Below are 60,948 nucleotides of genomic sequence, written 5' to 3'. Positions count from 1 at the left end.
AACTCCAATGCACCAATGGCAGACCCATGCATTGTCACTAATATCAAACACCTAACCAGTCCCCTCTCCAATGAAAACCCCATGGGGTCGTATGGTTTACACTCGCTATCTAATTTGGCTTAGCTAGACATACCAAACATTGTCGGTTACAGCAGAGGGAGGGGAATAAGAAAGGCACAGGTAACACACAGGTGGAATTGACCATTTCTATTTGAGGAAGCTGCGATGGGGGAAAATGATTAAGACAGGCAATGGAATACTCAGCAGGTACTCACACTCAAACCATAAGGAGGAAAAATACAATGTAATGAACAACTTTTATTGTATGCTCTGAATAAAATAAAATAAAAACAGTCCACTGAGGCCCACAGGAGAAATCATCATGCTGGGTTTAGAGACAAAACACGTGGCTGTGACACCAGAGACTGTTAGGAAAAGTAACCCAAATAAACAATAACCTTTACGTCTGTATATTAAAGATCTTGAAGTGCAAACAAACTACCCACAGCACAGACATTTCAGTAAGTTATTGTATCTTCGTTGCTTTGGGTCATGATTTTGCAGCTTCTGATGTGCAGGACCCTCATGCAGTGTTCTGTGCATTCGTTTTGTTACAACCCAACATGAAAATGGAGACAAAGGACATTCCCCTGAACTAGGCACATGATCCTATAGGTGCATCTCAACTATTTCCTTAATTCCTTATGTCCTCCCTCTGTCTTCACAAAGCACATTGAAGCATAAGATCTTCTCCCAAAGTGTTTTGAGAAAGATGCAAGGAAAGAGAAATCAAGGCAATACAGTTGAGATTCATCCTATCCCACCAGCCATTCTACATTACCACCCTACGTCCTAGACAAGATGCCTCTAAGACACTTGTGAGAATTTGAGCATCACCCATCCAATTTAACACGTTGACTTTTCTGCATGCCTCGATAAGGTGCCAAATTAGTTTTTGGACAGAGTATCTGAACAAATTACAACAGGTGACATGCATAAGTAACATTGCCAAAATAATAGGAAGAGAAAAGACCATTCTATGCTGGACTTAAAACACAACCTAACTAAATTAGACGAGGGTCGTACGTAGATGTTTGGTACTTTTTAAGTTAGCTGAAGCTTTCAAAAGTTAAATGGGGGCAGAAGCAAAAACACTTTCCACTACAGTGCATCAATGCCAGGGAATAACTATCCTTCAATGGAAATTATCAAGACGTTCAAATTTTGCAATGTTGACATTTACATACTTCTGAATAAATCTAGTACATTTTCAAATGAAGGAGCGCCTAGTTCACCAAATAGCACTGTGCACTTACCATGGTAACATTATTGTAAGTGTCCCCAATAGCACCCTATTCCCTATAAAGTGCACTACTTTTGACCAGAGCCAAGTAGTTCACTATATAGGGACTAGGGTGACATGTGGGACTCATATATATTGTCACCCAGTTAGCAGAACTGGAATACATCCTCAGTATACACAAATTAACAAAAAGACAACTGTTTATAAAATGACTTCAATAGTAAAAGTGCAACTGTGTGTACCTTTCTAATACTCAGTCAAAGTTCATTACTTCCCATTAACCAACCTTTACCCAATTTGTGCCCAATCATTCAAATCCTCCAAATATAGCTTCAATGTTGCTATGTAACTAAATGCCTATTTCGCTAAAACCAAATGGCTATGCACCTCGTTCTAATAGTCTACGTACTCAACTCAGTAATTCTTCTGCCCTTGTGTAGCTGCAGCAGGCTATCAACCACCATGCAGTGTGATGACAGAGTTAGTGGCATCGAATCAAGAGCTTAGTCAGGACATGGTTTCTCTGTCAGACATCTCAAGTACTAAGCAGTGTTGGTGGGTGAAATTATTTCTGGCATTCCTGTTTGAAAGAAATGGAGAATTCAGGATGAGGTTAACCAATTCAGAAGCAACTGCCTGGCAAAAAAAAAAAAAAAAAAATTAAAAAAAGAGGTTAAAGTAAATAACCAACATTTTGGGAAGTTCCATAGAAAGGTTACAAACAAAAATGTAACCAATGATAAACTGGGCCATTTGTCAGGAAGAAGCATATTTAGATGGCCTGCTTTAGCTAGCTCTTGTAGATGACGCTAGAAAAAGAACTGTAGCAAACAGCAGCATTAATCATCTCTAGTCACACAATACCAGGAGCCCTTGAGTACAGGGCAATATACAGAACATTTTAAAATAAAGAAAATGAGTTCTGACTTATGCGCCATTACTGACCTATCCTTCCCTACTCCTAGTTACGCATCCAGAGTTAAACTATATTACAAAACCAGAAGAATAAAGCTAAGTGTTAACATCTAGCACCATCTCTATCCTCCATACACTACAGTGTAGAATGGGAGTAACAGACAATACAGATGATTCCTTCTTGGTTTAAAAAAGACTGATAAAGCCCTAATAAAAACATCTAAAGTAAGAGCTGGAAGTAAATGAAAAACAAAATATTGACAAAAACTTGAGAATATTTAGCAAAAAAACCACAAGCTCTGCCATTTAGAGAAGTGGGATAAATAGATGCCTAGCGGACTAGGTATGGTATGTGTAGTATACACGGAAGTAACTGACGGACCCCACGGACTATTTTTCCGCTGAAGTTATAACAGGATATATCCAAACAAATAAACCTTTGTCAGTGCTCCTCAGTTGGAAGGCTCATGTATACAGCCTTCTATACTTAACAGAATATGATCAAATACAAGTTTAGGAGAAAAAAGGAAAAAAAAAATACTGATATCCCTCTGAAATATGATACTTATACACAATTAAGCCACCTGGAAATAGTTTTGAGATCATGACATTTGTGTTTGACATATTGCATCATTTCCATTGTTAAAAGATATGGAAAATAAGTTGCATTCAAGCAGTCTAACCCAGTGCTGGTGACAAATATACAGCTAGAACATCTTCATTCCTTTTGTCAAAAGTAGCAACCTAAACTATTTTTAAACATGAGGTGTTGCAACTCTGTTGATCCGTCCTCCAGTTGTTTTACGCGGCCACCTTGTTATCCTTCTGGAAGGCAAAAAATGTGACCCTTAATTTTGATGACTTCACTATTGTTAAAGTTATGTACAAGTGCTTAAAGGTAGTGATGAGGGAAAAACAAATCAAATAGTTACATGTCACAATATTATTTTTGGGCTAGTTGGCTATACCTGCACCAAAACTCCAGTATTTTTCCTTCATAGCTTGTTCTCCATCTTTAAAATAGGGAGCCAATTTGTTTTCAGCACTTTTATTTCCATGACGGATTAAAACTCATTCTCATGCGCTCTCTGCATCAGACATATCGTGAGCAATATGTCTGAAACACCAAATTGCAATGAATTCAGTATCAAATCGCAATACATATTCATGAGAATTGCAATACACATTGTATCGGCACCCTAAGTATCACAACAATATCGTATATTGAGGTCCCTGGCAAATTCCAACCTTAATAGTTAACAAACATATACATTACCCTGTACTCAAAGTTCTCTGAGAACTCCCGTCCTCCCTGGCTTGTTCTGTTGTATCCTCCCCTGTAGCCGTGGCCTCCTTGGGGGGGGCCGAAGGACCCTCTGCTGGCCGAGCGCCCCCTGCCCCCGCGGAAGCCTATGCCGCCCCGCCCACGGTAGCCCCCACGGCCCCGACCCCCACGCAGAGGGATGCCGAACGTCTCCGAGTTCATTCGCCTCTCCTCGGCCCAGGTCTGCCTCCGCTCCCTGCCAATGAGAAAATGTTAGATGCTCAGCTGTGGTTGGACGAGGATGATGACAGTTCCTTGCTGAATCCACAATGGACTTGTATAGTACATGGAGTATGTGTATCAACAACACCACATTGTATAGTATCAAAACATTAGCATGGGATAGAATGAATCTGAGAGACGACAAAGACAAACCGTGGGAAACCAGAGCCTCCTCCAGATCTTTCTGCAGCTTTCCTGGAAAACAGAATAGAAGATGGTTATTATCACATATTGGGCATGTTCGTTCTTAATCAAGTACAAGATAAAGGGACAAAGAAGTAACTGCTATAAAAGCTTTGGGATGGATATGGGCAGCTGTAGCCTACCTGCTGTCATCACAGGAGATGTTGTCGAAGAAAGACTTTGACTTGTCATAGTATACGTTAGGCGTTAGGGCCTCTCCCCCTTCATCAGCGTTGCCCTCGCTGTTCAGGGTCTCCACCCCAGAATCGCCCTTATCCTCCCCATTCACCGCTGCCTTCTCCGGCTTCTCATCTGTAGGATAACATTGAAGGTCAGTCACTCATGAAAAATAAAGGAAGTTGCACACTATAATTTACTCTCAATAATATAAAGGGTAAATCACAAGTCAGACACCTTTCTTCAATATGGGCCATTACATTTTGGCAGGCGCACATCCACATAACTGGATACTATACTAAAATCAGTCTCTTTCACCAAGTGTTGGTGTTGAGTCATGTGACAGGGCCCCCCATTTTCGACTGTTCTCCGGTACCTTTCAGTTTGAGCTTGCTGTGGAACTCTCTGTCAATCTCCTCCTTGTTGAACTGGGCATTGGCACTCTCAAAGTCAAAGTCCTTCTCGAACTTCATTGGCCCGTCTCGGCGTACGTTGAAGTGGCCCCTGCCGCGGTGTCCGCCACCACGACCACGCCTCTGAGGTTGGGGGCAGCCAGCTGGGAAACAGAGACAGAAGAGACAATATTAGCATATAAAACACGTAGCAATCACCACAAACAATACAATTAAATAATACCACAAAATGAGTAGAATATTAATAATAAAAGTGTGCAGACATTTCCACTGCATCCTAGGATAGTTGATGAGAGCACAGGCAACTACCCCAGGTATAACCTTATACACTCGAAAGAAAAGCACAAATGGCCTGCCTTCCATCAGATTTCAAAATATTATAACCCTGACAGATGTGACAAATTCCAGCAGCACATAACCATAAAGCGTGAACAGCGTTACCCATCAGAACACACTACAAACCCACACAACATATTATCGCCAACAATTTGGAAAATAGAATAACTAGAACACAACTTCGACTAAACAGAGCAGCCATCTCATTACTTTTGTTGACATGAAGAGCATGTCAATCTGTGCACAGCAATGCAGACAGTCGCAAGCAACGGACCATGTAATGTAACCAGCTATGTAACCTACTACAGCACACAGGATGTGTACAATAACATGTGCACGACGGTTTGAGTAGAAGTAACTAGGGCATGCAGAGTCTGAATAGGCGTGGAGCTGAGCTCGGAGGACGGTTAGAGCAGAGGGGGTCAGTTAACCTGCTGGCCGTTGACTGGCATCCCTGCCGTCACCTGGCGCCTGCTGCTCAGACTCTGGTCTGGGTGCTTTCTGGCCCTCTGTGCCTGGAATGGTACGGTCCTTCAGTTTAGAGAGCTCGGATCAACTTCAATAAAGAGATTTAGCCCAACACTATAGACTCATACCTTAGAAAAAGGCACAATTGGTTCAAATGCAGAACCTCTGGAACAGAACTTTACAATCACGGGTCATTTTTGGTTTTTACAAATGCTAACTTAGGGGTTGCAGTCCACAAAATATAAAAACACAGGTAAAGCGTCCGATAGGTCTCACCTGAGGCGCTAAAGATAGAGTGCATAAGCCCTGCAGTGGAAGCCCTATCTACAGCAGTGGTGTGGTGTTGATGAGAGATCGGTGCATTGCGGAGCGCAGGCCAGGCCTGGTTACTGCGGGCTCCACTGACAGTCTCACCGGTCCTCCTGGGTTCACCTCCGTCCTGGATATGGTGGTGGTGCTGCTGGGCCTTCTGGTGGACGGGGCCGGCGGCTGCAGCCGAGGGGGCCGTGCGGCCGGGAGCGGGACTCCTGCGGCCCAAGCCAGGGGCTGGGAGGCCCGATGGGGTGGCCTGGACAACTTGCTCTAAGGTGGGGCTCTTCCTCAGAGGGTCCAGAGAGGGGCTAGTGCGGACTGGTAGAAAAGAGGGGTTGGGGTTACACTGGGATACTCAACACTGCTGAGACAACAATTACTCAGCACTGGCCCGTCAAGAGTCAGATTCACACTACCTCTCAAAAGTTAAGGGTCACTTAGAAATGTCCTGGTTTTTGAAGTGGCGACTCCAGGATGCTGCCCTTCTAGGAAGAGTTCCTCTGTCCAGTGTGTGTTCTTTTGCCCATCTTAATCTTTTATTTTTATTTGCCAGTCTAAGATGTTGCTTTTTCTTTGCAACTCTGCCTAGAAGGCCAGCATTCCGGAGTCGCCTCTTCACTGTTGACATTGAGACTGGTGTTTTGCAGGTACTATTTAATGAAGCTGTCAATTGAGGACTTGTGGGGCATCAGTTTCTCAAATTAGACACTAATGTACTTGTCCTCTTGCTCAGTTGTGCAACGGGGCCTCTCACTCCTCTTTCTATTCTGGTTAGGGACAGTTTGCACTGTTCTGTGAAGGGAGTAGCACACAGCATTGGACGAGATCTTCAGTTTCTCTGCAATTTCTCACATGGAATAGCCTTCATTTCTCAGAACAAGAATAGACTGACGAGTTTCAGAAGAAAGTTCTACGTTTCTGGCCATTTTGAGCCTGTAATCGAACCCAAAATGCTGATGCTCCAGATACTCAACTAGTCTAAAGAAGGCCAGTTTTATTGCTTCTTTAAATCAGCACCTCAGTTTTCAGCTGTGCTAACATAATTGCAAAAGCATTTTCTAATGATCAATTTGCCTTTTAAAATGATAAACTTGGATTAGCTAACACATCGTGCCATAAGAACACAGGAGTGATGGTTGCTGATAACGGGCCTCTGTACATCTATGTAGATATTCCATTAAAAAAAAAAAATCAGCCGTTTCCAAGTGCATTTATTTCAAAAACAAGGACTTCTGTAAGTAACACCAAAATCTTGAATGGTAGTGTAGTTGACAATAAACCTACATAATACAGGGTGTTGAAGACATACAGGTTACGTGTTGTGAAAAGCATGATATGTTATTTGAGAAGACATTCTCATACTGATCCACATTCTAGTTTTCCAAAGCAGTATAGGTTGACCTCATTGTGCTCTTCACAAGACTATACACAGGCCTAACATACATAAGTGCCACAGTGGTTTCCTTCTTTTACCTTTAGATACAAGGGTAGTAGTGGTACCCAGAGAGCGTGAATCAGTGGGGAGAGCAGCGCCAATAGCACTGCTCTGAGACTGGGGTGCAGCTGAGCTTGTGTCACTCCCAAAGGAGGGGACTGATCTTCCTGTATGGAGAGGAACAGCAGGTGTAGAGTATTTAGGGCAACGGCACAAGGTGGAGAGTCCTCTCTGGATAGTATATGTTCCAAATGGCCTCATTTCATGATTTGGCGAGTTATTGACCCATGATCCTGATTGATTAGCATCAGTGTAATAGAGCAGACATGGTGAGTGGTACTGTCTAATTGAAACAACATAGTGAGAGTCTATTTAGTGTGAGAGTCTATAAAGTGTGTATTATGTCCCTTTTTGAATGTCTAATAAGTGTAGTGGAGACAAGGAAAGTGACTGACAATAGTGGAGCCTACAGTCCAACCTTCCTCTGCTCCTGTGGCATGCCCAACCTGATCCATGGACCACATGAAGACCCGTAACCCTTGGAAAGCATGCAGGACTATGTTCTTTCCTGACAGTTGGCTTAAAACGTAGACTAATATCTACCCGCATTTCACAGGTAGTTGACTCAACGCATAGCATTAGCACACATTTGCAAAATGTGACTGAAACACTTAACAGGACTAATTTCAGCCTTAGAACACACTTGACATGAGTAAAGTACAACTGATAATAGACCTTGAACACGTGACATTAACTTAGCTAGCGATCACTTCCTCACCATATCCAGGCCTCGTGCTGCTGTGGCTCTTACCGACACCAACGGCGCCAAATTGCGGGGACACCAAGGGGCTGGTGCTGAACTGGTTGTACGGGGGCACCGGGGCTCGGTTGAATAGGCCGTAGGAGCCCACCGACTGAAACGATGCTGATGCGGCAGCAGGAGCAGGCAGAGGGGCCGAGCCCATGGACGACTGGAGAGGAGAAAAAGGGCGATCAAGCCAAATATTAGTACACAGAGCAATGGAAAGACAACTATATTGCTTTTGTATAGTGGAATGGCAATGCAAATTGACACTTGGCTGATTCTTGACTTTTATTGAACGGGTCTTTGTTTCACATGGGTGTACTTGGGAAATTTAATTTCTTTGGGGTTGGGAGAAGCTGCCCATACCTGGACGATGGCCGGGTCCTGAGGGAGAGAGCATGTTGGCTTGGGCGGCTCACATACAGTCAGGTCCTTAATGTCACTACCTCGAAAGATGATGTACTCAAAGATCTCATCTCGGGGCGGGATGGGCCTATCGGTGGGCCGATCCTCTGTGCCAAAAGAGCGAACTTCGGAGGAAAGACAAAACATACAGTTAGCATAGGCAGTGACATCAAATTTAAGTTTATTGGTCATGTACACAGATTGCAGGTGAAGGGAAATGCATGTTTCTAGCACCAACAGTGCAGTAATACAACACTACACACAAATCCTCAAAATAAAAAAAAGTATTAAGAAAAATCCAAACGACCAATGTCAGAGTCTGAAATATATACACTGTGTACACAAGAACACCTTCATATTTTTGCTCTATCAACACACACAGCAGCCAGAAAGTATACAGACCCCTTGACATTTCCACAATTATCTACGTTAAAGCCTTATTCTAAAATGTATTAGATTCAATTCACAAACACCACAGAGCCTACCAAAAACCGGTTTAGAAATTTTAGCAAATGTATATATAAAAAAATACAGTAACTGAAATATCCCGTATTCAGACCAGTAATTTGTTGAAGCACCTTTGGCAGCGATTACAGCCTAGAGTCTTCTTGGGTATGATGCTACAAGCCGTTTCTCCCATTCTCCTCCACAGATCATCTCAGCTTTGTCAGGTTGGATGGGGAGCGTCGCTGCACAGCCATTTCAGGTCCCTACAGAGATATTAGAGCGGGAACAAGTCCAGGCACATTCAAGGACGTCCCGAAGCCACTCATGCGTCGTCTTCGCTGTGTGCTTAGGGTCTTTGTCCTGTTGGAAGGTGAAACTTCAACCCAGTCTGAAGTCCTGAGCAGGTTTTCATCAAGGATCTCTGTACTTCACTCCACTCATCTTTCCCTGATTTTGACCAGTATCCCAATGAAAAACATCCCCACAGCATGATGCTGCCACCACGCTTCACCGTAGGGATAGTGCCAGGTTTCCTCCAGACGTGACGCTTGGTATTTCCTCAGACCAGAATCTTGTTCCTCGCGGTCTGAGAGTTCTTTTTAGGTGCATTTTGGAAAACTCCAAGCGCGCTGTCATGAGTCTTCAACTGAAAAGTGGCTTTCGTCTGGCCACTACCATAAAGGCCTGATTGTGCTGCAGAGATGGTTGTTCTTCTGGAAGGTTCTGCCATCTCCACAGAGGAACTCTGGAGCTCTGTCAGAGTGACCATCAAGTCTTTAGTCACCATCGCACGAGGCATGGTGCGATGAAAGAAACATACAGGAACTCAAATCCTTCTGTTCACCTGATGTATAATTCCTCACAATCAAATGTAGACCGCATTATCTACCAAGAGAATTCTCTTCGATTAATCACAGCCGTATATATCCCCCCCCCACCAAGCAGACACATCGATGGCTCTGAACGAACTTTATTTAACTCTATGCAAACTGGAAACCATTTATCCGGAGGCTGCATTTATAGTTGTTGGGGATTTTAAGGCTAATCTGAAAACAAGACTACCTAAATTTTATCAGCATATCGATTGCGCAACCAGGGGCGGAAAAACCTTGGATCACTGTTACTCTAACTTCCACGACGCATATAAGGCCCTGCCCCGCCCCCCTTTCGGAAAAGCTGACCACGACTCCATTTTGCTGATACCTGCCTACAGACAAAAGCTAAAAAAGAAGCTCCCACGCTGAGGTCTGTCCAACGCTGGTCCGACCAAGCTGACTCCACACTCCAAGACTGCTTCCATCACGTGGACTAGGACATGTTTCGTATTGCGTCAAATAACAACATTGACGAATACGCTGATTCGGTGTGCGAGTTCATTAGAACGTGCGTTGAAGAAGTTGTTCCCATAGCAACGATTAAAACATTCCCTAACCAGAAACCTTGGATTGATGGCAGCATTCGAGTGAAACTGAAAGCGCGAACCACTGCTTTCAATCAGGGCAAGGTGTCTGGTAAAATGACTGAATACAAACAATGCAGCTATTCCCTCCGTAAGGCTATCAAACAAGCTAAGCGTCAGTACAAAGACAAAGTAGAATCCCAATTCAACGGCTCAGACACAAGAGGCATGTGGCAGGGTCTACAGTCAATCACGGACTACAGGAAGAAATCCAGCCCAGTCACGGACCAGGATGTCTTGCTCCCAGGCAGACTAAATAACTTTTTTGCCCACTTTGAGGACAATACAGTGCCACTGACACTGCCTGCAACGGAAAAATGCGGTCTCTCCTTCACTGCAGCCGAGGTGAGTAAAACATTTAAACGTGTTAACCCTCGCAAGGCTGCAGGCCCAGACGGCATCCCCAGCCGCGCCCTCAGAGCATGCGCAGACCAGCTGGCTGGTGTGTTTACAGACATATTCAATCAATCCCTATACCAGTCTGCTGTTCCCAAATGCTTCAAGAGGGCCACCATTGTTCTTGTTCCCAAGAAAGCTAAGGTAACTGAGCTAAACGACTACCGCCCCGTAGCACTCACTTCCGTCATCATGAAGTGCTTTGAGAGACTAGTCAAGGACCATATCACCTCCACCCTACCTGACACCCTAGACCCACTCCAATTTGCTTACCGCTCAAATAGGTCCACAGATGATGCAATCTCAACCACACTGACCTAACCCATCTGGACAAGAGGAATACCTATGTGAGAATGCTGTTCATCGACTACAGCTCGGCATTCAACACCATAGTACCCTCCAAGCTCGTCATCAAGCTCGAGACCCTGGGTCTCGACCCCGCCCTGTGCAACTGGGTACTGGACTTCCTGACGGGCTGCCCCCAAGTGGTGAGGGTAGGTAACAACATCTCCTCCCCGCTGATCCTCAACACTGGGGCCCCACAAGGGTGCGTTCTGAGCCCTCTCCTGTACTCCCTGTTCACCCACGACTGCGTGGCCACGCACGCCTCCAACTCAATCATCAAGTTTGCGGATGACACAACAGTGGTAGGCTTGATTACCAACAACGACAAGACGGCCTACAGGGAGGAGGTGAGGGCCCTCGGAGTGTGGTGTCAGGAAAATAACCTCACACTCAACGTCAACAAAACTAAGGAGATGATTGTGGACTTCAGGAAACAGCAGAGGGAACACCCCCCTATCCACATCGATGGAACAGTAGTGGAGAGAGTAGCAAGTTTTAAGTTCCTCGGCATACACATCACAGACAAACTGAATTGGTCCACTCACACAGACAGCATCGTAAAGAAGGCGCAGCAACGCCTCTTCAACCTCAGGAGGCTGAAGAAATTCGGCTTGTCACCAAAAACACTCAAACTTCTACAGATGCACAATCGAGAGCATCCTGGCGGGCTGTATCACCGCCTGGTACGGCAACTGCTCCGCCCTCAACCGTAAGGCTCTCCAGAGGGTAGTGAGGTCTGCACAACGCATCACCGGGGGGCAAACTACCTGCCCCCCAGGACACCTACACCACCCGATGTTACAGGAAGGCCATAAAGATCATCAAGGACATCAACCACCCGAGCCACTGCCTGTTCACCCCGCTATCATCCAGAAGGCGAGGTCAGTACAGGTGCATCAAAGCTGGGACCGAGAGACTGAAAAACAGCTTCTATCTCAAGGCCATCAGACTGTTAAACAGCCACCACTAACATTGAGTGGCTGCTGCCAACACACTGACACTGACTCAACTCCAGCCACTTTAATAATGGGAATTGATGGGAAATTATGTAAATATATCACTAGCCACTTTAAACAATGCTACCTAATATAATGTTACTTACCCTACATTATTCATCTTACATGCATACGTATATACTGTACTCTATATCATCGACTGCATCCTTATGTAATACATGTATCACTAGCCACTTTAACTATGCCACTCATCTTTAACTATGCCACTCATCTCATATGTATATACTGTACTCGATACCATCTACTGTATCTTGCCTATGCTGCTCTGTACCATCACTCATTCATATATCCTTATGTACATATTCTTTATCCCCTTACACTGTGTATAAGACAGTAGTTTAGGAATTGTTAGTTAGATTACTTGTTGGTTATTACTGCATTGTCGGAACTAGAAGCACAAGCATTTCGCTACACTCGCATTAACATCTGCTAACCATGTGTATATGACAAATAAAATTGGATTTGACTGCTCAGTTTGGCCGGGCAACCAGCTCTAAAGAGTCTTAGTTTGGAACCACCATTACCATTTAAGAATGATGGAAGCTACGGTGTTCTTGAACCTTCAAGGATGCAGAATTTTTTTGGTACACTTCCCCAAATCTGTGCCTCGACACAATCCTGTCTCGGAGCCCCATGGACAATTCCTTCAACCTCATGGCTTGATTTTTGCTCTGACATGCACTGTCAACTTTGGGACCTTTACATAGATAGGTATGTACAGTGCCTTGCGAAAGTATTCGGCCCCCTTGAACTTTGCAACCTTTTGCCACATTTCAGGCTTCAAACATAAATATATAAAACTATTTTTTTGTGAAGAATCAACAACAAGTGGGACACAATCATGAAGTGCAACGACAGCTGTTGATGCGTTAGGCTGACCGCACCACTCTCTGGAGTGCCCGGCGATTTCAGATGGTGCAATTGATACAGCCCGACAGGATGCTCTCAATGGTGCATCTGTGAAAGGGAATGGACGGCTTCGGGCCAAGCCGAAGCCCTCCATTCCCTGTAGTCCAAGATAGGCTCCTTGCCTGGTAACGTTGAGGGAGAGGTTGTTGTCCTGGCACCACACTGTCAGGTCTCTGATCTCCTCCCTATAGGCTGTCTCATCATCGTCAGTGATCAGGTTGTCGTCTGCAAACTTAATCATCGTGTTGGAGTCGTGCACGACGACTCACTCAAGCGTGAACAGGGAGTACAGGAAAAGACTGCGCATGCACCCCTGAGGGGCCCCAGTGTTGAGGGTCAGCATGGCGTATGTGTTGTTGCATCCCCTCAACACCTTGGGGCGGCCCTTGAGGAAGTCCAGGATCCAGTTGCAGAGGGAGGTGTTTAATCCCAGGGTCCTTAGCTTAGTGATGAGCTTTGAGGGCACTATGGTGTTGAAGGCTGAGCTGTAGGTTTAGGTTATCCTCTTGTTGAGGTGGGATAGGGCAGTGTGGAGTATGACAGAGATTGCATCGTGTGTGAAGTATAGTCAGAATAGAAATAGAAAACGTGTGTATGCCTTCACCACACTCTGTGTGAATGGACCATTGCAGGTGATGTGAACGCCGAGGAACTTGAAACTTTTCACCCTCTCCACTGCGGCCCCTTAGACGTGGATGAGTGTGCTCGCTCTGCCGTCGCCTGAAGTACAGAATCAGCTTTTTCGTTTTGTTGACGTTGAGAGAGGCTATTTTCCTGGCACCACTCCACCAGGGCTCTCACCTCCTCCCTGTAGGTTAACTCGTCGTTGTTGGTAATCAGGCCATGAAGTTGTGTGTTCAGAAAACAGGGAGTACAGGAGGGGGCTGAGCACACACCCCTGTGGGGCCCTTGTTGAGGATCAGTGTGGGGGAGGGGTTGCCTACCTTCACAACTTGGGGTCGGCCCATCAGGAAGTCCAGGACCCCGTTGCAGAGGGAGGGTTCTCAGCTTAGTGATGAGCTTGGATGGCAGTATGGTGTTGAACACCTGAGCTCTAGTCGATGAACAACATTCTTATAGGTATTTCTCTTGTCCAGGTGGGATAAGGCAATGTGCAGTGGCGATTGTGCCGTCCGAACTGTTGGGGCGGTATGAGAATTGTAGTGGGTGTCGGTTAAAGTGGAGGTGATATGGCCCTTAACTAGCCTCTCGACATCATGATGACGGAACTGAATGCTATGGGGCGATAATCATTTAGTTCAGTTACCTTCAAAAGTGCTTTTTGAATGAATGCTTACGAGCCTGCTGCTGCCTACCATCGCTGTCAGACTGCTCTATCAAATCAGACTTAATTATAACATAACACACAGAAATACAAGTCTTAGGTCATTAATATGGTCGAATGCGGAAACGATCGTTTTGAAAACAAAACATTTATTATTTCAGTGAAATACGGAACCGTTCCGTATTTTATCTAACGGGTGGCATCCCTAAGTCTAAATATTGCTGTTACATTGTACAACCTTCAATGTTATTTCATAATTACGTAAAATTCTGGTAAATTAGTTCGCAACGAGTCAGATGGCCCAAACTGTTGCATATACCCTGACTCTACATGTAATGAACGCAAGAGAAGTGACAATTTCACCTGGTTAATATTGCCTGCTAACCTGGATTTATTTGAGCTAAATATGCAGGTTTAAAAATATATACTTCTGTGTATTGATTTTAAGAAAGGCATTGATGTTTATGGTTCGGTACAATCGTGCAACGGTTGTGCTTTATTTGCAAATGCGCTTTTGTTAAATCATCCCCCGTCATGTAAAGTTGGCTGTCTTTGTTCGGAAGAAATAGTCTTCAGAGTTCACAACGAGCCAGGCGGCCCAAACTGCTGCATATACCGTGACTGTTGCAAGAGAAGTGACACAATTTACCTAGTTAAAATAAATTAATGTTAGCAGGCAATATTAACTAAATATACAGGTTTAAAAATATATACATGTGTATTGATTTTAAGAAAGGCATTGATGGTTAGGTACAGGTTGGAGCAACGACGGTCCTTTTTTCGCGAATGCGCACCGATTACATGCAGATAACTACACATGGTTGATATTTCTAGTTTAACTAGAAATTATGATTGATTGATTTTTATAAAGATAAGTTTAATGCTAGCTAGCAACTTAACTTGGCTTCTTACTGCATTCGCAGTACAGGTAGGCTCCTCGTGGAGTGCAATGAGAGGCAGGTGGTTAGAGCGTTGGACGAGTTAACCGTAAGGTTGCAAGATTGAATCCCGGAGGTGACAAGGTAAAAATCTGTCCTTCTGCCCCTGAACAAGGCAGTTCACCCACCGTTCCTAGACAGTCATTGAAAATAAGAATGTGTTAACTGACTTGCCTAGTTAAATAAAAGGTGTAAAAAATAATATATATCAAAAAAAATAAAAAGGAATCACTAAAATAGCACATCCTAGATCTGAATGAATGAAATATTCTTATTAAATACTTTTTTTTACATAGTTGATGTGCTGATAACAAAAATCACAAAATTATCAATGGAAATCAAATGTATGAACCCATGGAGGTCTGGATTTGGAGTCACACTCAAAATTAAAGTGGAAAACCACACTACAGGCTGATCTAACTTTGATGTAATGTCCTTAAAACAAGTCAAAATGAGGCTCAGCAGTGTGTGGCCTCCACGTGCCTGTATGACCTCCCTACAACGCCTGGGCATGCTCCTGACAAGGTGGCGGATGGTCTCCTGAGGGATCAGTCCTGAACTAAAGCATCCTCCAACTCCTGGACAGTCTGTGGTGCAACGTGGCGTTGGTGGATGGAGCAAGACATGATGTCCCAGATGTGCTCAATTGGATTCAGGCCAGGGGGAACGGGCGGGACAGTTCATGGCATCAATGCCTTCCTCTTGCAGGAACTGCCGACGCACTCCAGCCACATGAGGTCGAGCATTGTCTTGCATTAAGAGGAACCCAGGGCCAACCGCACCAGCATATGGTCTCACAAGGGGTCTGAGGATCTCATCTCGGTACCTAATGGCAGTCAAGCTACCTCTGGCGAGCACATTGAGGGCTGTGCGGCCCCCCAAAGAAATGCCACCCCACACCATGACTGACCCACCGCCAAACCGGTCATGCTGGAGGATGTTGCAGGATGTTGCAGGCAGCAGAACGTTCTCCACGGCGTCTCCAGACTGTCACATCTGTCACATACTCAGTGTGAACCTGCTTTCATCTGCGAAGAGCACAGGGCGCCAGTGGCGAATTTGCCAATCTTGGTGTTCTCTGGCAAATGCCAAACGTGCTGCACGGTGTTGGGCTGTAAGCACAACCCCCACCTGTGGACGTCGGGCCCTCATACCACCCTCATGGAGTCTGTTTCTGACCGTTTGAGCAGACACACGCACGCTCCAGCAGTGTGCCTCCTGCTCCTCCTTGCACAAAGGCGGAGGTAGCGGTCCTGCTGCTGGATTGTTGCCATCCTACGGCCTCCTCCACGATTCCTGATGTACTGGCCTGTCTCCTGGTAGCGCCTCCATGCTCTGGACACTACGCTGACAGACACAGCAAACCTTCTTCCCACAGCTCGCATTGATGTTCCATCCTGGATGAGCTGCACTACCTGAGCCACTTGTGTGGGTTGTAGACTCCGTCTCATGCTACCACTAGAGTGAAAGCACCGCCAGCATTCAAAAGTGACCAAAACATCTGCCAGGAAGCATAGGAACTGAGAAGGGGTCTGTGGTCCCCACCTGCAGAACCACTCCTTTATTTGGGGTGTCTTGCTAAATGCCTATAATTTCCACCTGTTGTCTATTCCATTTGCACAACAGCATGTGAAATTTATTGTCAATCAGTGTTCCTTCCTAAGTGGACAGTTTGATTTCACAGAAGTGTGATTGACTTGGAGTTACATTGTGTTGTTTAAGTGTTCCCTTTATTTTTATTGAGCAGTGTATATAAAAAATTAATCTGCCAAATCGGTGTCCAAAAACACCAATTTCCGATTTTTATGAAAACTTGAAATCGGCCCGAATTAATCGGCCATTCCAATTAAATTGGTCGACCTCTAGTTCACACCCTATTAAGCATTATCCCAACCCATTTCTTTAAGGGTTGATTCGAGTGTTGTCTTAACAGCAGCAGTCAATTGCCCAACCTTACTGGCTAACGTTGGCTAGCTACTTCAAACACAAGTGAGAGAAAAGCTCATGGACCATTTTACACACCCTATTGAAATGGATACTTGCATAGTGGAGTCTTGTTAAGACATGTAGCTAGATAGCTAAACAATGAACCATAATCCCAACTCATGACGTTACTACCCTGCATGAAACTGCAGGTAGCTAACCAATCAGGTTCAAATGTTAGCTAGCTAACATTAGGCTATAACTAGAAAGGCAAATGGCTCTGAGATACGAATAATATTACTACACAGATACACAACGTTAGCTAACTAGCAGTACACACTAACTAGCAATGAAAACGACTGTCAAAATGAGAAACGTGTAAAATCTGAAAATGTAGCTAGCAGGACTATCATGGATGGATGCTTCTCCCGGTCACGGATGCTATGGTTGCCCTTAGTTTGAAGATGTAATCCGGAGACAGGCGTTTTCTCCATCTCCTTCGCTATCATACTCAAATTCCACTCATTCCAAAAGTCGATCCTCCAGAATGTGGAGAGCAACACTTCTAGTTCTAAAGCCACGTTTGACAGCATTACCTACACATACTGACCAGCTCAAACAGACAGAAGTCTGCTACATAGCAGACCAATCTGAACTCATCTCTCAGCATGTCCAGCCCCCTCATTATCTCAGCCAATCATGGCTAGCTGGAAAGTTGCTGTCTTTTTCTGTGGCTAAGCCAACTAGGCTAATAATTTAACAATTTTATTAATATTTACAGATGGCATACAAGTCTGTTATTAAGACACCTGAAAGTTCATATTCCAGAAAATAAAGTTCAAATGGCTCTCCTGTGAAGTGGTGACCTGTGACATATGCCTAGTTTCCTGAAACGAGTCACTTGTCCGTAAACAAAAGTTGGACATCCTGTGGGTCGCTTACATACAGTACACAGGTTTCTACTGGGATCAGGAAGATTGTTGAGTTACTTAAAATTAGTGGTGAAGTTTTAGTTTTTCAGCCAGGTGAATGTTCAATTGACTTTGATCTGAAGCCATTCTTGTGATTGTGACTTTGCCATTGTAATTGTGTGTAAACTTGTATAGTCAAATTAATCTATGATCGTATGCTACCCATTTGTTTGTATGCTGTTCTTTGTATGACATTTTAATATTTGATTATTAACCAATGATATTAGGCCACTCCTGGCCATGATTACAGACACCTGTGTCCTTTGACACTATATAAACGAGTCATCCCGCAGTGTTTGTGATTATACCCTGATAAAGACAGCTTGGCTGTCGAAACGTTGGTATTAAATTTTTGCTTCTGAGCTCCAAGAGTGTGCGGCTCTCTTTTATTTTTATTTTCAAGTTTCTACTCCGCTAGCCAGCACCTCGTCTTTATAGGTGTGCGTTTCTTTTTCTTCTAGGTGAATGTTCAATGACATCAATCACTTTAACCCTCACAACCTGGAAACACAGACTGAAATACATAGCTACTCTAATTTTGATCTCAGCTTAGCTACTAACTTGCTGGCACCAGTTTTCCCAGTCACATTACTCAGAACAGCGCCAAATTAGAGGCTGGCAAATTGCTAAAATCCAGCACAATCACTCCTCAACGAGCTGATGTTGAGTTGCTTGTGAATGTTACCAATGCAGTTGTTACGCTACGGCACCGTTAGTTCATCATATGGTAAGGTTACATGATACTCTCAGCATGTACTTAAAATAAACATGGTTAGATTGCCAATAAGACAACAAGTTACATCACCAGGTAGCTAATGCAGTCCAGGAGCCTAAGCACTTATAAATTCATAACATATTGTATGAATTAGAATTCCTAAAATATCATACGAATTGCAAAAAGATAATTGCAGGACGTAACATATACAATACAAAATGGATGACATAGTAGTACAGTTTTCTGGGACCCGTTTTGTCTCGTGACAAAACTACTGGCTGAAATTATCATTCATGTCTATCTACGAACTGAGGTTACTACATGCCGCACACACTACATACCGCGCCTACTGCCATTGCATTGAGGCAGCTAGCGCCGTCTCTGGCCCACACTCCAGCACAGCAGGTGGCGGTAATGCACCAATAATGTTGGATGCAAACCGGCAAAAAAATAACACCAAAGAAGAAGTAGGCTGCTAGCTCCAGCTAGCTTGCTAGGGGACACCAGTAGTGTCCTTCATCCCCGTCTGCTGAGCACTGCTTTCAAATAAAATGTTATTTGTCACATGCTTCATAGACAACAGGTGTAGACTAAAAGTGAAATGGTTACTTGAGGGCCCATTTCCAACAACGCAGTTAAATAAGCTTTATTTCTATAAAAAAATATAAATAGTGGAAGGAATAAATACAGTAAATAACAAATAAAATGAGTAATATATGGCTATATATAAGGAGTAGAAAATAACATGACTACATACAGAAAGTATCAGTACCGAGTCGATGTGCAGGTAATTGAGGTAGCCATAGGTAGGGTTAAAGTGACTAGACAACCAGATAGATAAGAAAGTAGCAGCAGCATATGTGCGAGTGTGAAAGTGTGTGTAAGGCGTCAGTATGCATGTTTGTGTGTGGGCGTATGTCGTGTGTGTTGGGGTATCAATGCAAGTGTTTGGGTAGAGTCCAGTGTGTGCAAGAGTCTGAAATCTTACATCGTTATTCAATGTTTGCTGGTTCCAGACTTGGTGAATTGGTACCTCTTGCTGTGCATTTCTATAAACGTTACGGTGAAGGAAGTTGCTAGCTAGCTTAATGTTTGTGGTAATGCGTAGTGGGTGCGGTCCACAGATCGACCACTCCTAAATTATACAAAAGCGCTGGAGCATCCCTTTAAGCATTTACAAATTCTTAACATTTTGTAAGAATTGGAATTTGTTTAACTACTATCAAATGATATTAGGGGCTCCCAGAGTGGCGCAGCGGTCTAGGCACTGCATTTCAGTGATAAAGGAGTCACTACAGACCCTGGTTCGATTCCAGGTTGTACCACAAAAGGCCTTGATTGAGAGTCCCATAGGGCGGCGCACAATTGGCCCAACCCGTCATTGTAAATACAACTGTGTTCTTCACTGACTTGCCTAGTTAAATAAAGGTTCAATTAAAAAATTTTTTTTTTAAATGGATGACGTGGTGCACAATTTTCGGGGACCTGTTTTGGCTCGTGAGCGCTACATTCAAAGCTACTGCTGCCGGCATAAATTATACAAATCCTTTAAAGCATCACTTTACCTAGCTAACTAGCAGGATAGTCAATTAGCTAGCTAGCTTGTTAGCTAACTACACAACTTTTTCAGAACAGCAAGGAAACAATAACAATCCACAAGGTGTTAAGAAATTGCGTTCGTTTAGAGGCATCTCTGGATGTATTTAGTTGGTGCACAACAGTGCTGATACATTATTATTTGCACGAGTTATTTACCTTTTGCAAGTGCGACAGTCGAATTCTCAGTATCAATAGTGTAGAGGATCCCTTCGTAACGAATTTCGGCCTTCGAGATTAGGCTGATTTTGCTCCCGATATAAGGGGTTCCTCCACTCATGGTGTCTTCCCGGTCTTAGATGGCTAAATTGCCAATGATCTCCCTCCCAACTGAACGTTTCTTTGAATAATTTAACTTTGGCTAGCTCTGTTTTGTGCTTCTCTGACTTGCTATATTTTTGGTCCTCCACTACAATATGGCTACCTCATTTTCCACCGTCTTTCTAAACACGGTGGCAAACGGGAAATCAAAATCTCGCGCTTTTTCACCAAAGTCTGGAACATGTCTGCTAAATATAAACAATAATTATAAAGCTTTGATTTGCAGATTAGTATGCCTATTTAATTCCTTCTATATCTATATGATACATGTTTGGAAGCACTACTGTACGGTGTCATGTGGAATGAAAAACGTTGAGGTGCAATATGCAGCTCAAATCTTCATAAACGTAGTATGGTGGTCCTTTCTTGCAATTCTATTTCTACATATGAAACCCACGCGCATGCGTACATTCTAAATTACGATTTGCACAACGGTCTATCATCAAAGATGGCGGGAGCCTCCGACCCACTGGAGGACATGCTCTTCAATGAGGTAGACGAAAAAGCTGTAAGCGACTTAGTGGGCTCTTTGGAATCGCAACTTGTCAGCCAAAAGACTTCGCCCGCCACATATTCTAATATCAAGCGAGAAGGATCTACGGGCGCTGTTAGCCAGTTCTCAGGGAAACTGCGTGATCAAGCGGGGTCTCTGGAGCCGCCACAACAAGGACACCCAAAAGCGGCGTTAAACGCGGAACCCATCGCGAATCAGGCGATGTCCAATAAGATTATCAGCGCTTCCACTTCTTCCATCACTACTGGGGGTGTTTTAAACGCTGGTACTAATCTACAAACATATGGAGCCGCATCTCAAACCATTTCCACCGCACCACCAGGATCGGTAACTTTGCCTGCTCAGTCGACTAGCTTCAACAGAGGGACTATTTTGGGTCCTGCTGGCACATCAGCGGTGACTGTTCCCAATCCAAACATCACAACAACAACAACTATCAGGACTGCTTCACCTGGTTTACAGAGTTTTAACGGTAACACTGGAGCTCTGAAGTTGGTCAACTCGCCAGCAGCTTCCCAAGTCGGGTCAGGCAGCAGCACTGTTGTAAGTACTGTCAGTGCGGGCAATTCCAATATCATTGTGTCCATGACTTCACAACCTCCTTCTCTGCCAAACTTTACTGGACCTCAACAGTCTGCAGTGGCTACTACTCCCACTATTGCATTGCAAAGACAGCCCAGCCCCATGGCCATTGCCTCACAGAATGGAGTAATAGACCCCAAGGTTTCTGCAGTGGTCACACAGGGTGCAGGTTCCCTAGGGACCACCACCTCTCAGGTCATGAACCACAGCAACACTCTCATGCACACTAAAATGGTGGCACCCAACCAGCCAGTCTCTGCTGGCCAATCAATAATTCTCGGAGGGTCTCCCCCTCCTGTTGTTGTTAACTCACCAATAAGCCAGCCACAGAGTGTGGCGAGTCCCACTCTCACAGCTGGGGTGAAACCAACTGTTAATGGAGTTGGTCAGCCCACAGTGACCATCGTGAGGCCCCCCGGTGCTCCTGTGATGGCTACCCCCGTACAGCAGCAGAGACCTGGGCTGTTAGCAAGTACCACGAGGACTGCTGCACCACAGCTGGCTGTCAGACCACCACAAAAGACCACCATTCAGTTACCCCCTGGATTTACCATACCACCCGGTAAGGAACCCTACTGATGTTGTAGAACCTTTAGAAACTAGGATCTGACACCCTGGAATGTTTTGACCCATTTAGTCATTCAATTAATCATATTAGTATAGTATAGTATGTAGCCTATAGCCTAGTGTGCTATTCACTTTTGCTTAGGCCAAAACCCCCGCAAAAGAGCAACAAAAAAGTAGACAATTTAAAATGTCATATTGAGAAAGATGTGTGACCTGACTGTGTTTCTCCCTCAGGTATGGTGCTGGTGCGTACGGACACGGGACAGCTAGTGATGGTGACTCAGCAGGTTCTAGCCCAGGCCCAGGCTAAGACCCAACAAGGCCAGGCTGCTGTCTCCAACATCTCCCCCCAGCCTGGAATCCCCACCGCTGGGGCCAACATCAGAGTTAGCACTCCCAGCCAGGTACTGTATGGGGGAATCAGGCTAAAGTTGTCTGGAGCAGGCTGGGATGGATTGTATCATATTAAACATCTTTGTCTATCTGAATGGTGTGTGTCTTTCATGTAGTGTCCACATCCACAATCCTCTTGATTGGACCAAGTACAGTCATGCTGTTTGTTTGTGGGTTTGGCATAAGATCGATGCTGCTCAGGTCAGGAATATTCTGGGAGATGATGTTGTACATGATTGTAGAAGAGCTTGTCATGAGACCATAGATGATTGTGCCTGTGGTTAGTAGTCGGGTCTTGGTGCAGCGGCTGTAGAGTCCCATTCGTGAGAGGCATTTAACTGCCCCCTGTCTCAACTGAAGGTCTACCCAGATGTTGTAGGGGTGTCCCACTGTTTCTTCCTCTTCACCCTATTCCCCTCTAGTGTTGCGCCAGTGTGATTTCACTTTTAGGAAGTCACAACAAGTTGACCATGTATCCCGGTACTAATCTGTAATGACTGTTTTTTTTAATCCAATGTCCCTCTGACCCCATGCTCCCCCTGTTCTCTGCAGGCCCCTGGTACGCCCCAGGCTGTCCGTCTGGCGTCCCCTTTCCAGGCAAGAATGGCCCAGTCCCCCTCTCCCTCTAGCCCTGCTATACAGGTGTGCACTTCATGTCTCCAATCAACGCCTTCTGTCAGAGAACACACACCTAATTATAGTAGCTACTAACTACATCCTCTTAGTAGATTGTTCATTTATTTGTTTGAAATATATTTGACATTTTTCTGCCCTGTTTTTATTTGGTTGTTATTTTAGTTGTTTCATTTATGTCATGTTGTAATAGTGGTTGTTTAGTCTCTCAACTGAGCTGTGTTGTGTTAACAGTTGTGTTGTCTTAACAGTTGTGTTGTTTCCACTACTGTATAAAGTTGTAGTCATTTATGCCTGTTGTCATTCTCTCCAGAAGGCCATAACCGTGGCACCTGCGGGTGCGTCTGTGTCAGTGAAAATGACCACCCCTCAGAAGGCCCAATCTGTGATCACAGGGGGCCAGGCCTTGGTCAAGCCTGGTGCTGTACGGCCCACTATCACCCTGAACACTGCAGCAGCCAGTGCCTCTGGAAGCCCTATTGCAACAGTCTCCCAGGTTTGTCAATTGTGTTACTTGTTTTTGTCAACAGGGGTACTTTGCTTCTGATACTTTGCTAGAACTGAACATTGCAGGGTTTACCACCTTTTTTGTTTACTGTGAAGTGTGTTGTGATTTTAAATCTTCTTGAAAATAAAGTTTGATTTAATAAAATGTTATAATACCAGAGGTGGTGGTGACATGAGAAGTACATTTGAATGGAAAGTAATCACACCAAATTACCCATTTTCCTCTCTTACAGGAAATGCAGGAGAATGTGAAGAAGTGCAAGAACTTCCTGTCCACCCTGATCAAACTGGCGTCCCACAACTCCCCCTCCCCTGACACATCTAAGAACGTCAAGACTCTGGTGCAGGATCTACTGGTGAGTCAAGACTCCTATAGAGGACAACTATAGTTGGAAATTCTAATGACTAGATGACCTAGTCCTTGTATCATTAACGCATGCCTTATGAATGACTTATGGATGTTTATAAATGAAAGTTATTAGAAAGTGTTTTTGTGCTTTCTTTTGTAGTTCTATTGTCAGCAGAGTGAAAAGGTCCATGACATTTCATTATAAAATAATTTTTAACGGTCCCCTGTCTTTGATTAGGATGCTAAAATCGAGCCTGAGGAATTCACCACGAGTCTGCAGGCTGAGCTGAAATCCTCTCCTCAGCCGTACCTCATCCCCTTCCTCAAGGTTTGTTTGTAACCCTCAGCCCCCAGCATTCCTGCCCTTTTGTTTTAGCTTAATGCTATGCAATTGAAATGCAATTACTAAAGTACAATGGATCAAGTTATTACGACAAGGTTACTAGTATAATTAGTGTTACTGCACAGGTATAAGAGAAACTTAATGTAAAGTGTTACACTAAATTTCATAGCAGACCTGTTGCATAATTATACAAAATATAGACAGTCAATTGTTGACGACATTATCCATGTAACCCGGATGTGTTTCCCTCTGTACAGAAAAGCCTCCCTGCCCTGCGGCTGTCCCTTCTCAACAACCAGCAGTCTCTTCTGGCCTCCACCTCCGCTTCTGCCCTGGCCGTCCCCTCCACCTCCACCATCAGGCCCCGGCTCCCCACCACCATCAGCCCCGCCACAGGCATCGTCAGGACACCTACCACTGCCCTGGTATGACCCTCTGGGACTTAAGACACTGGAGAGAAGCTCTGCAGTTTCTAATGGTCCTCTCTATGATGGGCCTAGTATAATTGATTTAAGGCCGTACTAGGTTATGTCTCTATAATAGGCATATAAACACACACACACACACTTGAGGCCATTCTATGTTGTCTTTTATATTCATTGTGTTGTATTCTGTCTGTTATGTGCCACTTCGCTCAACTACTGTGAGTTCCATTTTCTGTCTTCATGTTCTTATAGCTCCTCTCTTCCCCTTCTCTCTTCCAGGGTGTGAGAAGACCAGGAGTCCAGGGGGTCCAGACCCGCATGCCCATGGTCATCACTCAGACTATACGACCGCAAGGTACTAGTACTGCATAGCACCCTCTCTCTTCCCTTATGCAGACATATCTTGTCCATACAAGCTCAATTTGACATCCCAGTGCTCTCCATTTATGTTTTTGTTATTGGTGAATGGCAGGAGTTTTCCCCCAGTGGGCACTTGTTTTCCCCACATGATTCAACTTCTCAAGGCCTGCATTGTTACTAGGTGTCTCAGGTGTGATAGGGTTGGGCTCTAACAAAATGTACCAGCAGGGGATGCCCCAGGACCGGAGTTAACCCCTGGTTAAGAGCACTGCACAGAGGCCTATTTACTCACCATGCTATTGAACAGCTTGTAATGATATGTCTTGGTAATTTGTCAGGCGTAGTTACAAGAGGACCCTCTATTATCCCGGGAAGAAGTCCTGTGGGCATTGGTGCCCAGGCCTCTGCCAATCAGAAGAAGCTGAATGAGCCTGGAGGTGGGACGTTCAGGTACGTAATAGGGTGGCAGGTAGCCTAGCAATTAAGAGCCAGTAACCGAAAGGTCCCTGGTTCGAATCCCTGAGCAGACTAGATGAACAATCTGTCGATGTGCCCTTGAGCAAGGCACTTAACCATATGTGCTCCTGTAACTTGTTCTGGATAGGAGCGTCTGCTAAATGACTAACATGTCAATGTAATATCCTGGTTGGCAGAGGTAAACTATAGGCTCACTGTGGGTATCTGACCCCATGTAAACCTATTCAAGGCTCTTGGCATTGTTGGGCTAACGATGTTTACACACACAGTTTTGAGTTATAGTTCAAATCAGAGTTCAATTATTTGCTGCATTGTATTTTTTTCATTTGGTCAGGTTGGTTTTACACCACAGTATGAATTGAATCGGACTGAGACCATCCTTTTTTAGAGAACCACTGTGTGTTGTTGAATGCTCCCAATGAACCAAACTAAGGGGGTTAACACACCAGAGTTAGACAAAACCACTCCAAACTAATTTGGGGCGTGAAATCCCCCTAAGGTACTTTAAAACTTTTCCATCATGATGTATGTAAACCGATCAACCACAGGATGGCAGTATTTCACAGATTTTGACCCAACGGTAGAGTAGAACATACGAAAGCTAAATAAACTCCTGTCCCTGATCAGTATAAGTAACTTCATATCCTCTGAGAAATTGACTTGAAATCTACATGGTGTAATTAACCAAGATATTATCAACGTTATTTGGCCAATTCTATGATCTTCTGGGGCACACCCTGATCTGTGTGTACTGTATGTCTTTAGAGATGACGATGACATCAATGACGTGGCGTCCATGGCGGGGGTAAACCTGAACGAGGAAAACGCCCGCATCATGGCCACCAACTCTGAGCTGGTGGGCACCAAGATCCGCTCCTGTAAGGACGAGGCCTTCCTCCCGCCAGGCCTGCTACACAGACGCATCATGGAGGCTGGTAGGTCACACCAGATGAGAGGCACTTGTTCACTTACCTTCATGGATTTGAAAGGAAATGACTGGTGTAAGACACAAGCTGCTAAAAGTAGTGGAGCTCGGCCCTGATGTCTGTCGATCATCAATAAATGACTGGCCACACATTGCCATCCCACCCTAGATAATGGCACTGATTGGCTGTCCCAATATAGTGTGCCTTTAACCCCAGCTGATGTCTTTTCTTTCAGCCAAGAGATTTGGGGTGACCGAGGTTCCAGCTGAGACAGTGAACTACATCTCCCATGCTACCCAGGCCAGACTGAGATCTATGCTGGAGAAAGTGTCCACTATCGCCCAGCACCGCACCGACGGGGGCAAGGTAAGCGCAGGGAGAGTTGGGGTTGTCATGAACAGAAGTACATAAACCGTGAATATGAATAACACACATAACGTATGAACAACAACATGAACACAAACTACATAAACACCATCGTTCCTGTCCCTTCTGTCTTTCACTCTCCTTCTCTCCCCTCTCTTTCACTCTCCTTCTCTCCCCTCTTTCACTCTCCTTCTCTCCCCTCTTTCACTCTCCCTCTCTCCCCTCTTTCACTCTCCCTCTCTCCCCTCTTTCACTCTCCCTCTCTCCCCTCTCTTTCACTCTCCCTCTCTCCCACTCTCCCTCTCTCTCACTCTCTGCCCTCTCTTTCACTCTCCCCTCTTTCACTCTCCCCTCTCTTTCACTCTCCCTCTCTCCCCTCTCTTTCACTCTCCCTCTCTCCCACTCTCCCCCTCTCTCACTCTCTGCCCTCTCTTTCACTCTCCCCTCTTTTTCACTCTCCCACCACTCTCTTTTACTCTCCCACTCTCCACTCTCTTTCACTCTCCCCTCCCACTCTCCACTCTCTTTCACTCTCCACTCTCCCCTCTCACTCTCCACTCTCTTTCACTCTCCCCCTCTCTCTCCACTCTCTTTCACTCTCCCCTCTCACTCTCCCCTCTCACTCTCCCTCTCTTTCACTCTCCCTCTCTCCCCTCTCTTTCACTCTCTCGCTTTCTCTCCCTCTCTCGCTTTCTCTCCCTCTCTCGCTTTCTCTCCCTCTCTCCCCTCTCGCTTTCACTCTCTCCTGTCCCTTCCTTCTCTCTGCAGGATGAGGAATGGTATGAGCCGTCGACAGACGTCAGGGCCCAGCTCCGCTTTTTTGAGCAGCTGGAAAGGATGGAGAAACAGAGGAAGGACGAACAGGAGAGAGAGGTCCTACTCAAGGCTGCCAAGGTACCTACAGAACAGAGTAGCGTTCAGTAGAGACAGACCACCACCTGACTACATGCTCACTGGCTCTAGGTCATTACCACTTTACTGCATTACCCCAAATCACAAGTTGAACTCAAAGTGCCAAAATGGTGTGTGTGTGTATACACTTGAAAGCAGAGGTAATTAGTGGAGTTTGAACAGAGCCCACCTTCACTGGGGCATACTCACACTCAAATCTGAAGATTATCTGCACAGTATGTTTGTTAGCACTATTTTTCCTAAGAGTAATTAGCTATCTAGAACCTTAAAGGCTGTCCCCATAGGAGAACATTTTGAAGAACCCTTTCTACATAGGATTCTACATGGAACACAAAAGGATACTGACTGGAACCACAAAGGATTCGGCTATGGGAACAGCCGAAGAACCCTTTTTTTATAAGAGGGTAGCCAGCCAGTTTTAGTGGAATGATTCCAATCATTGTTCAATTTAACTGCCAATATGCCAACGTTCCATATAACAGCCACAGCCATACACTGGCTGAAATCAGTTAATGACAGGACTTAGACAAGTTGTAAATGCAACAAGTACTGATAATAACACTCCCAGTTTCCCAAGAAAACAAAAAAATGTAGACATTGATGGACTGTTTACATATATTTTAGAGGATATTTATATAGAAAATTGGTATAAAACCTGCATGAACTGTATATTTTGAGTGTTTTATGTTTTAAATAATTCTATTACACTTTCTGATATATCACATGCCTGACTTTTATTTTCCTCCATAAGTAAAAACAGGAAATGCATTATCTACACCTATGCTGCTGATCATTCCAATTAGGCTGGTTTGGATGTCTCCCTGACAAATGGCTCATATTATGATTCTGGAACTTTGAGGGTTTATGACATTTAGTAATTGAATAGGATCTCTATGGTTATATTATAGTTACTAGTATGAGTTGTTGTTCATTCAGGCTGGATGTATCTTGTGGTTAAAGGGATAGTTCACCCAAATTACAATATTACATATTGGTTTCCTTACACTGTAATCAGTCTATGCACACGGTATGACAGCAATCAATGCTTTGGTTTAGTTTCCACAGGGAAACTTTATTTTCCCTGGAACTGTTTCCACATGATAACATTTTAGCATTTGTGGCACAAATCCCATTCAAGTCATGGGACCAATATTATGAGCAATTATCAAGCATGTCCAAATCATCCCGAAGTATCTAAAATCAATTGTGAAGCTCAACAAAGTCACTTATATATGATTCTGGACATGATGCGCAAAAAATTATATTGGTCCCATGACTTGAATGGGATTTGTGACACGTGCTAAAACGTTAGCATGTGGAAACGGTGCCCTGGAAACTAAACCAAAGCATGAATTTGTCTCGTGCCTTATCCATAGACTGCTTACAGTGTAAGGAAACCAATTTGTAATTTTGTCATTTGGATGTACTATGCCTTTTAAACACATTATATTCGGAAATTATTCAGACTTCTTCACTTTTATTCAAATTTTGTTACGTTACAGCCATTTTCTAAAATGTATAAAAAATATATATATATTTAATCCTCATGAATTTACACACAACACCCCATAAAAAAAACAGGTTTTTAGACAGTTTTGTGAATGTAAATACCAGTACCTAAATTTCTTATTTACATAAGTATACAGACCCTTTGCTATGAGATTTGAAATTGAGCTCCGGTGCATCCTGTTTCCATTGATCATCCGGGGCGGCAGGGTAGCCTAGTGGTTAGAGCGTTGGACTAGTAACCGGAAGGTTGCAAGTTCAAACCCCAGAGCTGACATGGTACCTGAACAGGCAGTTAACCCACTGTTCCTAGGCCGTCATTGAAAATAAGAATTTGTTCTTAACTGACTTGCCTGGTTAAAAAAAAAAGATTAAAAAAAGATGTTTCTACAACTTGATTGGAGTCCACCTGTGGTAAATTCAATTGATTGGATATGATTTGGAACACACCTGTCTATTTACGGAAAAACCAGGCCATCGGGTAGAAGGAATTGTCCGTAGTGCTCCGAGACAGGATTGTGTCGAGGCACAAAACATTTCTGAAGTATTGAAGGTCTCCAAGAACCGTGGCCTCCATCATTCTTAAATGGAAGAAGTTTGGAACCACCAAGACTCTTCCTAGAGCTGGCTGCCCGGCCAAACTGATCAATCGGAGGATCAGGGAGGTAACCAAGAACCAGATGGTCACTCTAGACTAGCTCCAGAGATGGGAGATGGGAGAACCTTTCAGAAGGACAACCATCTCTGCAGCACTCCACCAATCAGGCCTTTATGGTAGAGTGGCCAGACGGAAGCCCCTCCTCAGTAAAAGGCACATGACAGCCTGCAGTAAAAGGCACCTAAAGACTCTCAGACCATGAGAAACAAGATTCTCTGGTCTGACAAAACCAAGATTAAACTCTTTGGCCTGAATGCCAATCGTCACGTCTGGAGGAAACCTGGCACCATCCCTACGGCGAAGCATAGTGGTGGCAGCATCATGCCGTGGGGATGTATTTCAGTGGCAGGGAATGGGAGACTAGTCAGGATCGAGGAAAAGATGAGCAGAGCAAAATACAGAGATCCTTGATGAAAACCTGCTCTAGAGCACTGAGGACTTCAGACTGAAACGAAGGTTCGCCTGCCAACAGGACAACGAACCTAAGCACACAGCTAAGACAACGCAGGAGTGGCTTTGAGACATGTCTCTGAATGTCCTTGAGTGGCCAAGCCAGAGCCCAAACTTGAACCCAATCGAACTTCTCTGGAGAGACCTGAAAATAGCTGTGCAGCGACACTCCCTATCCAACCTGGCAGAGCTTGAGAGAATCTGCAGAGAAGAATGGGAGAAACTACAGGTGTGCAAAGCTTGTGGCATCATACCCAAGAAGACTCAAGGCTGTAATCACTGCCAAAAGCAAAAGGTGCTTCAACAAAGTTCTGAGTAAAGTGTCTGAATACTTATGTCAATTTCAATGTTTCATTTTTAATACATTTGTAAGTTTTTTTTTTTAAAGATTTTTGCTTTATCATTATGGGGTTGTGTGTGTAGATTTTTTTTTAGGGAAAAGATGCTTTTATCAATTTCAGAAAAACATAACTGTAACATAAAATGTAACATAAAAAAATGTGGAAAAAGTCGAGGGCTATGAATACTTTCCAAAATACACTGTAAATACTATAATAAGCACTGGTTTCAGACTATAGCATTGTCTTAAGCTATTGCCCCGATATCTCTCTCTCATAACCGAGTATGCACCTTTTTTGTCTCTCTAACCGGTCTCTCTCTCTACTCTATAGAGTCGCGCCAGACAGGAGGACCCAGAACAAGCTCGGTTGAAGGCGAAAGCTAAGGAGGTAATTGCTTAATTTTTTTTAAAGCTATTGACATGTTATTAATGTCCATGTACAATATAAAAAACAGATGCAGTCCATTATCAGCTACATACTGGTATGCAAGAACTTCCCACCAAAAGACACACATTCTCCATATAGTCCATATAGTCCTGCTACCTTCCCAACCATGCCACTATTTGAAGCTAGCTCTCCCCGTATTATAGCTCTGCCTTGGGCTACACTGTCTGTCTGGACAGTGCCTCGCCACTACCAGCCAGTACTGAGGTCAGAGAGCATTATCCATAAAGATCTGGACAGGGGAGCCCAGGTCAGGACATGTTCAATCATTCTGAACATTATAGTGCATTGTAAAAGTGCATTGTAAAAGTTGCCTAATCAATATTGTGTTTTGCTGAATCATTTGTGTTTGTGCTGGGCTTGGAACAAAGATGTACAAGCCCAGTCGCTCCCCAGGAGGAGGGTTGGCCACCCCTGGTTTAACGCCTAGTGGGCCAAAAACCAAAACACCTCTGGTTTTTATTATCTCTTTCTAATTGGGGACTAATTCAGACTTTGGACATCGGGTGAATGGACTCCCTGTCCAATCAATCGTATTGACTGTATGCTTGTTTATTCCATGTGTAAACTCTGTGTTGTTGTTTGTGTCGCACTGCTTTGCTTTATCTTGGCCAGGTCGCAGTTGTAAATGAGAACTTGTTCTCAACTAGCCTACCTGGTTAAATTAAGGTGAAAAAAAAAATCTGTGACATTAATAAATCATTACTACTAACAGGTAGAAAGAACCATCAGTCCTTGGGCCCTCCAGGCCTCTGGCCTGTGTGATAGACTAGTTTCAGAAAGTGTGATGTAGTGCCTTTACCACTTCATCAAGCAGGCAGACAGGCAGGCAAGGACCTGACCTGAAGCAACCTTGGCTAGACCGACAGAGCCCCACTCTCTGCCTTGTGACCTCATATTGCCTGAAGATACAGTGCTCCTTTCACACACACGCTAGCCTGCTTCAGGCTGTTGGCCTCTGCTTCATCTTGACGTCCAGGGTCAGGTCACTGTACTTCGTCACCAGGGTGTGTGTGCGTACCATGTGCAGCACCTCTTTCAATTAGCATTACAGTGTCTTAATGAGGACATCGTCGTTGCCTTGAATTATGTATCCTATTGGTTAGTCACCTATTGATTAGTCTCCTATTGGTTACTCTCCTATTTTTAGTCTCCTAATGGTTAATCTCCTATTGATTTGTCTCCTCAACACTACTTTCCCCCTCCTCTTCTCTTCTCCCCCAGGCTGCTGTTTTAGCCTAGCAGTTTGTAGGACTGCTTCAGAAGGATTTGTGTTCATAGCAGATAATAATAGTCTGATAAATGCAGCTCTATATGTAGGCCTATTAGATTGTTGAACTGTCGGTCTTTTCAGGGCTCATTATACGGCACCTTCTTGGTGCTGTAACTTTCTCCATTCCAGCTTTTATGCTGCCAATGATAGATCCTGTTCAGGTTGTAAATCAGGCAGGAAAGTAAACATGTCTGTGGCTCTCTCTCCCTTTCCCCTTTCAGATGCAGCAGGCAGAGCAGGCCCAGATCCGGCAGCGTGAAGCCAACCTCACTGCCCTGGCTGCCATCGGGCCCCGTAAGAAACGCAAGATGGACTCGCCAGGGGGCTCCACATCGGGCACAGAGGTAAGAGTGCTAAAATGTGGCAGTAAGAATAGGAACACACAAATAGGATATTCAAAGTTGACAGATATCCTCATTCCCCAATGACTTTCACCACCTGACTTTCCATCACATTTTAAGAAAACATTTTTAAGTGGGGATAGCTTCGTTCACTCTACTCTGTCATCAATACACCCCCCCCCACCCCCCTTCTATCCAGCAGTGTGAATGTGACCAGAGTTGAGTGAAGGGGGTCAGTGTGGGCCTCTAGGCTTGTTGTGGGTGTCTGCACCGCTCTACCCCCTCCAAGCCCCCCCTCCTCTCACCCCCTCAGGGGAGCCATAGATTTCAGCTCTGCAGAAATAAGCCTGAGGGGGAACACAGCCCGGGGCGGCTGCAGTATGGGTGCCTCAGTCACGCCACCTTCCACCCCCACCCACATCCAGCCCAGAGGTATCCCCACAGCGATCCCAGACAAAGGGGGCTCTGTGCGGGGTGAGAGCCACGATTAGGAGAGGGAGGGAATGCAAGCGAGGGAACATTGTAGGGAAGGGGAGGGTGTAATCATGAACTTTGACAGATGCCTCAGCGTGAAAAGAATGGGGAATTACTAAGCCAAATGAACGTCTAGCAAGCTAGTCAGTCAACCAGTTGATAGGTTAGCCAGTCGGTGAGCTAGTCAGGAAGTTGGCTAGTCTTTCAAATCATTGAGCTGCTTTTGTTGCTAGCTAGTTTGTAATATGGGTATGTTGGACTACAGTCAGTCAGTCAGTCAGTTAGTTGATATTTAGCAAGTCAACAAGGTAGTCCCTTATGGGCTGTTTATTTTTCTACTTTAGCTAATGAGTTCGAAATGCAGAAAGGTTGCCTGACTCCTTTATTAGCCGTTCCTCATACATACCCAAACGGCCTGAAGGGCTCGTGCCAGGCTGATGTGTCTATATCTCAACCCTAATCACGCCTGCAGATGGAAGCTAAGGGGCCTGCTGGGGCTCCAACCTCAGGGCAGAGTAGTTACAAAGAAGGCAGCTCAGCGACGAGAAGACAACAAGATGAACAATTATTTGTCATGTTTTTCAAAAAACCCTGATGAAAGCAAAGAGCCAAACCGCATTGGTTTTATCAACTTCCACTGCCCTCCAAGACTTGCTGAATTACCTATTCACTTCAATGTGCTCCAACTTCCCGTGTGAAAGGAAATCAGTCACAGTTATATCACAAGAGGATCTTTGAGCGATTTTAGTCAGAAGAGCAGGGATCTCGTGCTATCCATCATGCTTGACTGGAGTGGGTGATTGTAGCGTCTCGTTGGAGACTCTACTGGGTGTGTAACGTTGGGGGCGTTCATTGTGCCAGTATGGAGTACACACCCTTGGGCATAGGGTGTGTGCGTGTTTTGTGTGCAGGAGGTAACCACGCCTGCAGGCTGTTAAGCTGTATAATGCTCTGATTGTGTTCCTGTATGGACCTGGAGCCTCATTCCTATCCTCTAGTGTCAGCTCTCCCCTCAGGCTCTCAGCACAGAGAAGTAGAATATACACTCAATTTATATAATCAGAACCACCATTGGCTCACAAAACAACCATTACATACGGTGCCTTCAGAAAGTATTCATAGCCCTTGACTTATTCCACATTTTGTTATGTTACAGCCTGAATTGTAAATGGATGAAATAGATTTTATACACAAAAAAAATGTTTTTAGAAATTTTAGCAAATGCATTGAAAATGTAATTACAAAAAATATCTAATTTACATGACTATTCCCTGAGTCAATACTTTGTAGAAGCACCTTTGGCACCGATTACAGCTGAGTGTCTGAGTGATAAGTCTCTAAGAGCTTTGCACACCTGGATTATACAGTATTTGCCCATTATTCTTTTATGAAAAAGGGTTGCAATTTCATTGAATTAGGGATAGTTTAACTAAAATATGCCACAAAACCTAGAATTGCCTTATGTGTATCCCACAAAAAAGATTCACTGTTATAAGCTAACTTTTTTTGATGAATTTAAGGAAAATTCCCCAAATTTCCAGCCTTAACTTCCCATGTAAAATTTCCTGGGAAGTTTCCGACCCTTTGCTAACCTAATTCCAAATAGTCCTAACCCTTTATTTCAGCATACACCACCACAGGGTTATTGGGTTAGGCACTGAGTTCACTAAGACATGTACAATTTCCTCACCCATTCAAACACGCTTTAGGACATTTCAGGAGTATGCATAAATTCAAGCCAAACTATTTGATACTGGCTGTTTTGAAGTGTTGTTTTTAGGTGGTGTAGAATCTTGAGAAAGCTTTTTCGGCGATTTGGAGCCGTAGGCTAAGGGTGTGACCGTTTCCCTCAGGCTGTGTCCACACCTTGTATGAAACTGTGGTGATGCATACACAAGCCTGGGCTGAATTTAAATTTCTCTAGTTAGTAAAACTGCATTGCTTGTTCCGTGCCTGCATTACTATTGCTTGAGCCTACTTGTTTTGATACACATTGCCAAAACAGATATTTTAAGTCAATTAAAACAACCCTAAATCACTTACTAGTAGATGTAACTTTTTTAATGTCGTCCCTTTGTCCTCAGGTTGCTTCGGGTTCAGGGGATGGCTCTTCCACAGCTGCCTCCTCCCGCCAACAGCTCCGTCAGCGGATCACGCGAGTCAACCTCAGGGACTTTATCTTCTGCCTGGAGCAGGAGAGGGCCACATCCAGGTCCTTATTGCTTTATAAAGCTCTCCTGAAGTAGTGGGGGTACCACAAGGTTCAGTACTCAGCCCATTACAAATCCTTACGGTTCTTCACAGCTCTCCTGAAGTATGACGTCCTACAGGGTTTAGTACTCAGCCGGCCCGTTACAAATCCATAAGGGTTCTCTAGTCGACCCAATACAAATCTTTACTGTTCTACACAACTCTCCTGAAGTAGGGCGTCCACAATGGTTCTGTACTCGACCTGATGCAAATCCTTACTACTCGATAAGGCTCTCCTAACGTAGGGGTAACACAGGGCTTTGTACTATGCCCATAACACATTTGTGATAAGTAAAGTTTCCCCTTTGCCCCCATCTCTACACATGCCTTCATTCCCATTCTGCATTATCAAATAGCCCACCCCATCTCTACACACCCTCATTCCCATACCACACTATCATATATCACCCCTTGCATCTGAAGCTAAGCAACCCCACACCACCCTAACGTTGCTCCCAGATCATACTGCCCCTTAGGACAGGTACACTGGCTACTCTTTCACTTGGCCACATCCTTGTTTTTACATCACGTCTCGTCTCATTCACTAGCTGTGTGCTTTACAACGATGAGAGCCTAGAAGCTGGCAGGTGGGTACACAACAGCATTTTTTCCCCCCATGACTCCTATGTACCTCGAGATGCCTTGAGTCTCTGTCTCAATTTGTTGCGTCGCTCTCAAACAACCTACAGTAGTAATATTTATGTCGGGGACCTTGCTATTTAAGCCTAATGATTTGCCACTAAGGATGTTACATCACATCATATTTAGACTTGGTCAGGATCTGTGCTCTCCAGGGGCCTTATTTATCAACTGTGCGTACATTTCTTACTTAATTCTGGCATACCTGGAGATTGTAGGATTTCTGGCATACTTGGAGATTGATAAATCCTACAAACTGTCCCATGCAACACATACGCATGTTTTCAGTGATTATTCAGAACGAAATAACATTATATATTTTTAACAAAATGCCCTCATTAGCTGTATGATTTGGAAATGTTGGAACTGGGCCATGTCCTTTTCTAAAAGAAAGCTGAATAGCAAATTTAATTACATTTTTGTAGAGGTGTGGGCAGAATGTTTTAATCTTTTGCAGAGTCTTTTGAAAATAAAAATGCATTCTGCCTATTGCGAGTACCAAACACTGGTCGTGCATTCTGCAAGATTGATTGTCTATTGAACAATTTAAAAGTAAATGTTGCCTACAGCCCACATGAATTGTTGTTCAATATGTTGTTTATCAATACATTGTGTTTCTGAGATTAAATAGGCTATGACATCACACTCCTATCGCACAGCAATACTGTAGACTACCCATACTGTCATAGGTTACCAGTCTATTCGCTTTTGAGCATGGTTGGCTATTGAATGAGCAATGAATAAATGGTAGCCATTATTATAATTCCTGTGCATCAAACACCTCAATTTCCCCCAAAATAACAATCTTTGCTTGCAATACAGTTGATCGACCATTAGAAGTTGCACCTTCGCATGGTCTGAGATTTACGTGGAGATGCACTTCAAATTCAAAATTGATAAATACCAACCTTTGCGGGAAAACTGTCCCACACAAGGTTTAGTCATTTTTCTGTGTGCACACTCCTTTGATAAATGAGGCCCCAGGTCAAAGCCTACAAACACTGATCTGTGTTATGTACGTTTTCCCAACATATTGAAGAGGAAGGAACCATTTCAAAATGAAAGATAATGTTTGCATATTATGTTCTGGGCAAGTACTGAGTTTGGGGGGAAAAAACAAATCATATTGTAACATGTTTTAAAGGTAGACTCAGTGATATGACAGATGCAGAGAGTGAACCGCAGTGGGTCAATTTCCTCAACAACTAAGAGCGTTGACGCGTGAGGCTCAACTTCTCCACTGTTTTGGTCCTCGGCTACCATGCTTTGAACAGCGTGAAGCGAACCCGTGCACATGCGCAGATACTGTATGACTGCATCTTGCTCATCTCAATATCTGCTGTTCGTGGCAAGATCATTTCTCTGAGTCTACCTTTTTAATTTACCAAACCATAAGATGAATGTTGTAGAGAATCCTATTGTTTTGATAGTGGTCAGATAAATGTACCAGGAAGTACTGCGATGCCTGCTATTAAAACACAACGTGTATACATACTAGTTCCAGACCTGGATCCAATACTTTCAAATATGAAATATGAGCTCGATTTAGATTGCCTGGTACAACAGAACCTATGGAATAGTACCATTTTTAAATGCAAACGCCAAGCTAAATCAAGCCCACCTTAATTTCTTGCAAGTATTTGACCCAGGTTTGGCTGGTATAATGGTACTTTAGGGTTCCTATTACTATTGGCAGAAGAGTGAAACATCTTAAGATTTTTTTTTTTTGTGTGTGTGTTAAAAAAAATTGTGAGCCAATTCTAATATTCTATTCAATGGTTCATAACAAACTAATCTCTCCTATTGTAGACGTGAATCTAGATTAATTACCAGGATCCATTTAAAGATATAAGTATCATTATTCAGATTCAACCTCATCACAGAACACAGGGAGCTGGCTCTCTTATACACTCACTCAGGCTAATCAACAATTTTAATGAAGATGACAATGAACAATGCGGTCATAATATTGAGCACCATTCCTATATAGTTTTCTCAAGACCTGAAATTCCATCCGGGACTTTTTAATCAACTGAAAAGTCTATCACTTGCAGAAGTTTCAGCACCGCTTAACAATATCTATTGAGTGATTGACTTTTAATGCTGATGATCAACATCAAAATGTCAATCTGTTGCGGCGATCTGTCAAGTATTTTTTTATAATGCTAATGGGATACTACTGCTTCCTTATTTTTTGGGGGGTCAAAAGCCCTTTATCAGTTTGACTTTGAAATGACTGTCCATTAAAGGTTTTTAATGCTTTAAATGTATTTTTTACTGTAACATGCATTTGTTTATATAGTGCATAGTTCTAATTGATAAATGAAATAAAGCTGTGGTGTATGTATATTCAAGTTTAGAGTCTGGCTCTTAAGAACCCAGCTACTGTATTATGTGTTGAAGGACACATTGTTGTGACTATTTATATTTCCTACTGTCTGTGCATTCAAACCTGACGCATTTCAGGTGATGCAATTTTAGTATTGTTTGTACCTTTGCAAAAAAAACAATAATAAAGAAAGTGATTGAAAAGCACAAATATCCTAATTTCTTTGATGGTGTGTGCCAGGTTGAGTTTGGCTTATTGTGGTTTTATTGATCCCGGCAACACAGAACCAAAATGTCCCAGCTATTTGTCTGTCCACTCGAGATTACGGTCTTATACAAAACGAACAGCAGTCAGAGACCGTTGTCTTTTTGTCAATACGACTTTACAACTGGAAAATGTTGACTTACCGTAAGCAAACACATCCTAAATATTAATTGAAATTGCAGATATAAAAAAAATCTTAATTATGTGCACTTCATCGCTATATTGTCACATACAAAATCTAAATTTTTCACTAATATATTTATCATGAAAGTTATATTTTAAAAAAGACCATATTGTCCATTTAACATTTAATTGTACATATACTTACACATACAGTATATGACCTATTCAGATTGAACAGTGTAGGAAGTTGTCAAGAAATGTAGCAAACACACAGAGCCATGTTCTTCCTTTGGCAGAGCAGGACATGGCCATTTTTGGCTGTGTTTACACAGGCAGCTCAATTCTGATCTTTTGACATTTATTGGTCTTTTGACCAATCAGATTGAATCTTTTTCAATAATTGGGCAAATATCAGAATTGGGCTGCCAGTATAAACGCAGACAATGTCTCTGAACTGGATGTCATCTGGCATACCAGTAGACCCATCCTTAGGCTTGAACAGGAGTCCCCAGTGAAACCTAAGCTGGACCTGAGCACCATATTACTGGAGCTATTTCCTTGTTCCTGCTAGTTTTCAATAGTCCAGAGGTGACTGACCGTTTCCCTTAGAAACGGCAGCAGAAAGAGTTCCATAGACTATTTGAGTCTCAATAGAATCACAACCTTCTCACATCTCGCTTGCCCAATAAACATTGCCATTGGCACATGATATTCCCAAGCATAAAGAGTCCTCCTTCAGTGTTTTGTGTAGATAGGACCTGGAGATGAGCACTGGGGTTGTTGAACATCTTCTCAGGTGTCCCTCTGTTCCTCCTGACCTAGTCCAGAGGCTCCTGTTTGATCCGGATAGTGGTGGTGGTGCCGATGGACTGACCCCTGAGGAGCTCGCGACACAAGACGTACTCGCTGAACTGGGAGGAGTCAACTCCGCCACCACACGACGCCCTCATGCTGAAGCCCTTCTGGAACAACCTCTCCAGAACCTACAGGGAGCACAGGACAGACAGACAGAGAGAGAGAGAGACAGACAGACAGGAGCTTTAGACATTTGACATTAGTTAATCCAAACTATTTGTATAGCACTTTCAATACAGGTAACAAGAGGGTTCACTTCATAAAATAAAAGTACAAACCAAGAAACAAATACAGGAGGAAGGACAATTAAAATCATTGCAATCATACATGACAAGTATCTTTATAAAAGTGTGTCTTGAACAGGGATTTAAAAACAGGCACTGAATCTATAAGCCTGATCTCCCCTGGAAGACCATTCCAAAGTTCAGGGGCCCTAATTGCAAATGCCTGGTCTCCTTTCATTTTCAACCTAGGCTTTGGAATGGTCAACAGTGCCCTGCCAGAGGATCTCAGGCTGCACAGTTATAGTGCGGAGTATGCTATTGTTTGTTATACCCTTTTCCTTATACGTATGACGGATTTGACCTAGAACTACACAGCACCTGAACTTAGTTGAGCCGACAGCACTCAAAGATAAGCTTTGAGTTTAGAACTGATTCTGCAAAGTGACTGGAGTGAGTCTATCTGCCATGTTACTGAGATTAATTTGTGTCTTCAGCATTACTGGATGACCTGATCTGCTCTGCAGTGTAACATAACCGAGTTCACCTGGAAGGAACCACACAACAGCACTGACCTATGGAACTACATTACCGTCCATACCTGAACTGAGTTGAGCCTGCAGTAGCCGTTGAGCGGAAAACGGATAACATGTGTGGGGTCCTGGTTCCAGCCGGCGTTCACCGAGTTACACATGACGTCTCCTGTCTCGGGGAAGATCTCCTCAATGAGCACCTTCTCCCCGCTGAGGGCAATTCTCTCACCCAGGTCAGGGGTCACTCGGACCACCAGGCACTCGCAGGGCCGGCTCTTCTGGCCCTCCCGCTCTGTCAGCCAGCGCTCCAGCTCGCGGACCATGGGTGTCAGCTGGTAGTAGCGAGCCTCCTCGTATAGCTGGGGGAAGTCCTACCATAGTAGAAACAAACACATACTGTTGAAGCAAGGATACATACTGTACACACAACACACACGCGCACACATACGCAAGAAAGCATAGACGCACCGACAAACACACACACAAATGTTCATAAACAAACTGGCATGGGCACAGCCTGGATGTCTTCTAGATGTGGTTATTTGTCAGCCAACTGCTTTGTCATAGTCCGGATAGATAAATGTGTTTAACTTGATAACAACAAAGGATACCCAGAGGTGTTGGGCACTATTGTAATACAGTGCCTTGCGAAAGTATTCGGCCCCCTTGAACTTTGCAACCTTTTGCCACATTTCAGGCTTCAAACATAAAGATATAAAACTGTATTTTTTTGTGAAGAATCAACAACAAGTGGGACACAATCATGAAGTGGAACGACATTTATTGGATATTTCAAACTTTTTTAACAAATCAAAAACTGAAAAATTGGGCGCGCAAAATTATTCAGCCCCTTTACTTTCAGTGCAGAAAACTCTCTCCAGAAGTTCGGTGAGGATCTCTGAATGATCCAATGTTGACCTAAATGACTAATGATGATAAATACAATCCACCTGTGTGTAATCAAGTCTCCGTATAAATGCACCTGCACTGTGATAGTCTCAGAGTTCCGTTAAAAGCGCAGAGAGCATCATGAAGAACAAAGAACACACCAGGCAGGTCCCAGATACTGTTGTGAAGAAGTTTAAAGCCGGATTTGGATACAAAAAGATTTCCCAAGCTTTAAACATCCCAAGGAACACTGTGCAAGTAATAATATTGAAATGGAAGGAGTATCAGACCACTGCAAATCTACCAAGACCTGGCCGTCCCTCTAAACTTTCAGCTCATACAAGGATAAGACTGATCAGAGATGCAGCCAAGAGGCCCATGATCACTCTGGATGAACTGCAGAGATCTACAGCTGAGGTGGGAGACTCTGTCCATAGGACAACAATCAGTCGTATATTGCACAAATCTGGCCTTTATGGAAGAGTGGCAAGAAGAAAGCCATTTCTTAAAGATATCCATAAAAAGTGTCGTTTAAAGTTTGCCACAAGCCACCTGGGAGACACACCAAATATGTGGAAGAAGGTGCTCTGGTCAGATGAAACCAAAATTGAACTTTTTGGCAACAATGCAAAACGTTATGTTTGGCGTAAAAGCAACACAGCGCATCACCCTGAACACACCATACCCACTGTCAAACATAGTGGTGGCAGCATCATGGTTTTGGCCTGCTTTTCTTCAGCAGGGACAGGGAAGATGGTTAAAATTGATGGGAAGATGGATGGAGCCAAATACAGGACCATTCTGGAAGAAAACCTGATGGAGTCTGCAAAAGACCTGAGACTGGGACGGAGATTTGTCTTCCAACAAGACAATGATCCAAAACATAAAGCAAAATCTACAATGGAATGGTTAAAAAATAAGCATATCCAGGTGTTAGAATGGCCAAGTCAAAGTCCAGACCTGAATCCAATCGAGAATCTGTGGAAAGAACTGAAAACTGCTGTTCACAAATGCTCTCCATCCAACCTCACTGAGCTCGAGCTGTTTTGCAAGGAGGAATGGGAAAAAATTTCAGTCTCTCGATGTGCAAAACTGATAGAGACATACCCCAAGCGACTTACAGCTGTAATCGCAGCAAAAGGTGGCGCTACAAAGTATTAACTTAAGGGGGCTGAATAATTTTGCACGCCCAATTTTTCAGTTTTTGATTTGTTAAAAAAGTTTGAAATATCCAATAAATGTTGTTCCATTTCATGATTGTGTCCCACTTGTTGATTCTTCACAAAAAATACAGTTTTATATCTTTATGTTTGAACCCTGAAATGTGGCAAAAGGTCGCAAAGTTCAAGGGGGCCGAATACTTTCGCAAGGCACTGTATGTAGTGTATTCAAAGTATTAAACATATCAGTAACACTTTACTTGAAGAGAACCTAAAGACGGCAAAACACAATTTCAACTCACACAGACGGCATCCCCAGCCGCGTCCTCAGAGCATGCGCAAACCTGCTGGCTGGTGTGTTTATGGACATATTCAATCAATCCTTTTCCCAGTCTGCTGTTCCCACATGCTTCAAGAAAGCCACTATAGTTCCTGTTCCCAAGAAAGCTAAATGACTACCGCCCCGTAGCACTCACTTCCATCATCATGAAGTGCTTTGAGAGACTAGTCAAGGACCATATCACCTCCACCCTACCTGACACCCTAGACCCACTCCAATTTGCCCAATCGGTCCACAGACGACGCAATCGCAATCACACTGCACACTGCCCTAACCCATCTGGACAAGAGGAATACCTATGTAAGAATGCTGTTCATCGATTACAGCTCAGCATTTAACACCATAGTACCCTCCAAACTCGTCATTAAGCTCAAGACCCTGGGTCTCAACCCCGCCCTGTGCAACTGGGTCCGAGACTTCCTGACGGGCCGCCCCCAGGTGGTGAGGGTAGGTAACAACATCCCCAACCCGCTGATCCTCAACACTGGGGCCCCACAAGGGTGCGTTCTCAGCCCTCTTCTGTACTCCCTGTTCACCCACGACTGCGTGGCCATGCACGCCTCCAACTCAATCATCAAGTTTGCAGACGACACGACAGTGGTAAGCTTGATTACCAACAACGACGAGACGGCCTACAGGGAGGAGGTGATGGCCATCGGAGTGTGGTGTCAGGAAAATAACCTCACACTCAATGTCAACAAAACAAAGGAGATGATCGTGGACTTCAGGAAACAGCAGAGGGAGCAGCCCCCTATCCACATCAACGGGACAGTGGTGGAGCGGGTGGAAAGTTTTAAGTTCCTCGGCGTACACATCACAGACAAACTGAAATGGTCCACCCACACAGACAGCACGGTGAAGAAGGCGCAGCAACGCCTCTTCAACCTCAGGAGGCTTTAGAAATTCGGCTTGTCACCAAAAACACTCACAAACTCCACCCACAACCGTAAGGCTCTCCAGAGGGTAGTGAGGTCTGCACAACGTATCACCGGGGGCAAACTACCTGCCCTCCAGGACACCTACACCACCCGATGTCACAGGAAGGCCAAAATGATCATCAAGGACAACAACCACCCGAGCCACTGCCTGTTCACCCCGCTATCATCCAGAAGGCGAGGTCAGTACAGGTGCATCAAAGTGGGACCGAGTGACTGAAAAACAGCTTCTATCTCAAGGCCATCAGACTGTTAAACAGCCATCACTAACATTGAGTGGCTGCTGCCAGCATACTGACTCAACTCTAGCCACTTTAATAATGGAAAAATTGATGTATTAAATGTATCACGAGCCACTTAAACAATGCCACTTTATATAATGTTTACATACTATACATTACTCATCTCATGTGTATACTGTACTCTATACCATCTACTGCATCTTTCCTATGCCGTTCGGCCATCACTCATTCATATATTTTTATGCACATATTCTTATTCATTCCTTTACACTTGTGTGTATAAGGTAGTTTTTGTGAAATTGTTAGGTAGGATTACTTGTTAGATATTACCGCATGGTCGGAACTAGAAGCACAAGCATTTCGCTACACTCGCATTAACATCTGCTAACCATGTGTATGTGACAAATAAAATTGGATTTGATTTAAAGTACATACATATTTCCTTCTGTTGAATGTACTTGATGGATTAATTTATACCAAATGTTTATCTCCACACAGAAAACATATCTGTACATCTCATCCCCCCTGTCTTTTCCCCCTGCATGCTCAATATTATGATACTATTGCAGCACACATGCACACACGCATGGCAAGCAGTACCGATGCACCAAGTCTGGAACCAACAGGACCCTGAACAGCTTCTACCCCCCCCCAGCCATAAGACTGCTAAATAGTTAGTTAAATTGTTATCCAATAGCTACCCGGACTATCTGCATTGACCCTTTTTGCACTAATCTCTTTTGACTTGACACACACACACACACACACACTTCTGTTCAAAACTACTGCGTGAGAGATAAAGAGAGAGCTGCTTATTTTTCCCTCTACATTTGCTCCAAACTGCTTCTGACATCAGCCATACACAGAGCTGCTACCCCCTCAGGCTCCTCTCTGTATCAAAGCCTGCCTCCTTAGCTCCCCTCCGTTCATAGGCTTGAAGCGAGGGATAGATGTGTTTTATAAAAGAAGGCTCTATCTGCAGGGCACTTTAGTCATCCTGGGCAAAGCACAGAATAACACAGCTACACTAACTACAGAGAGAGAGAGATGAGTGAGATGCCAGATACACAACCACACACACATATGTAAGCACTCTTGCGCACACACACACACACACACACACACACACACACACACACACACACACACACACACACACACACACACACACACACACACACACACACACACACACACACACACACACACACACACATCAATTTAGCAAAATACACAGTGTCCCTGCTTCCAGCCATGCAGAATCGACCCCTGTAGGAGCCCAGGGCGAAATGGAGACCTGATTAAAGTGTCAGAAAGCTACAGAGTTTGCATACACTGAGCGCTTATAGAGGTACACAGTGATAGAATGAAGATAAAGATGTGTTTCTGGGCACAGCAGGATAATTGTATGACTTTACAGTCATGTTTGCATTTGCCTAAACATCCTGAAATCTCTGTGAGAGATACTATGTTTGTAATTGTTTGTATATGTGGAAATGAGGTGCCTCTGGTTCAGAGACTGTGTTAGCCCGCTGAACAACAGCCTAGTCATTAGCTCAAAGAAATAACAAGTCATCATGGCTATTGCAAGTTACCTTATTACGCGAGCATAGTTCAACCAAACCACCTTTGTTAAACATACAGTACATAATGTCATGTATTTTGTAACTCTTTGAGATGTGAGCTGGAAGAGAGCTGTCCTGTAGTGTGTACTGTACCTTGAAGTCCTCTGGGAGCAGTAGTTTGCAGGTCCTGAGGAAGCTGAGAATGTATCTGAATATGTCTCCATCCCTGTCGATGAAGTAGTGCTGCTTCAAACTGTCCAGTACAATCGGCTCTGTTCCATTAAACAGACGACTGATTCTGGAGAACAGAAAAAGTCAATGGTTGAGAGCTCTAAATTCATACTTTGAATCAAGTAGTACTTGAAGTATGTTTAGAGAACCGTAAAACTTGTTTCTAGTGTTTGATCATTACTTACATTGTAGACAGGAAGTGGGCTACAACTACATGTTGTTTATTCTAGTATAGAAAATACTAAGGGTTTACTACAACTTCTGAATCATATACTCATAATGGGTTATTTACATTTGTCCCCTCTCTCTCCCTCTCCCACTCCAGAAATCGATGCCAACTGATTTCTATAAGCCCAGGTACTCATCTTTCTACTTCTCTCCTCTCTGCCTGAGGTGGTCCTCTACTCCTCCAGCAGGAGTGTCACCTCACAGCTCCAGGCTGCTCAGCATTCTCTCTCTCTGCCTTCTCCACTCTTTCTTTGTCCTCCAAAAAGCAATTAAAATCTACCCTTTCTTTTCTCTCCAGCCTTTTCTCTCTCTTTTTTTGCTAGATCTCTCAAAAATTATCATGGATACCAAAGTTATTGTTTCAACATGATGTTGTGTGCATTTCTATAAGTATTCTAGTAATGTATCAGTCATAATGTCAGTATGAAGCTGTCTATGAACTTGTTGTATCGTTCAATAATATGTTATTTCTCATGAAAAAAGATGGTGCCATATGCATCCTGTATTTGTATTTATTATGGATCCCCATTAGCTGCCAAAGCAGCAGCTACTCTTCCTGGGGTCCAGCAAAATTAAGGCAGTTTAATTGCCTTACCTAGACTCTGGGTATTTAGTGAGAGCCTGGCGGTGCCAGATGCATCCTGTAATGGCCTTACCTAGACTCTGGGTATTTAGTGAGAGCCTGGCGGTGCCAGATGCATCCTGTAATGGCCTTACCTAGACTCTGGGTATTTAGTGAGAGCCTGGCGGTGCCAGATGCATCCTGTAATGGCCTTACCTAGACTCTGGGTATTTAGTGAGAGCCTGGCGGTGCCAGATGCATCCTGTAATGGCCTTACCTAGACTCTGGGTATTTAGTGAGAGCCTGGCGGTGCCAGATGCATCCTGTAATGGCCTTACCTAGACTCTGGGTATTTAGTGAGAGCCTGGTGGTGCCAGATGCATCCTGTAATGGCCTTACCTAGACTCTGGGTATTTAGTGAGAGCCTGGCGGTGCCAGATGCATCCTGTAATGGCCTTACCTAGACTCTGGGTATTTAGTGAGAGTCCCCAGGCTGCTGGTGTACATGTGTCCTCCCACGTCGATGTGGACCGGGGCATTGGCTTTAGTCAGCTGGGCCGGTGATGGGATGCCCTGGGCATTCATTGGAGAAACTGGAGAACGACTCATAGACATCCTGGACATACTCCTTCCCTCCTATAGCAACACATGGAAACAGATAGCATTTGTATTAGAAGTGTGTACTGTATCTGCCCTGAGAGTAGTAAAGTGAAAAATAGTGAGATGTCTCATTTTCATTAAAGGCCCAGCGCAGTCAAAAACGTGATTTGGCTGTGTTTTATATATACATTTCCACCTTATGAGGTTGAAATAATAATGTTCAAAATTGTGAAAATGATGCTAATGCCCTTTTAGTGTAAGAGCTGCTTGAAAATACTGCCTAAAATGCCAGCCTGTTTTAGTGGGATGGAATTTTGTCCAGGCTGGTGACAACACCATGCAGTAAATTAGTTAATAGACCAATAAGAAAGACCATCCCAAACCTCTCTGCCAATAACAGCTAGTTTTCAGTTTTCCCCTACCCACTCTCATACAGTCCTAGTAAAATTCTTGCTTGAGAAATTGCTCTTTGCTAAGAAGCTATTTTTGTTTATATCTTTACCATTTTAATTTAAAACAATCGCAGTAAGGTACCTAATTGTTACCTAGAAATGCTTTGATATTGAGATAAAAACGGCTGCATTGGACCTTTAAAGTTAGGCGACTGATGAAGTAATGGCATGAAGTAGTAGCAAATGAGGTGCAAGACTGTACAGTAGTTTACACTATAGTATGGCTAGCAGCCAATCAAACTGTTTCAGAGATACAATAAGCATGAACGTTCCCCAATTAACATGAATACAATATTCATGGGCTGCAGACAGTAGTTGAAGTTTCCCACATTGAGGGAACAGAGGACATTCATGACCCCAGGACACTGGGCAAAGTGCAGCTTCTGGACAAATTGAAACAACCATCCCCCCACCAAGTCTCTCCATTGTAAAGAGGTTCTTTGAACCATAAAGGTGAACAGGAGGTGAACTTCATTCAGTGTTTTGCCAGGGGCAAGATGCCTGGGGCTGCTGAGCAGAACATACTGAGTCCTCATTTCCAGGGTGTTATCTCCTCTCCTTAGCCAGAAACCAGTATTATAAGAAATCGATTTAAAAAGAAAAACATTTCATGTTATAAAACCAAAAGGAAACTACATAGATTTCACCCATATTTTCCCCATATTCTGAGATGTAATATTCCTTACTGTATCCATATTATTTCACACATGAATTCAATCAAGAACACATGTATTGAATAGAAAGAGAAACGAATAGCCTATAATAACTTCTAAAAGCACGTTTGGGCTTGATATACTCTAGCCTATTCCCCCAAACGCTCTCTCTTCTGACAGCACGGCAATAAACTGAGAATAACAATTTTAGGATGTAATTGGGGATTCTATCAGTCACTGAAGTTTGCGTTCTCCTGCGTTTCGGTAAAATATAACAAATATGTCACAATCCACTGGTATCCAAATAGGGCTACCGCCGGCTCACTTTTCTTGGTGTTTGGAGTCCAAACGTTTAAAAACGTTGTGGTTTAATCACGGAAAATATTCACCAACGCAATGATTTTATAGAGTAGCTGTGTCTTTAAGATTCTACTGTAGTGTCAGACAGACTACATGTTCTCCACCAAATAAAACTACAAATGAAACATATTGCGCCCTTACCTGGGAGGACACGGATACAGAAGACATAGGAATCTCTTATCCCTTCCGATTTTATCTCTTTTTATGTCAGTTGTGTCGTCGTTTGCTTTATATCCGTCTTTGTCCGAGCCTTGCTTTTTCTGATATGATGAATCCGTCGAGTTTTATGAGAAGAAAGCCAGTCCGTCTCTAAATAAAAGGAGGGCTAGTAGAATTCTTGCCCTGGGCTATTCAAACGCCCGAAGGACAAGGATTAGTTTACAATAGAGCAGCTTTTTATCTCTCGCCTCAACTCGTTTCAAGATGAAAATGAGATCCCCCGTTTCTTATTTCACAAGTCAATGTGATTTGACCAAATATATCGTCGTTTATTTCCAACGGAGAGCGGTCTGGTCTGCTGCACGGGTAACGGTGTTCGGTTCAATCTTGCTCCGTATCAGATTAGTGTCATAATTCACTCAACGGATTTACCAGTGTTAATAACTGGCAGTGTGTATTAAAAAAACATAAATGTAACTTGTTGATACAATGTCTACTAAAGGAGGCTACGGTCAATATCAATTAAACTATAAAATGATAGGTTCCGCTCAGAACTGTCGCGCAGATCTTCTCTGTCCTGTAGTATTCTCTTCTCTGGCCCCAATCAGAGGTGTCATGCCCATATGGGGTAATGGGGCACGTGCCCCCTCAGATTTGTACTGTTTAAAAAATAATAAAATAATAATTATATATATATACACACACACACACACACACATGAAAACACATATATACATATACACATATATATACACACACAAATAAATATATAAGATGTGTTTGTTTCTCTGTAATACTACTAGTCACCTATCAATTTTAGGAAGTTGGCTTTAGCCCACATAGGTTCCCAACTTAATTACTATTTACCAAGAAGCCATTTCAGGCTCTCAATCAAATTAGAGTAACTAGCTTGTCTAACTATCTGAGCTGGCATGCCTGCTGACATGGTAGACTTTAGAAAAGCAAGCAATAACTAAATGTACTGAATAATAATAATTTCTTTCAATCCTTTACTCAGATTTGAGCAGAGAAGCATATTTATTTTCTTCTTAAAAAGAACCACCAGTGAGGAGGATTCACAGTTCAATAGGTATGCAGAAGAGTTGTATTTTTTTAACTTAGAATTAACCACACTCATTACAGCTCTAGATTGCAAGAAAAGCTGTTTCAGGTGTTTGAAAAATGAACAATTGTCCAACTTCTGGACCGGACCACCACCCGGCCATTCTCACGTACTTTGTGCCCCATTCGATTTTTTGAGTGCATGACGCCCCTGTCCCCAATAGCTAATATTCTAACATCAAACATCCCCCTGGCATTGAAGCCAAATTACATCTATCGTCATGCATTATGCCATTGCAAAAGGCCCCCTTTTAGGTGCCTCCGGTCAAATGCACCATTTCAATTATTGTGCACTGTTAGATGGAGATGTTTGCCCCCAGCACTTGCAGGCAGATCCGTTTTACTCCTCAAACACAAGCTCAGTTTGGTACGCTATTGGTAACAAAATATAGGCCAATTTTAAACATGTTGTAATCCATCAAAATTGGTCACAGCATGATCGATCCATATGGTCACCACTTTGTGTTCCATTGCACACAGCATTGCACAGAGAAATTCCAAATGTTTGATTATTTGTGTACTTGTTTGACATTTCACTGCATTGCTATGAGCTAATAACATAAGCGTTTCGCTGCACCCACTATAACATCTGCGAAACTGTGTACACAACCAATAAACTGATTTGATTTTGATTTGAACAGCTGTGATGTCCCTTTTTGCATGCTTAGAATATTAATACAATTGAGAAAAAATATCTAAACGTATGCAAAATTGCTATACAGTACCAGTAAAAAGTTTGGACACACCTACTCATTCCAGGGTTTTTCTACTATTTTCAACATTGTAGAATAATAGTGAAGACATCTGAACTATGAAATAAAACATATGGAATCATGTAGTAACCAGAAAGGGTAGTCACCCGTTGCATTGATGACAGCTTTTCACACTCTTGGCAATTTCTCAACCAGCTTCATGAGGTAGTCACCTGGAATGCATTTCAATTAACGGGTGCCTTGCTAAAAGTTCATTTGTGTAATCTCTTTCTTTCTTAATGCGATTGAGCCAATCAGTTCTGTTGTGACAATATAGGGGTGGTATACAGAAGATAGCCCTAAGTCCATATTATGGCAAGAACAGCTCAAATAAGCAAAGAGAAACAACAGTCCATTACTTTAAGACATGAAGGTCCCTCAATCTGGAAAATTTCAAGAACTTTGAAAGTTTCTTCAAGTGCAGTCACAAAAACCATCAAGCACTATGAAGAAACAGGCTTTATGAGGACCTCCACAGGAAAGGATGACAAAGAGTTACCTCTGCTGCAGAGGATAAGTTCATTAGAGTTACCAGCCTCAGAAATGGCAGCCCAAATAAATGCTTCACAGAGTTCAAGTAACAGACACATCTCAACATCAACTGTTCAGAGACTGCGTGAATCAGCCCTTCATGGTCGAATTGCTGCAAAGAAATCACGACTAAAAGACACCAATAATCAGAAGAATACTTCCTTGGGCCAAGAAACACAGAAACAGTCCAAATGTGATATTTTTGGTTCCAACCGCCGTGTCTTTGTGAGACGCCAGAGCAAGTGAACAGAGGATCTCCGCATGTGTGGTTCCCACCGTGAAGCATGGATGAGGAGGTGTGATGGTGCTTTGCTGGTGACACTGTCAGTGATTTATTTCGAATTCAAGGCACACTTAACCAGCATGGCTACCACAGAATTCTGCAGTGATACGTCATCCCATCTGGTTTGCGCTTAGTGTGGCTATAATTTGTTTTTCAACAGGACAATAACCCAACACACCTTCAGGCTGTGTAAGGGCTATTTGATCAAGAAGAAAAGTGATGGAGTGCTGCATCAGATGACCTGGTCTCCACAATCACCCGACCTCAACCCAATTGAGATGGTTTGGGATGAGTTGGACCGCAGAGTGAAGGAAAAGCAGCCAACAAGCGCTCAGCATGTGTGAACTCCTTCAAGACTGTTTGAAAAGCATTCCTCATGAAGCTGGTTGAGAGAATGCCAAGAGTGTGTAAAGCTGTCACAATGGCAAAGGGTGGCTACTTTGAAGAATCTCAAATATAAAATATATTTGGATTTGTTTAACAAGTGTTTTAGTTACAACATTATTCCATATGTCTTATTTCATAGTGTTGATGTCTATAAATAAAGAAAAACTCTTGAATGAGTAGATGTGTCCAAACTTTTGACTGGTACTGTATACAGCACAGATATAAATTTACCATATTTTTAGATTTATTGTCAACTAGTTTTTCTCAATTGTATTAATATTATAAAGATGCATGACAAAACATTTTGAGAGCACACAACAAAATAATATCTGGCATAAAAATAAACCTGAAAAATAATCATAGGCTAGCCTAACTGAACATTTTCAAGCATTGCCCAATGCATTTCCTCTCTTATGAAGCTATGGGTGAGAAGGATGGAATGGACATAAAATACATTGCTTTATTAATTTCCAATGTATTTTTTTACATGAAAGTCATGTGTTCTCTTCATCGGTTTAATCAAACTAGGAAATAGAGCAATCCATACACACAACGTCTGTTCGACACCAAGACTCCAGTGTTAAATCCTGCTATTCCATTTGTTTTTGCCCCAGGGTGATGCTGTGCATGTGTCTTACTCTGTATTAGTGCAAACCAACAGAAGGTCTTGATTCTGTTTCTGTTCCAAATGGCACCCTATTCTCTATATAATGCACTACTTCTGACCAGATCCCATAGGGCTTTCATCAGATGTAGTGCACTAGATAGGGAATAGGGTGTCATTTGGGACATACAATTCTCTTTTTACTACTTAAAAGAAACCCTGCAGTTAGTTCAATTAGATGACGTATGAGAAAGATGTTGTGAATTTATAGATTTAAATAGCTGGCAAAGTCACCCCAGGCACTGGCAGTTCATTTTCTTAATTTATGAATTTTATGCTGAATGTCTGATGTGAGAAGGATGTGGAAAGAGAAGAAACAGATCAGTTGTCTTTATGTCCTAAGAGCTGATGGCTCAAATGAAATATATGCGCCAATACAAGGCAGCAGAGTGCCCCCCTCCAGACACTGGGGGGAGGGGGCCTGCAGCCCCCCAGGGCTAGGGGAGTGAGACACGGCTCTATTGTACACGGAACATTTTGAAATGAATTAAAACTGTCATATTTCTGTCACTTCCTTAAACCAGATGTGGAAAAACAACAAATACATGTTTTGTTGAAGTGGCTTGTTAATCAAGGTAATGGTGCTTGAAAACCCAAACAAAAATATACATGTATATTGGTAGTGTTAAGGCTAGGGGATTTAAATAATTTGTCATACAACACTTCTGCACAGACATGTAGAACAATTGTACATTAACTATTTACACTTAGTGTCATCATCTGTACTGTAACGAGGCCCATACAATTACCCAGAAAACCTCAAACATATGTTTCAATGTACATTAGCAACAGATTCAAATATCATGAACCGTCAGACACATAGTGACATGTACTGTAAATGAAATTAACCACTATAGTTACAATGCTGCCTGGGGCTAGGAATAAGGAAGCTGGGGTGAGAGGACATCTCTTCCCCCTCAACATTTGATGAGGTATTCCTGATCGGGAGACTGAAAAAACTTAAGTTCCTTTACGTTACCACAATCACACCATGAGTAGTTAATCATGAGACAAACCCCTCCACCTCTGTGTTTTCCAGAGAGTTCATTCTTCCTGTCCGTGCGATGAATGAAGAACCATGCTAGCTGTATGGACGGGGACATTATATCCCTAGAAAGCCATGATTCCGTAAAAGAGAGTATGTTACAGTCCCTTATGTCTCCCTGGAAGGAGAACCTCATCCTGAGCTTGTCTACTTTATTGTCCAGGGACTGAACGTTAGTGAGTAATATCCTCTGAAGACAAGAACCCTACTTCTCCTCCCTCTTCTCTGGCACCAATGTTTTGGTAGAGCACCCTGGATTAATGGGGTTTCCTCAGTAAGTTCAAACAAAAGATCCAAGTCAGGTGAGTGACCGCCAATCTAATTTCCCAAAGTTATTTGTCTGCAAGTAATAATGCTAGAAAATAAAAAAATAAAAACATGGATAGATGGCAGCATTCAAGCAAAACTGAAAGTGTGAACCACCACATTTAACCACGGCAAGGTGACTGGGAACATGGACGTGTACACTGAATGTACATAACATTAAGGACACCTTCCTAATATTGATTTGCAACCCCCCTTTTCTCCAACAGTCTTGAACGAGTTCCCACATATGCTGAGCACTTGTTGGATGCTTTTCCTTCACTCTGCGGTCCAACTCATCCCAAATAATCTCAATTAGGTCAGGTGATTGGAGAGGCAAGGCCATCTGATGCAACACTCCATTACTCTCCTTTTTGGTCAAACAGCCCTTTACACAACCTGAAGGTGTGATGGGACATTGTCCTGTTGAAAACCAAATTATAGTCCCACTAAGCGCAAACCAATCAATCAATCAAATGTATTTATAAAGCCCTTCTTACATCAGCTGATGTCACAAAGTGCTGTACAGAAACCCAGCCTAAAACCCTAAACAGCAAGCAATGTTGTTGTAGAAGCACAGTGGCTAGGAAAAACCCTCTAGAAATGCCAGAACCTAGGAAGAAACCAAGAGAGGAACCAGGCTATGAGGGCTGGCCGGTCCTCTTCTGGCTGTGCCGGGTGGAGATTATAACAAAACATGGCCAATATGTTCATAGATGACCAGCAGGGTCAAATAATAATAATCACAGTGGTTGTCGAGGGTGCAACAGGTCAGCACCTCAGGAGTAAATGTCAGTTGGCTTTTCATAGCCAATCATTCAGAGTATCTCTACCGCTCCTGCTGTCTCTAGAGAGTTGAAAACAGCAGGTCTGGGACAGGTAGCATGTCCGGTGAACAGGTCAGGGTTCCATGGAGCAGCAGCACGGCCAGGTGGACTGGGGACAGTAAGGAGTCATCAGGCCAGGTAGTCCTGAGGCATGGTCCTAGGGCTCAGGTCCTCCGAGAGAGAGAGAGAGAGAGAGAGAGAGAGAAAGAAAGAAAGAGAGAAAAAGAGAGAAAGAGAGAGAGAGAGAGCATTCTTCAATTCACACAGGACGCCGGATAAGACAGGAGAAATACTCCAGATATAACAGACTGATGCACTATTGAGAGAATCCTGTTGGGCTGTATTTCCACATGACAATTGCAGGGCTCTCCAGAGGGTAGTGGGGTCAACCCAATGCATCATCAGGGGCACACTGCCTGTCCTCCAGGACATCTACAGCACCTTGTATCACAAGAAGGCCAAGAAGATAGTCAAGGACTTTAGCCACCCGAGCCACAGCCTGTTCATCCTGCTACCATCTAAAAAGGTGAGTTCAGAACAGGTGCATCAAAGCTGGGACCGAGATACTGTAAACAGCTTCCATCTCCAGGCCATCAGACCGTTAAACACTCACCAATAGCCAGCCTCCGCCCAGTACCCTGACCTGAACCTTAGACACTGTCACTCTCCGACTATCACCTGGTAGAGTAGCCTGCACTTTTCTATGACTGTACATTGCATTTTAGTTACACTGCTTATACTCACCACATATTTATGGATATACTGGATTCTTCTGTCAGTCTAATATATCTACTGCTGTATATTCTTAGTATATTGTGTGTAAATACACAGGTTGCATTTGGATTATACTGTTATAGTGCTATTTGGGGCGTTAGCTCATTTAATTTGTGCCGACATTTCTTGATTTCTTCTTGTTTTTTTCCATTCTGATTATTTGTATACTTGATTAACATTTTACTGCATTGTTAGGAGCTAGTAATAAGCATTTCACTGTAACTTTGATTTGATCTTTACAGAGGATGGATATAGTGGTTGTGCCTCAAGGAACCAATAGATGGAGTCATTACATTATTTTCAGCAGCTCAGTGAGCTGAATGTAACCAGGCATCAGATCTGATCCAGTAATCTTACCTTTTGAATTGGCCACCTTGTAGAAACCATGCACTTCACACCTTGACAGAGAGAAAAAAAAGTTAGAGAGATTGATAAAATCCTACATTACGTATTACCAAAAGTTCTTTGCTGGTAATCTCTAGCCGAGCTGAAATAGTTACCAAGAGAAGTGTGAGAGTAACAGAAAGATGAAGTGAGGTTACTGTCAACCACACAACACCGCACCTAAAGAACACTTAAATTACCATCCACCTATCACGGTTCATCAACACTTTCACTTCCTGTACTGTTCTACTGTTGAGTTACGGATAACAAATTATATTTTTTCCAATGCAGCCTTGCCAAGTGATATTCTTCCGACTGGGAAATGTGACAATGCATAATAGGAAAGAAATCATTACAGGAGTGGGGATGTCAAAAGTGCCTTTGTCATAACAAATCATATTTATTTGAGCAGAACTGAAAATCAGCCTCAAACAAAGCAAGATTCATTACAGGGGAATACAAGAGTCACTACACAGTTTGACAACAGTCATGGGATGCACAGAACAGTTGGAAATGTCTTTCACATTGTGATGATAAATCTGTCATAGAATAACTAATACATTCTTTGCGGAAGAGACAGCCAAGAGAGAGAGGAAAACATCATTAGTCAGCATAATAGGTGTTCAATACATTACATGGATATTAAAGCTTTGCTTGTGAGAAACACACGATGTACAAAACATTAAGGAGACCTTCCTAATATTGAGTCCCCCCTTTTTGCCCTCAGAACAGCTTCAATTAGTCGGGGCATGGTATTGAAAGCATTCCACATGGATGCTGGCTCATGTTGACTCCAAAGCTTCCCACAGTTGGGTCAAATTGGCTAGATGTCCTTTGGACAGTGGACCATTCTTGATACACACGGGAAACCGTGTTGCAGTTCTTGACACAAACCGGTGCGCCTGGCACCTACTACCACACCATTCAAAAGGCACTTCAATATTTGTCTTGGCCACTCACGCTATGAATGGCACACAAACAATCCATGTCTCAATTGTCTCAAAGCTTAAAAATCCTTATTTAACCTGTTGTAAGGGTTTTCCTGTGGTGAAGTAGAGAAGGACCAAAACGTGGCGTGGTTATATTGATTCATTTTTAATTAAAACAGATAAACATTTACACTACAAAACAACAAACGTGGAAAAACCAAAACAGTCCTATCTGGTGCCACAAACACAAAGACAGGAACAATCACCCACAAAACCCAACACAAAACAGGCTACCTAAATATGGTCCCAATCAGAGACAATGATTAACACCTGCCTCTGATTAAGAACCATATCAGGCCTAACATAGAAATGGACAAACCAGACACACAACATAGAATGCCCACCCAGCTCACGTCCTGACCAACACTAAAACAAGGAAAACACACACGAACGATGGTCAGAACGTGACAGTACCCCCCCCCAAGGTGCGGACTCCGAACACACAACCTAAACCTATAGGGGAGGGTCTGGGTGGGCATCTGTCCGCGGTGGCGGCTCTGGCGCTGGACGTGGACCCCACTTCATAATTGTCTTAGTCCCCCTCCTTAGCGACCCTTGAGTGGCGACCCTCGCCGCTAACCTCGGCCTAGGAACCCTAACAACGGGCCACACTGGACTGAGGGGCAGCTCCGGACTGAGGGGCAGCTCGGGACTGAGGAAGCTCAGGACTGAGAAGAAGCTCAGGACTGAGAGGAAGCTTAGGACTGAGAGGAAGCTCAGGACTGAGAGGAAGCTCAGGCAGGTTGATGAATCGAGCAGATTCTGGCTGGCTGGTGGTTCTGGCAGATCCTGGCTGGCTGGCGGTTCCGGCAGATCCTGGCTGACTGGCGGTTCCGGCAGATCCTGGCGGAATGGCGGATCCTGGTTGACTGGCGGATCCTGGCTGACTGGCGGATCTGGAAGATCCTGGCTGACTGGCGGATCCTGGCTGACTGGCGGATCCTGGCTGACTGGCAGTTCTGGCAGGTCCTGGCTGAATGGCGGATCCTGGCTGACTGGCGGATCTGGAAGATTCTGGCTGAATGGCAGATCCTGGCTGAATGGCGGATCCTGGCTGACTGGCGGATCTGGAAGATCCTGGCTGACTGGCGGATCCTGGCTGACTGGCAGTTCTGGCGGATCCTGGCTGAATGGCGGATCCTGGCTGACTGGCGGATCCTGGCTGACTGGCGGATCCTGGCTGACTGGCAGATCCTGGCTGAATGGCGGATCCTGGCTGAATGGTAGTTCTGGCGGATCCTGGCTGAATGGTGGATCCTGGCTGACTGGCGGATCTGGAAGATCCTGGCAGACTGGCAGTTCTGGCAGATCCTGTCTGAATGGCGGATCCTGGCTGAATGGCAGATCTGGAAGAGTCTGGTTGACTAGCAGATCTGGAAGAGTCTGGTTGACTAGCAGATCTGGAAGAGTCTGGTTGACTAGCAGATCTGGAAGAGTCTGGTTGACTGGCAGATCTGGAAGAGTCTGGCTGACTGGCAGATCTGGAGGAGTCTGGCTGACTGGCGGATCCTGGCAGACTGACAGCTCTGGCTGCTCCACGCTGACTGGCAGCTCTGGCTGCTTCACGCTGACTGGCAGCTCTGCCTGCTCCATGCTGACTGGCGGCTCTGGCTGCTCCATGCAGATTGACAGCTCTGGCGGCTTCTTGCAGACTGACAGCTCTGGCTGCTCCATGCAGACTAACAGCTCTGCCAGCTCCTTGCAGACTGGCAGCTCCTTGCAGACTGGCAGCTCCTTGCAGACTGGCAGCTCCATGCAGACTGGCAGCTCTGGTTGCTCCAAGCAGACTGACAGCTCTGGCTGCTCCAAGCAGACTGACAGCTCTGGCTGCTCCATGCAGACTGGCAGCTCTGGCTGCTCCAAGCAGACTGACAGCTCTGGCTGCTCCATGCAGACTGGCAGCTCTGGCTACTCCATGCAGACTGGCGGCTCTGGCTACTCCATGCAGACTGGCAGCTCTGGCTGCTCCATGCAGACTGGCAGCGCTGGGCCGACTGGCGGCGCTGGGCAGACTGACGGCGCTGGGCAGACTGACGGCGCTGGGCAGACTGGCGGCGCTGGGCAGACTGGCGGCGCTGGGCAGACTGGCGGTACTGGCGGCGCTGGGCAGACTGGCGGCGCTGGGCAGACGGGTAGCTCAGGCGGCGCTGGGCAGACGGGTAGCTCAGGCGGCGCTGGGCAGACGGGTAGCTCAGGCAGTGCTGAACAGAGAAGCTCTGGCGCCTCTGGACTGAGGGGCTCTGGCGCCTCTGGACTGAGGGGCTCTGGCGCCTCTGGACTGAGGGGCGGAAACTCTGGTAGCGCCGGACAGGCGGGAGCACCTGTGTTGATGGAACGGAGAGACAGCCTGGTGTGGGGTGCCGGCACTGGTGGTACCGGGCTGGGCACACACACCTGAGGGCAAATGCCTTGCATACAACGCCAAAGCAACTCCTCTCTCTCTTCACACTCCCCCAATTCTATTAACACCTCCTCGAGTCTCTCCTCATCTCCCATCCGTTCACTCTCCTCCATTCTGTCCAATAACTCCTCGACCCTCTCAGACTCAGCCCTCAGCTTCGCCGATAGCTCCGATAACATCCAGTGGCTCCTTACGGTTAACAGGGGGAGTTGGCTCAGGTCTGGCTCCTGCCTCTGCCACACTCTCCCTGTGCCCTCCCCCGAAGAAATTTTTGGGGGTGCCTCTCGGGCTTCCAGCCGCTCTGCCGTGCTAGCTCCTCATAATGCCGCCTCTCTGCTTTCGCTGCCTCCAGCTCGGCTTTGGGGCGGAAATATTCCCCTGGCTCTGCCCAGGGTCCTTTCCCGTCAAGGATCTCCTCCCAAGTCCATTCCTCGAAATAGTGCAGCCTCTCCCACTGCTGCTGCTGCTGCTGTTGCTCCTGCTGCTGCTGCTTCTCCTGCTGCTGATTCTGCTGCTGCCTCTGTTGCTTCTCCTGCTGCTGCTTCTGTTGCTGCTGCTGTTGCTCCTGCTGCACCTGTCGCTTCTCCTGCTGCCTCCGTTTACCACGCCGCTTGGTCCTTGGTTGGTGGGTGATTCTGTAAGGGTTTTCCTGTGGTGAAGTAGAGGAGGACCAAAACGCGGCGTGGTTATATTGATTCATGTTTAATTAAAACAGATAAACATGAACACTACAAAACAACAAACGTGGAAAAACCAAAACAGTCCTATCTGGTGCCACAAACACAAAGACAGGAACAATCACCCACAAAACCCAACACAAAACAGGCTACCTAAATATGGTCCCAATCAGAGACAATGACTAACACCTGCCTCTGATTGAGAACCATATCAGGCCTAACATAGAAATGGACAAACCAGACACACAACATAGAATGCCCACCCAGCTCACGTCCTGACCAACACTAAAACAAGGAAAACACACACGAACGATGGTCAGAACGTGACACCTGTCTCTTCCCCTTCATCTACACTGATTGAACTGGACTTAGCAAGTGACATCAATAAGGGATCATAACTTTTACCTGGATTCACTTGGTCAGTCTATGTCATGGAAAGAGCAGGTGTCCATAATGTTTAAACTAAGGGGTCTAGCCCAAACCATTATTCCTCCTCCACCAAAGTTTTACACTTGGCACTATGCATTGGGGCAGGTAGCGTTCTCCTGGCATCCGCCAAACCATGATTTGTCCATCGGATTGACAGATGGTGAAGCATGATTCATCACTCCAGAGAATGCGTTTCCATTGCTCCAGAGTCCAATGGCGGCACCACTCCAGCCGACGCTTGGCATTGCGCATGGTGATCTTAGGCTTGTTTGCAGATACTAGGCCATAGAAACCCAATTAAAGAAGCTCCCGACAAATAGTTATTGTGCTG

General features: G+C 44.1%; 3 protein-coding genes across 8 annotated transcripts; 1 reads left to right on the top strand and 2 right to left on the bottom strand.

Annotated features, from left to right (window-relative positions):
* Positions 1 to 298: 298 nt before the first annotated feature.
* Positions 299 to 20,766, bottom strand: LOC135509063 (protein LSM14 homolog A-like). 5 transcript variants are annotated; one of them, XM_064929380.1, is made up of 13 exons: positions 20,458 to 20,766; positions 8,260 to 8,423; positions 7,885 to 8,059; positions 7,646 to 7,680; positions 7,303 to 7,319; positions 6,506 to 6,523; positions 5,724 to 5,961; positions 5,305 to 5,344; positions 4,501 to 4,680; positions 4,091 to 4,259; positions 3,918 to 3,959; positions 3,495 to 3,738; positions 299 to 3,043 (listed from the first exon to the last, which is right to left on the bottom strand). In XM_064929380.1, exons 1-13 carry the CDS (start codon positions 20,576 to 20,578, stop codon positions 3,020 to 3,022), a joined length of 1,467 nt encoding a protein of 488 aa, XP_064785452.1. In that variant the 5' UTR covers positions 20,579 to 20,766; the 3' UTR covers positions 299 to 3,019. The 5 variants fall into 5 exon arrangements, with proteins under 5 accessions (XP_064785452.1, XP_064785449.1, XP_064785448.1 ...); XM_064929377.1 differs by lacking the exons at positions 5,305 to 5,344; positions 6,506 to 6,523; positions 7,303 to 7,319; positions 7,646 to 7,680 and adding an exon at positions 7,127 to 7,255 and having other exon boundaries at positions 5,618 to 5,971; positions 7,900 to 8,059; positions 20,458 to 20,765; XM_064929376.1 differs by lacking the exons at positions 5,305 to 5,344; positions 6,506 to 6,523; positions 7,303 to 7,319; positions 7,646 to 7,680 and adding an exon at positions 7,127 to 7,255 and having other exon boundaries at positions 5,618 to 5,971; positions 7,867 to 8,059; positions 20,458 to 20,764.
* Positions 20,767 to 21,054: 288 nt separating this feature from the next.
* Positions 21,055 to 38,881, top strand: LOC135509062 (transcription initiation factor TFIID subunit 4-like). Of its 2 annotated transcripts, none has more exons than XM_064929375.1 (15): positions 21,055 to 22,277; positions 22,517 to 22,686; positions 23,228 to 23,317; positions 23,625 to 23,804; positions 24,049 to 24,171; positions 24,403 to 24,492; positions 24,765 to 24,932; positions 25,212 to 25,287; positions 25,631 to 25,742; positions 26,535 to 26,704; positions 26,931 to 27,061; positions 27,830 to 27,955; positions 31,259 to 31,315; positions 32,867 to 32,989; positions 35,545 to 38,881. In XM_064929375.1, the coding sequence occupies exons 1-15, from the start codon at positions 21,068 to 21,070 to the stop codon at positions 35,704 to 35,706; spliced, it is 2,988 nt and encodes a 995-aa protein (XP_064785447.1). In that variant the 5' UTR covers positions 21,055 to 21,067; the 3' UTR covers positions 35,707 to 38,881. The 2 variants fall into 2 exon arrangements, with proteins under 2 accessions (XP_064785447.1, XP_064785446.1); XM_064929374.1 differs by having other exon boundaries at positions 23,622 to 23,804.
* Positions 38,882 to 39,251: 370 nt separating this feature from the next.
* LOC135508653 (BTB/POZ domain-containing protein kctd15-like) lies at positions 39,252 to 49,636 on the bottom strand. The gene is made up of 5 exons (XM_064928891.1): positions 49,032 to 49,636; positions 47,286 to 47,461; positions 45,958 to 46,102; positions 40,743 to 41,045; positions 39,252 to 40,048 (listed from the first exon to the last, which is right to left on the bottom strand). Exons 1-5 carry the CDS (start codon positions 49,056 to 49,058, stop codon positions 39,884 to 39,886), a joined length of 816 nt encoding a protein of 271 aa, XP_064784963.1. The 5' UTR covers positions 49,059 to 49,636; the 3' UTR covers positions 39,252 to 39,883.
* Between the last annotated feature and the right edge of the window lie 11,312 nt (positions 49,637 to 60,948).

This window comes from Oncorhynchus masou, chromosome 22, assembly GCF_036934945.1.
Source record: "Oncorhynchus masou masou isolate Uvic2021 chromosome 22, UVic_Omas_1.1, whole genome shotgun sequence".
Classification (NCBI taxonomy): domain Eukaryota; kingdom Metazoa; phylum Chordata; class Actinopteri; order Salmoniformes; family Salmonidae; genus Oncorhynchus; species Oncorhynchus masou.
The sequence above is the reverse complement of the archived record's forward strand: the minus strand, read 5'-3'. Positions and strand labels throughout refer to the sequence as shown.

Coding starts and splice junctions, on each gene's coding strand:
- LOC135508653 (XM_064928891.1), bottom strand. CDS start 49,058: ATGTCTTCTGTATCCGTGTCCTCCCAG. Junction 46,103..47,285: donor ACTAAATACCCAGAGTCTAG/GTAAGGCCATTA, acceptor TCTGTTCTCCAG/AATCAGTCGTCTGTTTAATG. Junction 40,049..40,742: donor GCAGGCTCAACTCAGTTCAG/GTATGGACGGTA, acceptor TGCTCCCTGTAG/GTTCTGGAGAGGTTGTTCCA.
- LOC135509063 (XM_064929376.1), bottom strand. CDS start 20,578: ATGAGTGGAGGAACCCCTTATATCGGGAGCAAAATCAGCCTAATCTCG. Junction 4,260..4,500: donor CAGCAAGCTCAAACTGAAAG/GTACCGGAGAAC, acceptor GTTATCCTACAG/ATGAGAAGCCGGAGAAGGCA. Junction 3,044..3,494: donor CAGAGAACTTTGAGTACAGG/GTAATGTATATG, acceptor TTTGCCTTCCAG/AAGGATAACAAGGTGGCCGC.
- LOC135509062 (XM_064929374.1), top strand. CDS start 21,068: ATGGCGGGAGCCTCCGACCCACTGGAGGACATGCTCTTCAATGAGGTA. Junction 22,687..23,227: donor GAGTTAGCACTCCCAGCCAG/GTACTGTATGGG, acceptor TGTTCTCTGCAG/GCCCCTGGTACGCCCCAGGC. Junction 25,743..26,534: donor CCTGGAGGTGGGACGTTCAG/GTACGTAATAGG, acceptor GTATGTCTTTAG/AGATGACGATGACATCAATG.